The 60,948-nt window shown below is 40.5% G+C and overlaps 4 protein-coding genes and 1 long non-coding RNA gene across 5 annotated transcripts in view; 2 read left to right on the top strand and 3 right to left on the bottom strand.

Annotated features, from left to right (window-relative positions):
• Window positions 1-1,348: 1,348 nt before the first annotated feature.
• On the bottom strand, window positions 1,349-3,932 carry LOC143511964 (low choriolytic enzyme-like). Its single transcript, XM_077001799.1, has 8 exons — window positions 3,793-3,932; window positions 3,623-3,668; window positions 3,389-3,454; window positions 3,087-3,236; window positions 2,822-2,939; window positions 2,331-2,509; window positions 1,850-1,931; window positions 1,349-1,761 (listed from the first exon to the last, which is right to left on the bottom strand). Exons 1-8 carry the CDS (start codon window positions 3,892-3,894, stop codon window positions 1,635-1,637), a joined length of 870 nt encoding a protein of 289 aa, XP_076857914.1. The 5' UTR covers window positions 3,895-3,932; the 3' UTR covers window positions 1,349-1,634.
• A 13,341-nt stretch (window positions 3,933-17,273) lies between these two features.
• LOC143526093 (uncharacterized) lies at window positions 17,274-21,195 on the bottom strand. Its single transcript, XM_077020748.1, has 10 exons — window positions 21,168-21,195; window positions 20,596-20,792; window positions 20,075-20,185; window positions 19,784-19,858; window positions 19,452-19,649; window positions 18,808-18,999; window positions 18,382-18,563; window positions 18,030-18,094; window positions 17,820-17,914; window positions 17,274-17,553 (listed from the first exon to the last, which is right to left on the bottom strand). Exons 2-10 carry the CDS (start codon window positions 20,789-20,791, stop codon window positions 17,438-17,440), a joined length of 1,230 nt encoding a protein of 409 aa, XP_076876863.1. The 5' UTR covers window position 20,792; window positions 21,168-21,195; the 3' UTR covers window positions 17,274-17,437.
• Window positions 21,196-47,269: 26,074 nt separating this feature from the next.
• Window positions 47,270-52,007, top strand: LOC143511929 (uncharacterized). The gene is made up of 3 exons (XR_013130305.1): window positions 47,270-47,754; window positions 51,714-51,794; window positions 51,918-52,007. It is a non-coding gene; the product is annotated as an uncharacterized LOC143511929 (long non-coding RNA).
• On the bottom strand, window positions 50,697-58,871 carry LOC143511788 (uncharacterized). Its single transcript, XM_077001456.1, has 8 exons — window positions 58,684-58,871; window positions 57,982-58,067; window positions 55,979-56,037; window positions 55,766-55,822; window positions 54,838-54,895; window positions 54,294-54,497; window positions 53,938-54,180; window positions 50,697-51,246 (listed from the first exon to the last, which is right to left on the bottom strand). The coding sequence occupies exons 1-8, from the start codon at window positions 58,869-58,871 to the stop codon at window positions 51,176-51,178; spliced, it is 966 nt and encodes a 321-aa protein (XP_076857571.1). The 3' UTR covers window positions 50,697-51,175.
• The window catches only part of dnaja2a (DnaJ heat shock protein family (Hsp40) member A2a), a 6,896-nt gene continuing 4,727 nt past the window's right edge, over window positions 58,780-60,948 (top strand). Inside the window, exons 1-3 of the mRNA XM_077001348.1 lie at window positions 58,780-58,914; window positions 59,977-60,036; window positions 60,662-60,888. Coding sequence (XP_076857463.1) covers window positions 58,837-58,914; window positions 59,977-60,036; window positions 60,662-60,888 — 365 coding nt within the window. The 5' untranslated portion in view covers window positions 58,780-58,836. The remainder of the gene's footprint in view (window positions 58,915-59,976; window positions 60,037-60,661; window positions 60,889-60,948) is intronic.

Below are 60,948 nucleotides of genomic sequence, written 5' to 3'. Positions count from 1 at the left end.
TTATTGGGTCATTCCATGTCAAATCAATCAAGAAGTTGTGTAAATTTGTGTAAATGAATTTTTTTGTGTAAATATACTGCATTTTAGCACAACATAAATTCTGTTTTGCTTCTCTTTTTTTAATGTTATTTTTCCAAGATATTGGTGATATTCAGTGGTAAATAAAACCACTATATCAAAAAAAGGCCATTCCAATTTTTCTACCATATAATCAGCACATATCAAAGTATATCACCAGAAAGTACATGAATTACAAGTATACAAGTTTCTAAACATACAAAAAATTTCAGCCTTCTAGCTGTAATAGTTTTAGAGATATTCACATTAAATTATCGCTATTTAGCCACTTTCGCAAAAGATGCGGGGGGGGGGGGGGGGGGGTTACAAAAATGGCTGTAACTCTTGAAATATTGAACATGGAACAGAAAATTTGGATTGTTCCATGAAAAATATCTGCCTACAAATGGGGAAAGTTTGAAGGGATTCTGAGATGGTCAATCAAAACTTTGGTTGATTTGACATGGAATGACCCTACTACAAACCATCTCGCCCTCATGACTGTGGTCACCTCTGAAACCCTCCCTTTAATTATGCTGCTATAGATTAGCCTGCCGGAGCCACATGCTAATCACTGGCATGTGAGCTGTGTACATTTATATCAATGATGGTTTAAATTGATGTCCACACGCTCAGTCTTTATTGTCTATCTTTTTGCATGCTTCCACCCAAGACAATTGCATGCAAGCACCTACATGCACCTGGGAGATGGTCTGGCTTGCCGGTGGATGTACTGATGCCGGGGTTGGATGTGCCATTTCCGTAAGAGGATGTGCTGATGCTAGCTTCTACCTGAGGCTCACCATCTACACCGACGGGACTGTGACTACTTGGCTGGGGAACAAGGACCTTAACTTTATCTATAGAACCTGCGCACCACGGACTTGTGCTAACGGGCCGCCCAATGGTGGATGGGTTCCCTTTTGAGTCTTGGTCCTCCCGAGATTTCTTCCTAATCCCACCATCATAGGGAGTTTTTCCTTGCCACTGTCGCCTTTGGCTTGCTCATTAGGGATCTGGACCCATACGATTGTAAAGGTGCTTTGTGACAATATGTGTTGTGAAAAGCGCTATATAAATATATTTGACTTTGACTTTGGCTACATGGGTTAGTGTTTTCAAAAATTGTGCTATAAGGACCACTTGTTGGGTCTTAGCAGCTGCAAAAAATCGTAGTTATATTCATTAAGTATATTGAAACTAATAATAAAAAACATTTTTGGAAAAGATTTAGAAATTTAGTCAAAGCAAAGGAATGAATTGTTTTGATTGAATCTTTTCTCAAAATGATCCATTTATCCTTTATTGAGAAATTATATGCTTATTAATAATACGAAAAGTTAATAATAAGTCAATGTTTAATAATGTAGATTTTATAATCAAAGGATTAGATCTGTGGAGTAATCTTAATTTTCTTAAACACAAAGAAATGTGCACATCAGGGACACGCATTATCAAAGTTTCAGTAACACATTGAGTGTCAGTAACACAATAACACAGTAACTTAGTTGAGCAGATCCTTCCGATTTCAGCCAGTCTTAAAAGACAAATGCACTGTTGCGCTCAGGATAACCTGGTTAACGGCAGTAGAGGTTATTGACTCGCTGGATGTCGACACGACTCATCTCCGTGGCTCGTCCAATGGCAACACTACTGTCTGGTATAGGAACGATGGTTGGCTGCCTGTTCTTGGAGAAAGCGTACCTGCACCACAGAGATCACAGCATAACTGCTGTGGCCATCAACAACATCATATACAAACACTGCAAGGAATTAATTAATGACTGTTTACCTTCCGTAATGCATGATGGAGTTGTAGTCATATGGGGTGCCAAGGTTGTTGGTTGGGATTTTTCTAAAGTTATGTGCCTGTCCTGTGAGTAATATAGACCATATGATCAAAAATGTTTTCAGTATGTTGTTGTATTGCTACCACACTCACAACACAGGTTTCAACCACGAGACATTTATGTGGACTCTTAATGAAAATATAATGATAATTTAATGAGGTCATGTTTTAATAGCGGAAAGGTTTGTGTTTTAGAAACATAAAAAAGATAGAAAGAAAAAAGCAACCAGTAACATGATTGTGTGTTTCAAGCTGAGAGGACTCAGTAATGCTGAAGCAAAGAGAGGACTTGGGTCTCAGTAACGCTAAAGTGTAAAACTCAAAAACTATCTCATTTACACGTATGTATTCTTCCAACTGTATGCATATTAATATTCTCCGGGAATGTATAAACAGATATTTCAGATATCCCCACTCCACTCACCTGGAATGATGTTTTGGTAGAGTATTTGAACATGTCGATCACGGTCACTGCGGGTCTGTTCATGGTTGAAGCCCAGGGCGTGGAGGACCTCATGTTGAGTGACACCATGGTAGACACACCCAAAGCGTTGTAGAGACACAACCTGCCCTCCACCTCTACGACCTATGAAGGAGTAGCACCTGCAGGTCACACCAGTTAAAAACTGGTTAAAAACCAGGGAAAAACAGCTGAAATTAAATATTCCTCCCCCCTCAACTATCAGGAGAAAGAACTGGTTCAGACCTGTTGTTTCTCAGAATCTTTATATACTCTATATAAGTTATTTCATAAATTAGGCCAGGCCTTTGATAAATATACACCATTACATTTGCTTTACATATTTAAACATAGAGGACTTATCCAGTAAAGTGACATTAATGCTTGCAGTTTGCTTAATGATGCTTGATATTCACAACACATGTCTTTAGTGTTTAAAGACTCTGTTGACTAACCCTGAGTCAGACATAATCTGAAGGTAGTCTTGCTCCCACGAGCGAGGTATGAATTTGATGCAGGTGGTTTTTGCAAAAGATCTCAGTGCACCCTCAATAACATCTTTTTCACGTCTTGCTGTAAAGATGATGGAGCACATTTACATTTAAAACATTTAGCAAATTCTCGTATCCAAAGGCACTTACAAACGTACTTTCTTTTGCTGCTTATTAAAATAGCAGCTTATTCAAATATTTATTTATTGAAGTAAGAGGTGTCACTCACAGTATTGATTAGAAATGGTATAGGGTACATAGACTTTTCCATTTCTTTTGGGCCATTTACACCCACGAGAGGTGCACGGGTCTGCATTCTGTAAGCCAGTATATACTGCTATATCACCATACATAACCGTGGGCTCATCCAGTCCTTGACCTGCACATTAAAACCACATAATAAAGTTGGACCAAATACAATTATTGATGTAGTGGATGACGCATACGAGGTTCAGGGTGAAACCAAGATGGTGATTAATAGCACTGATTGCAATATTGATTATGTGTCAGCAGAGTAAATAACAGTCTTACCAGCATTCTTGTTTGCTCTTTCAATTATGGCCGACACTGAGAAATAATCCTTCCCAATGCTGTTATCTGAGGAATTGTTATTGGTAAATGAACCATTAATTAGATGTTATGGATTGACATTAACATGGGTTTCAAATGCTACAGTAATTACATTAAGACATATAAGTATAATTACTGTACAGAATGTATATTTCTGAATATCTGAATGGACATGTTGAAGCAGTAACTTCTTACCAGTCTCTCCAGAGCTTTGTTGATGTAATGCCTGGTTCTGAAAAATCTAGAAGACATTGTAGCTGTGAGATGTTTGTTAATTGCACTTGCAGGCTTCCCAAAAACAGTAGCTGAGAAGGATACTATACTTAACATTTATACTTAACAGTCCCATGTGAGGGTGAGCTCACCTTTAAGGAGTGACTCTGCACTGGTGTACAACCAGACATCAGCAGGACGAGGGTCACAGACAGAAGCATGATGGAGTGATGAAGAACGCTCCAACCCAACATCAGCCTAAATAAAGCAGGAAGGGGGAGAGACTTCCCCTTCATTCAGCCCAGCACCACTTACCCAAGGGCTGCGGTACATTCAAACACTGTGGTAACTCCAACCATAAAAGGAAAAGGTTCTGTTCCAGTGCACAATGTCAGACCAAATATGGGACTGTCACTGTTCTGATGTTTTTATGAGGCATCAAAACCTTTTGTAGCTTTTGGTGTAGCCCGTCTGTGGTTATGACAATATATAGCCAATATATGTATGTGTAGTAATGCTGTGGTATAAAATCTCCTATGATGATATTCACCAGAATGATCATTATTCCAATATGATCACAGTATTGGAGGAGATATTGTAGAGATATATTCTCCAGTGTGTGAGTGTAATATCAACTTGCCATGCGTGTTGATGTTGTATTTTTCAGGACTCATTCATGGCGATCGAGAGCTGATTTTGAAAGATCATAGGGGTTACAAGGTCAGATAGGCTGGAGCGTGGCCATTCAGGCATTTATGAACAAAAAGTAAAACCCTGAATTTAATTGTGAAACACACATGTAGGCAGTGAAGGGAGGTGTGTTTGGGAGGAAGTGCTCCTGCTCGAGACTTCCTGTTTGAAGATGTGCTGCAGCATTCTGGACCAGCTGCAGACAGAGAGAAGCCTGACCAGCCCCCACGTGAAGTGCATCACACTTGGCACGTCAAGAGGAAATGAGGTCAGAAAACATCCAAACAACATTTCTGCTTATCCAATTTAAAACCACTGTCCATTAGGCCTATTTGACTCAGAGCCAATGCCACCCATCTAATAAAGCAGAAACCAGCTGGGCTGCCCTGTGGAGGCGGGATTACCTCCTGACTCCTCCCAACTCTTTCTTAAACTCAGCCCAGGGTGTTCCCATTGTCACTTTCACTTCATCATTATGGATCTGGATCTGTATTTTTGTAAATATGCTTTGTGATATGCATTCTAATGTAAGATATAAATAAATCTTAGCTCCGCCTCCTGCCCTGCCCCTCTGAATCCTGCTTCATGAAGTCACAGCTAATGATAAATTAACTAAACCCTTTTAATTAATAAAAAAACTGTTAATTATACACACAATATGGAGCTTATACTCTAGATATTTGTGTGCTGCAGTTATGCAGAAAAGAATGTTCCAATATTCTCAACCTAACTGGCTCCTAAACTATCTCCCTCATATCCACTATATGTCCAAACTTATGATGGTCCCCATCTTAACTTGTTCATCACGCCCACTGTTAGCAGATTCACAAGAAGAAGCCCATAGCCATACAGTCATCACAGAGACAGATAAGACTGGGCAGCTCAAGTGCAGGTGTGTGCTCCTCTTCAAACAGCACTGAGTGTTGTAGAGGTGCAGGTGTGTGCTCCTCTTCAAACAGCACTGAGTGTTGTAGAGGTGCAGGTGTGGACTCCTCTTCAAACAGCACTGAGTGTTGTAGAGGTGCAGGTGTGGACTCCTCTTCAAACAGCACTGAGTGTTGTAGAGGTGCAGGTGTGGACTCCTCTTCAAACAGCACTGAGTGTTGTAGAGGTGCAGGTGTGTGCTCCTCTTCAAACAGCACTGAGTGTTGTAGAGGTGCAGGTGTGTGCTCTTCTTCAAACAGCACTGAGTGTTGTAGAGGTGCAGGTGTGTGCTCCTCTTCAAACAGCACTGAGTGTTGTAGAGGTGCAGGTGTGTGCTCTTCTTCAAACAGCACTGAGTGTTGTAGAGGTGCAGGTGTGTGCTCCTCTTCAAACAGCACTGAGTGTTGTAGAGGTGCAGGTGTGTGCTCCTCTTGGACATGTCACTGAACATGTTTAAGGAGCAGTGCAGCTACAGAGTAGGTTCCTCACTCCAATACCACATGAAAGCCCAGAGAGAGCATAGAGTTCTGGTGTATAGTGTAGACATCTCCTCCGTTACTGTTTCTTACAAAACAGTGTTTGTTAATTCCTCTTTGTGGTTGGCTGATTAGGACACTGATGTTGACCAATCACAACGCTCTTGAGGCTTTGTGTTTTTTCTTCTGTTTGCATATGTTCACAAATACAAACATTAACTCTAATGAAATGGGACCAGTGTAGAGGTTGCAGCGGTTGTCCTCTGTGGTGGAAGATGTGACAAACACATTTAATTAAGCCAATTATCAACGGGAGTTACTTGTTTATCATTTTCCACTAAAGCCACTCATATTAACAAAAGAAGGCATCAACTGCGGTGCTATTGGTTAAAAGCAAATTGCTTGTCAGTACGGTGAAAAACCAGTAGCCCTATGGAATAGCAGAGAGGGGCCATGCTGCAGGCCACAGTACCAGTGAGGGGCAGAGAACAGGGAACAAAGAATAGGGACGGAGAATAAGTTTATTACAGAACCAACTGAAAGAAAAGAAAACATTAGATTAGTGCCCTCTATGGTGCAGTGTTTTTTTTTTACATAATAATAATAATAACTAGACATGCATTTCCTGAAGGAAATATATAGTGCTTGAAAAGAGATGCAAGTCTCTGTGTGTGTGTGTGCATGTAGTGTATATGGTGTATATGCTCCATCTGCCCCATCTACTCTATCTGCCCCATTTGCCCCTCTGCTCCATCTGCCCCATATGGCCCTCTGCTCTATCTGCCCCTCTGCTCCATCTGCCCCTTTGCCCCATTTGCACCTCTGCCCCATCTGCTCTATCTGCCCCATTTGCCCCTCACCCTCATCTGCCCCTCTGCTCCATCTGTGTGGAGTGAGTATGAGAGAGATGCAGGTGTGTGCGTGTGTGGGGGAGGGGGAGAGACATTCAAAAATAACTGACACTGTCTCTGCCACTCTGAGTGGAGGAGCCTTGTTTTATGTGATTTGCACCCTCCGAACAAACGGTCGTAGTTCGGACCCCATTTAACTTATCGTTTCACTGAAGAGATTGTGTGAGAGAGGACCCCTTGATGATGATTGTGAAATATTTTGGTGTGGTTTGACCCAAAAATGACTGATTTATGACAAGTTAAAAACACACAAAAATCTCAACAAAGCTGATTCTGATTCTCATACATTTATATGGGGGCCAATGGGGCAATTTTCTGTGTCTAGTGCCAAACAAATGCTCATACCTCTAAAACTAATTGATCAAATGATTAGATATCTTGGCGTGCCAGAGAGGACAAGTTTCTCTCCCATTTAAAATTTAAATGGAGCTTCTAGGTCAAGGTGTAAGGATTTTACAGCAGTTTAGCCACGAAAGTTTTGATCATTTTTCATGCCAGCTCACACTCTAACTGGTTGTTAAGATTTGAAATTCTGAACATTCCACCATTCATTTTAATAGGGATTTTTTTCATTTTTAAACTCAATTCTATAACACTAATCGACTCCAAAAACGGATAGCACAGAGCCGAGACCTTCTAAACGCAGTTCGAACGGAGTCTGTACGTTAAGCGGTTCGGGCCGCAAGCCCTATTATAATAAAATGTAACTTATAAGCGCCTTTTTAGGATATACAGAAGAAGATTAGGGCCACTATTAAAAATTTTAAAAAGGGACATTAGAAAAAAAAGGGCACCCAGAATTCTGAGATTAAACTCTTTATTCTCATAACTCTGATTTTATTCTCAGAATTGTGACTTTAATCTCACAATTCTGACTTTTTTCTCGGAATTGTGGGTACTTGGAATTCATCAGCTTAATGACAGAGACATGTATAGCCCAAAATGTGACAGGACCTACTCACTGCTGTAAACACACCTTAGACTTAATACTTACTTACGGGTTAAACATAGAACATTTGGCAATCATCCCCCAAAATGACGCCATTTCAGATAATTCCCTACTGATATATGAAATAGCTATATACGATTTACATCAGATGCACCATATAAAAACCACGTGCACCGCAGCAACATTTATTAACATACTACCAGAGCTACCGAGCACTATGCCATTGCAGCCCAATGAATTAGAACAGGCAACACAACAGTTTTATTCCACACTCAGCAATACCTTAGACAGTGTAGCTCCAGTTAAAACAAAATTAATTAGGGAGAAAAAGCTTGCACCATGGTATGACGAACACACTCGTCTTCTAAAACAGGCAGCTCGAACAGTGGAGCGCAAATGGAGATCCACCTCACTAGAAGTGTTTAGAATCGCATGGAAAGACGCCGTAGTCAAATATAAACATGCCCTAATTAAAAGTTAGAGCCTCATATTATTCGACACTAATAGAAAACAACAAAAATAACCCTAGATTTCTCTTCGCGACTGTATCAAAACTAAAAAGAAATATCAATGACACTAGTTCTAATACAGCACTTACAAACACTAGTGATGAATTTTTAAACTTTTTTAGTAATAAAATAGATATTATCCGACTACAGAGTCATAATACATCACAGCCTAACCTCCAATCCAACCCCAGTAGTATAGGTATTAGTAACTACGCATCCAAAAATATTACTGAGCTAAATGGCTTCAATCCTATATCGCAAAAAGAGCTCACAACACTAATTAATTTGTCTAAGGAGACCGGGGATGGTTGTAATACTTTTTGCTTCAGCACCTGTAACTCACTGAATTTTTGAGCTAGACTTCTCAAACTTTTATACAAAGTACACCCATTTGTTTTCTACAAATGGCAATTTAAACTTCGATTGATATATCACAGCCGTCGTGATTTGATGTCAAATACAAGGTGTTCCCTTGTTACAGTCTACCCCACTAGCGGGCTAGGTTGTAACACATCCTGGGGTAAGTTGTAACAATTAGACAAAAGAAGCAAAACAAAGGCCACACCATGCAAAATGCTTCAAAAATAATTTTTTTTAAATAAAATAAAAATCCAGAACAATGTATCTCTGTCTGTGACTGACCATAACTCATATGCACTTTCTGTTTTACTCAGAAGTGTGTGTGTGTGTGGGTGTGTAAATTAGTGTACTAGAACAAACTTATTTAACAATATGTATGCTTAATGAACACTAATACAATGTAACTGTGTAAAGAACATGTAGGTCAAATAATAACCAATGTCAATGTATGTGTGTGTGTGTGTGTGTGTGTGTGTGTGTGTGTGTTACATGGCAGATACCACGTGCCTTTGCAACTGATCTGACTGACTTGCCCTTATTTGTGACCTCATCAGATGCTTTTTTTTTAAAAACATTTGCAGGCATACCTCTGTCAGTCTTTCTTTAAAATTATAAAAAATCAATAAAGTTTCCTTAGTTGTATGTAAGGTGATGGCTGTAACACGTTTTAAAGCTGTTACAACCATCCCCACCCCAGTCAGCCAGTGTTTAACTAGCTGTATTAGCAAGGTGATTTGAAATTAACAGGGGAAAAATGCATCACAATTTACCTGAGAAACTACAGTTTAATGTAATATAATTCATGTGGTTTTATCTGCAATAGTATAAGTACTAAACAAAATATAGTCTTGATGCAGAAATTTACTTTCTCACCTCAAAATCTGTTTTTTTTGCGATGGAATCTGCATGTGCCTGTTTACAGCCTTGATATTCACCATGTGGGATCAGGGAGGAATTGGGTAAATACTGAAATGATCATATGACTCCTATCTTATCCGTGATGGGTGGAACTGATGGTGTTACAACTCTCCCCATGTTACAACCATACCCGGTCACCCCTACAGTATATTCGACCCAGTTCCAACCCATCTATTCAAAGACCTACTCCCAGCTATTGCAGGGCCCTTACTTAATATGATTAACTGTTCCCTTAACCTAGGATATGTGCCCAAACAATTACAATGCGCCGTAATTAGACCCTTGATTAAAAAACAGAATCTCGATCCGCAGATTCTAGCCAACTATAGACCAATTTCTAATCTCCCATTTATCTCTAAAATTCTAAAAAAAAAGCAGTTTACAATCAGTTAAACCATTATCTCCAATCAAATAGTATCCATGATAAGTTCCAATCAGGATTTAGACCGAATCACAGCACTGAAACAGCTTTACTCAGGGTAGTGAATGATTTACTAATATCGTCCGATAATGGGCTCATCTCGTTCCTTATACTGTTAGATCTTAGCGCAGCTTTTGATACTGGACCACAACATTTTGCTGGATCGACTAGAAAACACGGTAGGTATTAAAGGAGTTGGACTCTCCTGGTTTAGATCATATTTGACCGACCGCTTCCAATGTGTAAGTGTTAATAATAAAACATCTAAATCTGTGCAGGTTAAATATGGTGTCCCACAAGGGACAGTCCTAGGACCACTTCTATTTACACTTTACATGTTACCCATAGGCGAGATTATGCATAAGCACGACATCAGTTTCCACTCCTACTCAGACGACACCCAACTATATTTATCGGCTAAACCCGATGATTTAGGTGTAAACAGTAAAATCGAGAAGTGTGTAGAAGAGATAAAACATTGGATGGCGTGTAACTTTCTAGCACTAAATCCAGATAAAACAGAGCTAATAATAGTTGGGTCTAGGGCAGCGAGAGACAAGATACGTAATATAGCATTGAATATACATTCCTTTACTATAACCCCCAGCGCAGAGGTAAAGAACTTATGTCACAATAGACCCAGATCTCTCGTTCGATTCACACATTAATAATATAACTAGGGTAGCGTTCTTTCACTTACGCAACATAGCTAAAATTAGAAACATATTAAATACTAGTGATGTGGAAAAACTAATCCATGCATTAATATCCTCCCGTCTAGATTATTGCAATAGTCTTCTGTTACATGGTCATGTTCCGTCTCTTCTGTTTCTTGCGTTTCAATAGTCTTTGTGAAGTGTTAGCCCCGCCCTCTGTGTTAGTTTGGTTCCTAGAGTCACTCAGCTGTTTTGAGTTCTCGGCTGATTAGTATCCAGTTATATTCTCCGATGTCTAATCTCCTGGCGTGAGTCATCCTGTTCGTTACCCGTGCTTAGTCTCACCGTTTCTCCGTGGGTAGATTTCGTCTGTCTAGTCCGGTACTGTTGTTCTTCCATTTCTGGTTGTTGAGTCGTGCTCACCTGTCGTTCCGGCTTTCTTTATCTACGCTACCAAAGTTAAGTAGTCTCTCGCTTTGATCCTTGAGGTTCTGGGGTTGTTAGGTTTGCAGAGCCGTTTATTCTCTGCGAGGTTTCGGTGTGCATGTGTTATGTACTGTCGGTGATCTAGTCGTCACGTAAAGAGTGTTACTGCCCAGGTTGCATACGTTATGTACTGTCGGTGATCTAGTCGTCACGTAAAGAGTGTTACTGCCCATGTTACATGTGTTATGTACTGTCGGTGATCTGGTCGTCATGTAAAAAGTGTTACTGGCCATGTTACATGTATTATATACTGCCTGTCTATGAAAGTAGATCTGTCTCAACACGACTGGCCTATGTAAGGCGTTGAGTTATACTGCCTGTCTGTTAACGTGGATCTGTCTCAACACGACTGGCCTATGTAAGGCTTTGAGTAATACTGCATGTCTGTTAAAGTACTGCTTGTCTGTTAAAGTAAAGCTGTCTCGTGTTTAACATGCCTCGCCGTTCCCGTGCGTTAAGGGTTGGCACGATTCGCCTCCAAGAGGCTCAGAGTGTTTCTCTCAATAAATTGAGTTTTCTTCCGCATTTGCGTCCGTCTCCAAGTTGCGAAACGTTACAGAATGACTCACCTATTGAGGACGCAGCGAGTAACCTCAGTGTGGACTCTCCATTTGAGGAGGGAGGTTGTAAAGAGACTATGTTGGTAACTGTTGGTTCTGAAGTAAAGCCTGCTATTGCGAGCCGTGCTGAGAGCAGACTAATGTATTCGAACCAACTTGGTGTGTTGCAGTCGGAGTTTTTGTTAGACTCGGAGGGAAAACCTGTTATTTTACCTTCAATCATGCCCTGCCCTTATGAATTTAGTGGCGAAGGAGATAATGTTGATTGTTTCATTATGCGATGTGAGCTGTATTTTCAACATTTAACTTGCCCTAAACCTCCAGATAATGTATCCGTACTCTTTATGAGATCTCTCTTACGGAGTGTAGCTCTCGAGTGGGCGGACCTTGTTTTGGCTACTAGACCAGAGGAGGCCTGGACCATTGAGGGATTTTTTCGGTTTCTTAAGTTGAGGTTTTCTAGAACTAAAGTCCTACGTAGTCCAGATGCCAATGGGATTCCTTCCATCAAACATTTGAACCCCTTAGCTACATCGGGGTTGAGATGTTCTGTAACGGGTGTCCTGTACCTCCGTCTGTGGGTGACGCCTCCACTGTGGACTACGGTGGAGGAGAAGAGGAGGAAGACTACCCTCCGTCTGTGGGTGATGCCTCCACCGTGGACTACGGTGGGGAGGAGGAGTCGGAGGACGAGTTGGAGGACGAGGATTACCTCCCTCCGCCCGTGTGCCCCTCTCGCACCGCAGAGAGGGGTGAGGAAGAGGGGGAGTACCCTTCGTCCGAGGGCTCCTATAGCACGGAGGGAGAAGAGAGCCCTCCCCCCTCAGAGATGTCTGTGGAGACCGTGAGAGGGAAGCGGACGCCCTCTTCCACTCTCCCCGGCGACAGTAAAATGGACTGCTCCCGGGGTGGCAGCCCGGAGCAGTCCATGGAGCGGAGCCAGGGGAGGGAGGAGGACATGGACATTGCAGAGGAAACCCCAAACGGCCCGCACGGGGCGTCTGCCAGCCGCGGTGCACCAGGCGCGTACGCCAGCCGCAGTGCACCAGGCGCGTACGCCAGCCGCGGTGCTCCATACGCGTACGCCAGCCGCGGTGCGCCAGGCGCGCAAGCCAGCCGCGCTGCATCAGGCGCGCAAGCCAGCCGCAGTGCACCAGGCGTGTCCGCCAGCCAAGCTGCTCCCAACAGAGGTTTCGCAGCGACGCCTGGCGGAGGACCGACCACTGCGGCTTCTGATCTCTCTACCCTCTATGCTCTACTCCTGGCGCGCAGCCTGGCGCCTGTTATGTGTTTGTCTGTGCCAGTGTTCGTCAGTCTTCCCGTGTATCTGCCAAACCCCCTGTTCCTGTTTGTGCCTCTGTGTGTGAGTATGCCAGTCTGTGTGTTTGTTTCTGTTCCGTTTAATGTGTCTCCCGTCTTTTCCCCCGTCTTCCCAGGGAGGGTGTTCTAGGCAGTCCGTGGCGGACGCTTCACCAAGGGCGGTCACCTCCCAGACGCGTCGGATCCGCCCATCGTCGTGGGTTCGGGGCACTCGGTCCTGTTGGCACCCCGGGACGGGTAGTGCCCTTGGAGGGGGCGTCTGTCACGTTGAGGACCCCGGCCCCTCCCTTTTGGGCGTGTGTAAACGTTGTCCACATGCTTTGTCTGCGTCAGTGGATATACGTGGTTGGGGTTTTGTCGTGTGATATATAAGTCTCACCTGTGAATCGTCTCGTGATCACGTGGGGCTAATGTGTCTTGCCTATTTAATGTGCGCTCGCGCAGTGTCCTGTGCTCGTCATTGTCTAAGTCTACACGTTGTGTGTTCCTGTTTAGTATTTGTGCGCCGATTGCGCAATAATTGTAAAAATAAAAGTGACGTCTGTCAAGACGAAATACGGATTCTGTGTCTCGTCCGTCTGTCGCCGCCCAGCGTCACAATGAGAGTAATATGGGGCCCAGTACAGATCCTTGTGGGACACCATATTTTACCTTTGTACGTTCTGAACATTCATTATTTACAAGTACAAATTGGTAGCGATTTGTCAGGTAGGATCTAAACCAGGAGAGTGCTTGACCTCTTATGCCAATCAGTGTCTCCAGCCTATTTAGTAGAATGTTGTGATCAATGGTGTCAAAAGCAGCACTAAAGGTCTAACAGTATAAGAAAAGAAACATGTCCTTTATCAGAGGATATTAATAGATCATGTAGTACTTTAGTCAGTGCAGGTTCAGTGCCGTGATGGGGTCTAAATCCAGACTGAAATAACTCTAGTGCATGTTCTGTAAGAAAGAAGAGTTGCGAAGAAACTACTTTCTCTAGAATTTTGGATATGAACGATAGATTAGAGATTGGATATAGTTGGACAGTTCCTGGGGATTAAGACCAGGTTTTTTAATTAGCGGCTTGATGACTGCAAGTTTAAATGAATTGAGAATGTAGCCTAGGCTTAGAGAATAGTTAATTATAGTAAGCAAAGGATATACATTGCTGTGCAGTAATTCCTTAAGTAGATGGGTTGGTACGGCATCAAGTATGCATGTTGAGGGCTTGGCAGATTTTACCAATGAAATAATCTCCTCATGACCAATTGGGGAGAAGGACTCCAAAAGAGCATCAGAGCTGACCAGACTGCTGTCAGGGTGCATTGGCAGGTTGACAGGCTCTGAGATAGTATGACTATTTTTTACCTAATTTTATCAATCAATTTTATCTTATCATTAAAGAAGTTCATAAAATTGTTACTGCTGCACTCTACTGGGATTAGTGATTTAATTTGTTCATGACTCCTAGTTAGGCTAGAAACAGATTTAAATAGGAGTCTTGGATTGTTTTTATGTTTTTCTATTAAAGCCACTAAGTATGAGGATGAGAAGAAACCAGGAAACAAACCAAAACAAGAGGGTTTGCCGAGGGGACTATGACAGGTTTGGGGAGAGGGCAAACTAAATGTGCAGCAATTCTTCTGCTGCATCATATTTGGGTCGGTGTGGTGGCATAGTGTTGTCTTGTAGATTGCAGAGGCCTCATCAAATAGATTATACAAATATTATACATTATATCCACAACCCATAAAAGTGCCATCGTGCTCACACCAGATTAAAACAGTCAAATTGTTAATCCAATGTTCTCCTTCATGTTCTTCCGGGATCACGTCTTCTTTATCTATACTCTCCCCCTCGTTTACTACCAGTGTTCCAACAGTGTTCTCCATCCTCTCGCTGTTGAACTTTCAAGCCTTTTAATGCATCTGACTATTCTTTCTAATCACATGGGCTGGTATATCCTGTACAGACGGGGGGACAACATTATTTAATCCAACAATCCTGTTAGTGACAGCACTTGCTCTGTCACAGTCGGTCATTCTGTCTTAGAGCGATGAGGCTGATGCAAATGCTGAGAGTAGCAAGATTAAATAAAGCACAAACCAAAATCATGATCATATAGGCAGTCCAGGGTAAGATTAGACAGAGAATTAAAAAAAGATATTTTCCAAAACTTTAACTAAGGCTCAGACACAATACAACAATGACAACATTCATAAACTGCATATGCTCAGAGGATCCAGGGCCATTTCTCCTCCCAAGATCCCCAGACAGGTCCCCACCTGTCTGAAGACTGCCACCATCATCCCGGTCCCCAAGAGCTCCGTAGCGACAGGTCTGAATGACTACCGGCCTGTAGCCCTCACGCCGATAGTCACCAAATGCTTTGAGAGACTGGTTATGACCCACATCAAAGCCACCATTGACATCACTGGGGACCCACACCAGTACACTTACAGAACAAACCAATCCACAGAGGACACCATCTCCTCTGTGGTCCACACACCCTCACCCACCTGGAGCAGAAGGATTCCTATGTCCGTTTGCTCTTTGTGGACTTCACATCCGCCTTCAACACCATGATTCCACACACCCTGGTCAACAAACTCTACACACTTGGACTGAGCTCTTCACTCTGCAACTGGGTCCTGGACTTCCTGACCAACAGGCCACAGTCTGTGAGGATCCACAACATCTCCTCCTCCACCATCTTTCTCAGCACAGGCTCCCCTCAGGGCTGCGTGTTGAGCCCCCTCCTGTTCACGCTGCTCACACATGACTGCTCAGCCATTCATCCTGATTGGCTTGCTCACTGGGGGCTTGGACTCGGCACTTGTAAGGCTGCTTTGTGACAACAACTGTTGTTGCGCTATATAAATAAAATTTGATTGATTGATTGACTGTCATATTGTGAAGTTTGCAGATTCCTGGTCAGGAAAGCTCATCAGCGGCTCTACTTCCTCAGGCAGCTGAGATGAGCTGGACTCTGGAGCTCAGTTCTATAGATGTGTGGTGGAGAGCGTCCTGTGCTCCAACATCAACGTGTGGCATGGAAGCTGCTCGGCTGCAGACAGGAAAGCTCTGTAGAGGGTGGTGAAGGCTGCACAGAGGACTGTTGGAGTCAGCCTCCCCACCACCATGGACATCTACACCTCCAGATGCAGGAGGAGGGCCGCCTGCATCATGAAGGACCCCACCCACCCAGCACACCCACTTTTAGTCCCGCTCCCCTCAGGCAGGAGGCTGCGGAGCATTAAGTGCAGAACTTCCCGTCTGAGGAACAGCTTCATCCCAGAAGCTGTCAGACTCATAAACTCTAAATGAGAACCAGCACTCAGTTGGTCTCTCTGACAATCTGCACTTTACACAAGGACACTTTACCCACAGTCACTTAAAAAAAAAACACTTGAACAGTACTCAGATATATTTATTGTTACAGATTTATAACAATAAATAGATTTACTCTACTTATCTACCTATTTTATTTTATTTTTATTTTATTTATTTCTTTTACTCTATTCTATTTTTATTACATTGCTGCTATTGGGGTAAAAACTGGGACCTTGGGTTCTAAATTTCATTCCACCTCATGTACCACACACACAAAAATACACACACAGCTATATGCAGTGCTGCTACCTCCATTAGGGGGTTAATTCTAACCATAAATCTGTGGTCGGTCCTTATCCAATACCCAAGCACCTCAATTGGCTCCTCTCAAATTGAAGAAGCAGAGGCTCCCCAGCAGGCACAGGACGTCACTTCGATGTCAGCCAGACGTTGGCCTCCAACGTTGGTCAGACGTTTAAATTTAGTTGAAAATGAAAATCGGGTTGACGTCAAAACCCGACGTCATATTAACATCAACATCCAACGTTGAGGAGACGTTGAATTCGGGTTGGTTATCAGTCAGTTATTGCTCAAAAAGTAACGTCAGGTTGACGACAAGCTCCAACGTTATATAAACGTTACATTTTAGTTGAAAATGAAAATCGGGTTGACGTCAAAACCCAACGTCAGGTTGACATCAAGATCTAACGTTATGGAGACATAAAATTAGGGTTGGTTATCAGTCAGTTAGGTTGACCTCAAACTTCACTACTGGACAGATGTTCATTTTTAGTTAGAAACAAAAGTTGGATTATCAGTCAAAAACCATCAATGTTTTTAATGTTATTTAGACATTTGACTTAAGTTGGAAATAAGTCAAGCTAACGTTACACCCCAAAGTTATCTTGACATTAAACTCTAAGAATAGATAGACATTGAATTTCAGTTGGAAATCAAAGTCAGATATTTGTCGAAAACCGATGTCAGGTTCATCAAGCTCCAATGTTAGACAGATGTTGAATAATGGTTGGAAATGAAAACTGGATGTTAATTTAATTAACAATATAAACCTGAGTTATTAATTTTAAGCAGAGAAGTTAACCTTTACTAATGTGTGGATTAAATGGCATATACAACAGGATATCAAAACCCTTTTATTGAAATGATATGCTTACCTTGTTTTTAAGCAGTATATTCCCAAAACAAAGTTTAGTATTCAAAAACAGTATTCAAAATAACTATCAGAACTCCACCACCAACAGAAATTACACAAACTCCACAGCAGTCTTTCAAAATAGTCCTTTAAGTTTTTTTTTTTCTGCCGCCTCCACCCACTCTATCTGGGGCATACTTTAAACAAAAGGACACAGCCGCTGCAATGTTTGCCTCCGTTGCATCCGTGGTCCTCTGGACACTTTCTGTAAGAATGAATTGCATTTGTAAATCTTTGAGTAATACAGAATACAGTAAGCAGTAAATCACCAAGTTGTAGACGTTGTTGGTGGCCATTCACATTTAATACATTCTAATGTATTAATTAAAACTAATTCTTAGTCCAGCTGGCTAAATTTAGGCATAATTATGTGAATGCCAGCAGCTTCCTTTTTTCAAGATAACAAAGAATGTAATCGGGTTTTTCTAGTATCCGCATGTTTATACTAAGAAAAGGATATATGCTTTTCACCTGTGACAACAGTGAAGAGACGAAGCTTGGTAAAGGCATGTTTGCCTTTCCCCCCCTTCATGTTGAAATTGGCCATGACCTCATTTGTCATCAACCTATGGACAGAAAAAGGCAGCATTTAACAATCAAAATGGTGAATGTCATCAAAAGTCAACAGGTTTTGTTATGTACTGTAACTGACATTTAATTGACAATGAAATAAAAGCTTACTTCTCCATAACCCTCTTCACATTGTCTTTCAAGTGTACTCCTCCCACCTTGGACAAGCCATTAATCTGAAATTAGAGGAATAAAAATCAAAAATAGTATATCCCCATTAACACACAGTGACAAACAATGAACAATAGAAATAATCATTATAATCAGAGGCGGTCTTTGCATAGAGGCGTGGCTAGGCAATTGCCTTGGGCCCCTCCCACTGCAGCCCACTGTAGGGGCCCCCTGATTAGCTAACTTATTTCTCGCATATTAATGTTGATGGGCCCCCAAATTGCTAAGTCCGCCACTGATTATAATATTTATTTACATTTATTTATTTACACTACAGTAAGTATGGTCTTACCAGTTTCTGCTTTTCCTCAAGGGATTCAAGAGATTTCTCAAGGAGGTTTAGGGCCTCAAGTGTTGAAGCCTGTGCAGGAATCTTTGAGTCTTCGCACCTTTGTGCAACTCCAGACTGTGTCTTCAAATTGCGGACTTCCTCACGGATATCAACAAGCAGCTCCATGACTTTTCTCTGAAATTCTAATGCATTGAAAAAAAATTGATCAAAATTAGAAATATTATCAAGGCACAGTCTTGTGCTGCCATTCAGTGCTCAGCAGAGATGTATAGTAACAAAGTAGAACTACTTTGCTACTGTACTTAAGTACTAAAATGCTGTATCTGTACTTTACTGGAGTATTATTTTTACATTTTATTTTTAAAATAGTACTTAATTTAACATTTTTTGCATTTTACAAAAATGCAAAGTCAGCTATCCACTTACTTGCTTCTGGCATTGGGTATGGGACGTGTTTTTTCTGTGTTGATGGAGTCTGCTGTACAGAGCATGTTGCTTCTGTAGACTGCTGAACAAAAGGTGATTTTGATCTTCTTTGTTCTTTTTTCTGAGACTGGCCTCCATGGCAAGATGATCTAGTCTCCATTTCTGAGGTGGGCTCCTGAATTTGCAGAGGAGCTAATAGAATCATAGAGGAAATTTAATAACAGACAAATACTTTTTCATTTTAGGACTCATTTATGGATAACTTATTTCTCTAACACAAAATACCATTGCAGGTAAATAAAAGTCAATTTTCTTTTTCCTTGTAGTAAGAGCAATACTCATTCTCCAAAATGAAGTATATGCTGTACTCTGAGCAGCAACCCAATGCTCTTTTGCTTACTGGTCATTAATTTCAGTATTTACCCACTAAATGCAAACACACAGCTCTGAGGGGAACTACTGTGTAGTGACAGTAACAAAACTGTTACACATATTAGCAAACTGAGGCTAGAATCAAACACTGAATCTCAAATTAATGTGTTGTTGTGTTTGTGCATCTCACTTGCATATACAACTCTATGTATATGAACCCAGATAATCACTTTAAGACCAAATATTTCTAAAATTCAATTTAAGATACAGACCTGAAGAATCCCTTGATCTAAGGTGAGGTGAGGAAGAAGGAGAACCCTGTTCACTTGAAGTCTGTTTCCTCCTAATGGGTGTAAATGGAGAGCCAGAACTTGATGATGATGACGACGAGTTTGCCTTTTTGGAGTATAGTGTAGATTTTCTCTCTTGAAGAGGTTCCAGTTTCCTTGGAGGAGTAGGAAGTTCTAGCTCTGTTAACAAAAAATCTTATTTCTCAATTGATGTATTGTCAAACAAAAACAAAGGCAATATGTATGTAATTGTAACTGTCACATTTTTTGTTGTTTTCATTTATATGCTCTTATGACACCTAAAAATAACTAACCTTTATTACTCTTGGGATGTTGACCATTTCCTTGATAAACATCATCAAATTCTACCTCACTGTCAGAAGCATCATCTAATTCAATAGACAAATTACGGAAAAGATTATATGCAATTTATGAAGGAAATACCACTGCTCACAACGCAAAAAAATGTAAGATGTCAAATAAATAAGGCAAAGTTAAAGATCAGGAAGATAACTACTAGAAATTGATAGATACCGTTGTAGAGGATGACAGATAAGACAGCGAGAGATACATGTATGCATAGATGGATGCAAAAAAAAACCTACCTGTCAAACAATCCTCAAACGTCTTAGTTTTTCTTCTTCGCTTTGCTTCAGGACTTTCTTCAACTTCTGCACTACTCGTGAAGTCACAATTGTCACATTCGTTGAAGTCATCTATAAGTCACAAATAAGAACAAACAGCAAAGCAACAAGTCTGTTAATGCATAACACTGATATGGCAGGTGTATCTTGTGACAAAGCATGTAACAGGCATAAACAGGGGCTGAAATTATTTTTTCCCTGTCATGAATGCCCTCCTGTCCCGCCTCCATTCCAGGTTTTCCCTTCGTGTCTCCCTGTTCCCTAATCCTGTCCATGTTTTGTTTCTAGTCTCTCTTGTTTTCGTTAGCCATGTGCCTGTGTGTTTTTTTTTTTTTTTTACAGTTCACACCACTCGTTGTTTCAGATTTTTTTGTAACTACCACATCATTTAAGGTGGGCTGTAGAGGCAAATCTTGTAACTCTGACTAAAGAATGTTATTTTTTGTAAAACTTAGGCCCTGTTAACATGTAACTGTACCTACCAGATCTCATCTTCTCTTTTAGAAGGGGAAACTTTCTCCAACCATCAGATGGTTTGCGACGGTCATTCCGATACCTTGTTGCATTTGCAGCATTTGGCCAGTACAGTAACATGTTTTGTGTGTCTACCCAGCTGTCTGGCACTGTTCCTTCTTCTTGCCTTTTCTTCTCTTGCCACACTGCCCTAACCCAAGCCATCCTGAAACACCACAAACTGGCATAAATTAAAACATGCATTTAAAAACAGAAATAAATGTATAGATAACTCAAAGCAAACATCCTTTGTTGCTAAGAAAATAATACTGCCATTACAGTTTCTCAAAAACAGGCTAATCTATGTCACTTCCCATAAAACAAAAATATAAACAACTTTTTACATAAAAAATACTAGGGATATATCAAACTACCCAGCACCCAAAAGTCTGTGGGAGCACAGTGGATGCACTGGCAAAAAAAAGAAGTTACAAAACATGGCATCATCACAATTTCACCTCTGTGTACGCATTATATCTGATGAAAATGCCCAGTTAAGTCAATTGTGGCCATGCAATTCATGGAGGACACTTAAACTGACCAGTGATACTGATATGCAGAAGTGCCAACATCCGTTCAACAGACGATGCTGAGAAACTAAAGTGAGCACAGTGTTGTTTTCACGTATTTACAGCACAATTCGGCAGTCTAAATACCGCCTATTCTTTTTTTCCCCACCTATTTTGTGTCGTGCCACTACATTTTTGGCTATGGCCCTAAAAACCATAAGTGGTATGTATAGTTCCAGATAAAGACACCAATGCAGAGCCTTGGGGAAACCAAACACTTATGTTGTTAATCACAGGGGAAGTAATATATATTTTACGATTAAGTTGTTGAATGACAAATAGGTACATGAACCAAAAATGCATTTTAGATTGTAGTAGTATTATTACTACAAATGAATCAGTAAATACCCTTTTATTCTTTTCTCTCCATGCTGTGCAGTAAAGGCATAAGCACGTATCCTGTTTGATAGGGAAGACAAGCCACTTTACGGTTCATTTCTTCAACCTTAAGAAGCCTGCGATGTTTCTGTACTCTCTCCAAGTTTCTGACGAACACAACATTAATAAGCTTGGAGTCACAAGGTACAGTAAAAAAGCTTTCCAGGCTCTTTTGTGAAATGATCTCGCATAACAAGCTGCCATCATCACGTTTTTCTTTTACAAATGCGAAGTCTTCATTGTGTAAGAGGAAACATCCATTTCTCTTTTTTACTGAAACAAAATGCCAACTTTTGTTTGTCATCTTCTGTGTGTGGCTTTCTGCCCTCTCGAGTTCAAAAAGTCTCTTTGCAACTTGACTGATGGGATTCTTGGCATTTCTTACTAATTTCTTCAGACTGTGTAGATAATTTTCAAAAGGAAATGCAGATATGTCATTGAGAGAACACTGGAAATGTCTAGTGTCATCTGACAGATGTTTCAAGTTATGAACATTATACACCAAAAATGATGTTGTGTATATATGCTTGCAGTTGTCTACAAAATAGTTTAATAGCTGTTGAGCATAGTCCATGTAAGCAGCACGCTTCCTCTCACAGGAGTCCAGAAGAATCGATACAGCTACTGTTAGGCACAAAAAATGCTCATATACATTGCTGTGCAACACCTTTTTCAAAACTACAGGTCCAGTATAGAGAAGGAATTGCCTAAACTCTGTAGCTTTCCATCGATCTAGTTCTGTTAGTGGTCTGGGTTGCCGAGCAAATTCAATTGGCAGCTTTCCAGATAGAGACACAAGAAGAGTTGAAATCTCACCTACTTGTCTAACTGACAGTCTACATTCAGGTGGTCCTTGTTTTAAAAAGCACAGCAGTCTTTTCACAACCCCAAGACATACTAAATGCATATAGTCCAGAGGAAAATCTCTGACACACCTAATTCCTACATTAAGTAAAGGGGTCACTCCAACCTGATGATCAACATAAAGTCTTTTAGAGAAATCTCTATCAGTTCTTAATGGGTATTCTCCCAAGAACACAACTCTTTTGTTATTATACTCTCCCTTAATTGTACATCTTTCACAGCAATGGTAGCCAGTGTGTCCTTTTACACATTTTAAGTATGCTCGAGCAGGAGCATCACACACAAAAGCTTTGATCCGCACATGGATTATTTTGCTATCTACTGTGATTTGCTTTCTCTGCAGTTCTGCATATTCCGCTAAGAAGTCTTCAAGAAAATCATCAACAGAGCTAGGTTTTGATCTGCCATAAAAAACTGCCACTACAAATGGTTCAAAATCACCAAAACAACAGAGGATTGGCCATAACTGGGCATTGGATGATTTGAAAAGAGGAACTCCATCAATGTTCACCAATAGATCCACAAAGTTTGAACGTTTCAAAAATGATTTGTTCTGGGAAAGAATTTTTACAACAGAGCATTCAATCCCCAAGTAAACATACTGTCCACCACATTTGTCCTCAGTCTGGATTCGGCGGGGTGTTTTCAATAATGTCCTAGAATCCTTTGGTACTTCTAAACCTTCATCCCTCAAAATACCCAGCAGTTCATCAATTTGGCTTCTTCCACATGTACTTCTTGTAGCCCAAGAAGCAAGCTTTTCCTGAAAGGTTACCTCATCTTCTTTGGCAGATTGAGTGTGTTCTTCAGAATCAGTTGACACATTTGCTCTATATCCAAAATCTGAATCTGCATCACCAGGTTCAACCGTTTCATTTGAGGTACCGTTTCTCTCTGGTGTTAAAACTTCATTTTCTACATCACACTGATTGAAATCTACATTTTCAGGGCAATCATCTTCACTGCTACATTCCAGGGCAATTGCTGCAGCTTCTGATCGAATTTTTCGCCAGCGCCTCAGATAAGACATGCCATTTTCTACAAAAATGACAAATCCAGTAGTTAGGTCTACAATAAAACTAGTTTCAGAATTCAAGTGTTAATTTAACCAACAAACCCATAAAATGTAAACAGGTTAATTTATTTTATGAGAATATTTACCCTTAACTACCAGTAACAGCATTTGAAAGTCCATATCTATTCAAAGACATAAGACATAAGGCTGCTGCAATTTGGCGACATAATCAATTACGTTGACAGCAATAAGTAGTGTTTATTAATACTTTTACTTTACTCAAATAAACCAACACCAATCCGTTTTTAACAGCTTTCATAAGGATTAAGTACATTTTGTATTACAAGAAATAGAAAAACAAAAACCTGTAGTACAATGGACATACTGTACAAAGAAAATCAAATCCATTGAACACGCCATTTGCAATACGCCCGGCGCAAAGTTGAGAGGCACTCTGATAAAAACTACGCTTCATACATTTTGGCGGGAAATGAGCTCTACGGCCTGACGCTGTTGGGAAAAATGGTTGCTGCCCTGGCTGTACAGAGACTCGGTCAATGCAAAACGCGCGAAAGTATTTGAACTTACCCACCGCCAAGTTAACAACTTAAAGCTACCCACAGCATCACTCAATACTAACAAATTTGAATGAACTTTATAGCACAATTCACACTTTTTCTTTTCTTTCATTTTAACTACCACATCCCACCTTCCATAACGCAATTTACACCATTCACGGAGGCTTCTGTTATTTTGTCTTGAGCAATATGAGAACTCTGGCAAAAGCCACAGTGAATTTATTCCTATTGTTGATTTTACAAACTACACCCGACCAAATTTTACATTATTCTTATGCAAGCCTTGCAATACCATGAAGTCAAACTTTAGCTAGCTAATATATTCACTAATAGCTATAGCTATTTTAGGCTATGAATGGCGCCAGTTAACCAAAAAGCAACTGCTGAGAACTAAAGTATCACATAAAACGCGAGCTCAACAGCCATGTCCCATAAAATAAAAAACCAATACCAAAATGAATTTATATATTTTCCTCACCTTCGTTCACCTTCACCGTCCACAAACTCAGAACTCGCTACCGTGAACTGTGCGTGAAGTCCGACAGGTGCACCTTAGTCCTGTATCTTTCCGCCACATCACTTCAGAGTGGAGGGACTAGTTCTGTTGCCTGACAACTGACATTGCTTTCAAATGTTTTAAATTAGATGTCAAACGTCCAAGTCAAGTATAATAATATTATATCAATCTTATATCATTTATAATCTTATACATACTCATATTAATATCAGTATTTGATAATGTTAAAATGTCACGTCTAGCAGAAGTTATGATTCCGACGTTTACCAGACGTTGGGTTTTGGTTAACATAACCCACAACTAATTGTTTGTATTTAACATAAATTTGACATAAGAATGCAATGTTTGAGTGACGTTGGATTTTGGTTACGTATCATTACGACACAAAAACAACAAAATACCAGCGTCTAATGATGTTAGAATGTAACGTCGAGTAGACGTTAAGATTCCGACGTTTACCAGACGCTGGGTTTTGGTTAACATAACCCACAACTAATTGTTGGTATTTTACGTCAATTTCACATCAGGATATGATGTTTGGAAGACGCGGGATTTAGGTTAGATAACATCATGACTTAAAACCAACAAAATATCAGCATCATATGTCGTCACAATTCTACGTCAAATTGACGTTAATATTAGACGTTATCCTGACGTTAATTTTTTGTCATCCGACGTCATGACCAACAGTCAACCAAAAATCAACGTCTGGTGACGTTGGTGGCCAGCTGGGTCTACTCTGAGCTCCTCACCCGATCATGAAGAGTCAGTCTCACTACCTGACAGACTTTCTCACCCTATCATGAAGAGTCAGTCTCACTACCTGACAGACTTTCTCACCCTATCATGAAGAGTCAGTCTCACTACCTGACAGACTTTCTCACCCTATCATGGAGAGATTACCCTCTCTCCCACTACTTGGCAGAAAATGCTTACTTCAGCCGGTTGCATCTGTAATATTTTTCTTTTGGTTATTATCCAGAGTTCATGCCCATAGGTGAGAGTGGGGACATAGCCTGGTTGGACACTGTTAGCCTAGGGCGGGGGTCGGCAACCTGCGGCTGCCCTAGCAGCTCTCTGGAGCTTTTTCAAAAATGTTTGAAAATGCAAAAAGATGGGGGAGAGAAATATATTTTTTGTTTTAATACAGTTTTTGTAGGAGACAAACATGATACCAACATTCTTAATGTTTTCCAATGCTGTAAGATTTGCGTCATAGCCTGCGACACACGATTCTATTAGCAGGGCGAGATGAGGCAGGTGGCTGTTGTAAACAAACCGGCGCGTAACTTCGCACGTGCCGCGCTTCAGCGCAATGAACAAAGTCATGTTTGTAGGGTTCATACACCTATACAAAGCTGGAAGCTTACTAATGGAGCTTCCTAATGGAGACATTGACAAGACTAAAGTTGTTTGCAGCTTATGCAACACAGAATTAGTTTATTGTAAGAGTTCTACCAGTCTGAAGTACCATTTAAATGCAAAGCACATGTTTGCTAATGCTGCTGACGCTGGGTCAAGCACTGATGTAGCCCAGGGGAAGAGTCACCGCCGCCGAAAACAGGTTAAATGTACTAAATTAGAGGTGTATTCAACTAAGGATTTTCATAGTCGAATCTGATTAGTCAGATTTCCTCTTTAGTCGACTAATAGTTGAATCAGGTTTTTTTTTTTTGTTTTATCTAGAGCACCTTAAAACGGAATCCCGTTCTCATTCAGGACTTTTTTCCACTTCAAAGTAAATACCTAAAACATAAACATGGTAGGTTGGCTTTATTCAGCTTTTATTTATTTACTTTTTTTTTTTTTTTAATGAAACGTTAGAGAACATTAACCGTCAGTGCGCAGTGCGCATATCAAACTGTCAGTGTAACGTACTAACTGGGAGCGGACACAAATGCGGAGATGAAGAGGTTTTATTGTGCTTTTGAGGAGATCGCTCCTCTGACAAAGGACAAAGAGACAGGCTTCCAATAGTAATGTGAGAGACACGTTTACGAGACCGACGTGGCATACTCCAATCTGGACTACAGCCGAGGCAGAGTACTTAAAACAAAAACAAAAGACAGGCAATGTCACGGATGTGTACCAAAGTAAAACAAAACACACTCAACTACAACATTAAGCCAGGGTTACATAAACGCCATACCAATAAAGGATACTAATGACTAACATCCAAATCAAACCAACAGCGAAAGTATGAACACTACAACACTTACGGAACCAAGCGACAGCAAAGATTAAAAAAAAAGAAGAAACTCACCGAATAGACCAACGTAGAATACTAGAAAGAACAATTAGGGAAAGCAGCAAACCACTAGACCAGGGGTACTGAACTGGCGGGCCGCGGTCCGGATCCGGACCCGAACGCAGGCCTGTCCGGATCCAATCTCATTCCTGATTAACTGGATACGGACCAAAAAAAACCCGGAGCATTTATTTCAGGGCTATTGAAAAAACACTCCGTCACGAGTGTTACGTTCGCCACCCCCGCCGCACCGGACTTTAGGTCACAGGTATCTGCCAAAATTGGACCGCGGACAAATTTAGTTGAGTACCCCTGCACTATACTGAACGGCAGAATGAGGAGAGAGTGAGACCAGGGAACCACTCCAGACATAACCACAAGAGACAAACGAAACAACGATCGACAAAGACCCAGGAAAAACGAGGTGTTTAAGTACATAGGGAATTAGGTACAACAAGACACAGGTGAAACTCATTAGAAACGAGGGGCAGAACTTAGGCAGGGAATAAAGTAAACAAGATACAAACAAGAAGCATGAAATGAAAAACGAAATTATAACAGATCGCGCAAGGGAAAGCACAATCATTACAGTCAGACAGGCACTGTGCAATATGTCAAAAATATTTTAAATAAAATATGAAGTAAAGGTTCAAGTAATGGGGTTTAAAAAGCAAACAGCAACAAAAAAAATGTTTATAGACCTACTTGCCGAGACGCGCTGCGATGAGACAACACAACCGAAACGACAAACGGCTGAACTGTTTTTTTTTTTTCCACCTTACGCGTTTTAAATGGTATGCCATGTTGGTTGTTGTCGTGTGAAATGAAAGACGTTGATGACATAACTTGAACTTTACTTTGTTTGATTCATCTTTATCTTTTTCAAAATACTTTTTGAAGTTTTTTTTGTAGCCATTATAATCTTGGCAGATTAGCATGTTCAGCTCCGCTCATTTGGATTGTGCAACTGCAGGGTGTGATTTATTAATGTGTAGTAAGGAAGATGCCTATTGTTAATGCGCACACATCATTTTAAAATATTTATTAACAGAAATTAGGATGATTTTATTTGACAAAAGGCTATATATAACAAAAACAAAGACATTTCATTTAACAACTAATTCTTAGCAGCATCCTTGGGCACCCCCATGCAGTTAGAATGGTACATTCGACTATGACGTTCATAGTCGACTAGGGGGTATAGTCGACTATAGTCGAATCAGCGACTATTGCAGGTCACCCCTATATTAAATGTTGGCTTACATTTCAAATCTCATGTTAGCTGAATAAACATGTTATCGACCCCCTTTAATGTACAGTATGTAGGCTTACAAATTCATGTTTAACTGAATAAACCGTTGAACACGAGTAGCCTACATTTTATTGAGCATGTTTTTTTTGAAGTATCAAAGTAGAACAGCTTTCTCAAGCAGTCATTGATGCATTTTGGAAACAGGAGATGAGCCCCTGGTCTAATGCACCCTCTGTATTAAGAAACCCTGTATTAGGAAACAATTAGGAATCTCAAAGACTTTTAGTCATTACTTGGGTAGCACGCATATGAGCCATTTTAATCTAGATTAATCTAGATTAATTTCAAGATTTCAGTGAGATTAATCTAGATTTAAAAAATGTATCTATGCCCACCCCTAATATTTATACATATACTCGTAATGATTTGAAATAATGCGCCCAATCTTAACGTCTTCACGTTCTCTCATGTTTCATCCTGGAATTACAAGAGGCTCTAACGTAATACAAGAGAACTGTTCAGTCAGACAGCTGTTGTAAAACGAAGTAGTTACAATTTCAAGCATTTTCAAGTAATTTAGCCTAAATTCCAGCACTTTTCAAACCTGAAACACAAAGCAAAATTAAAATTTGTCAGGTAAATGTTTCTTCCCCTGTTTCTGAGGGGTGTTTCCTTATACTACCACATATCGTTTCGGACAACACTGCACAGAATGTGACGCGCCAAGTTTAAACACCTCCACCGTTCGCGGAGGTTCACGCGAGATGTGCGGAGTCGCGCGCTACGGCCACTCGCGAAAGTATCTTAATCTTAAAACTAAAATGTTGCCCTCCATGAAGACACTAAAGAAATAGTTTTTAAAGAAATTTTGTAGGATAGAGTTTAGTTTGTTAAGACTATTTGTTCTATTATTTTGTAAATTTAGAGAATCGTGACACCCCTACTACAGAATACACTGCAGGGAGAATAAACATTTAATCATGAATGCTCATTATGTCTTTGTAGCTAACTTAGTCATTTTGATAGTGTGTTGCCTTCATTATAAGGCTTTTATAAGGCTTTTAATTTTTTGCAGCTCCAGACATATTTGTTTTTTGTTTGTTGGTCCAATATAGCTCATTCAACATTTTGGGTTGCCGACCGCTGGCCTAGGGGGTGGGGTTACGGACACTGCTAGCCTAGGGGGTGGGGTTACGGACACTGGTAGCCTAGGGGGTGGGGTTTAGGACTATGAATCAGAAGAAGCTAAAATGTGTGAAGACTTTGTTGCCTCGCACTTGTACTGACCAATGACTATATACTGAATCTTAACTGAGATGTTCACTTGCTATATATATTGCCTGTAAGAGTCTAAGCTGTTCATTTTTCAGATATTTAAACAAAACTATTACTAAAAAAGCTGTTCAGTTTCCTGTGTTAATTATCCCCAAAGAGAAAATGAGTGCATCAGGTGTACAAATATACAACATAAAACCAGAATCCACAACATGCAATGTCCAGTGAATCACCATACATAAAATAGTACAATACACACAAAAAGTATAGACAGTATAAAACAATGAACAGCATACAGAATAGCTAATATTCTAACAGAACAACATACATAATTAATCTAATAGGCCTATAACCTGAAGTATAAGAGTTTTTTACACTTATCACACTTGAGAGCATTTCTGAGTGGCCTAATCAGTAAATATACCATTTAAAGCATTGAGAAATGCCCTTATTTTACTTATTTTATATGACCTGTATAACCTGATAAACCTATTGACTCATTTGTCACAACTTTGAAATTCTGTATTCTGTATTCTATGTATTCTTTATGAATGTGTTTAAGAAATTCAAAGGGTTCTGGTCATGTTTTGCAACACAGCAGAAGTGTTTGTTAATTCCCCTGTGTGGTTGGCTGATTAGGACACTGATGTGGACCAATCGCAACGCTCTTGAGAGCGGAATTAACATCCAAGTATGAAACGAGGACATGAGAAGCAGATGCTGGAGCATTAAGACAAACCCATAAACCTGAAAAGTTAAGGTATGGTTTGCAGATGTGAGTTCAGTGGAGATTTGAACAGCGCTGTCACTGAAAATCAACAGAGGCAGCTTTACTAAGAGTGCACAGGAGGAGTAGAGGAGGGTTTTGACATTACACCCAGTTGACACCCAGCGTAAAAAGAATAAACAGTCTGGTTTAGGGTGGGCAGTATCACCATTAATGAGGATAAACAGCAGGTTTATTTAGATTAATGAGAACAAATATCATGTTTGTTGGCTTGCTCACTGGGGGCTAGGACTCGGCACTTGTAAAGCTGCTTTGTGACAACAACTGTTGTAAAAAGCGCTATATAAATAAAATTTGATTGATTGATTGATTGATTGATGTTTATTTAGATTAATGTGTACAAACAGCAGGACTAATTAGATTAATGAGGACAAACAGCAGGTTTATTTAGATTAATGAGGACAAACAGCAGGTTTATTTAGATTAATGAGTACAAACTGCAGGTTTATTTAGATTAATGAGGACAAACAGCAGGACTATTTAGATTAATGAGTACAAACAGCAGGACTATTTAGATTAATGAGGACAAACAGCAGGACTATTTAGATTAATGAGTACAAACAGCAGTACTATTTAGATTAATGAGGACAAACAGCTGGTTTATTTAGATTAATGTGTACAAACAGCAGGACTAATTAGATTAATGAGGACAAACAGCAGGTTTATTTAGATTAATGAGGACAAACAGCAGGACTATTTAGATTAATGAGTACAAACAGCAGGACTATTTAGATTAATGAGGACAAACAGCAGGTTTATTTAGATTAATGAGGACAAACAGCAGGTTTATTTAGATTAATGAGGACAAACGGCAGGTTTATTTAGATTAATGAGGACAAACGGCAGGTTTGCATCCACCTTTCCACTTGCATCCACCTTTCTGTTTGGGATAGTATTAAGGTTACCAATTATTCCAGAGGTAGCATTTCCTGTCTATCCAGCAGAATGGTATTATATAGTATAAAGCCCTAATATATACTTGGCCAAGTTATTCATATTGCAGGTGGACTGAGAGGCTTAACTCCCTGAGGTTGTTGACAGTGTCACTGATTGTCTCAGAGACTACAGGACTGGTGACACAACCAGTGTTAACTTTTAAGCTCTTGTACATTGGACCTCTACATTACAGAATTTATTATTTACAAACCTAAATGACTTTTTTTAAGTTTCCTTTGGCCAAATACCAAATTATTTAAAATATTTCATGTGGGCTGTTTATATTCATAATTAAGAATTCAGTGTAAATTATTCAACCATTTGCAGACTACCATACAGAATTTTGAAATACTTTCAACAATAAGGGTCTTTTCAATGAGTGATTATTTCATTCAAATGTGTGTCGATGACAGACAGTCTGTCTCAGTGTTGGTCTGTGGCATAAACCACATTATAGTAAGATAAATGTTTTTATTTTACTATGGTAAATATTACAAAATCATGGTTGCTGTTACAGAACTGTAGTTGGGACACTAGTGGTTTTGGCAGTGCTGTGTCGCAACAGCAATGTGTAGTTTTCCATGTTAAGGGTTTTTATGACCATATTTTCTATGTGAATTTTCTATTCTTATGACCCTTAGTTTCCGTGTGAATGGTTCTTATGACTTGATTTTCTATGTTAATGCTTCTAATGACTTTATTGTCCATGTTAATGGTTTTTATGACCTTCATTTCCATGTGAATAACCTAGCCACTAGGGTGCACACACCAGTGTATTTTAGTGCCGGTCCTAAGCCTGGATAAATAGGGAGGGTTGCGTCAGGAAGGGCATCCGGTGTAAAAACTGCGCCAAATCAAATGATGTGGATCAAAAACAGAAATTCCATACCGGATCGGTCGAGGCCCGGGTTAACAACGACCGCCACTGGTGCTGTTGTCCAACAGGGCATTAGTGGAAATTGGACTACTGTTGGGACAAGGAGGAGGAGGAGAGGGGGGGGAAGAGGGTTCTGAAGATGAAGGAGAGGAGGCAGAGCAGGAGGGTGGAGGTTAGAGTTGGTACGTTGAATGTGGGCTCTATGACAGGTAAAGGGAGAGAGCTAGGTGATGCGATGGAGAGGAGGAAGATAGATATACTGTGTGTAGAGGAGACCAAGTGGAAGGGGAGCAAGGCCAGGTGCATTGGTGTTGGCTTCAAACTCTTCTATCATGTTGTAGACAGGAAGAGAAATGGAGTAGGGGTAATCCTGAAGGATGAGTTTAGTAAGAGTGTAGTGGAGGTAAAGAGAGTAAGTGTAAAGTTAGTTAGTCTGTGTAAAGTTAGAGATTAATGGGGTGATGATGAATGTCATAAGCAGTGTTGGGAATGTTACTTTAAAAAAGTAATTACTTATAGTTACTCACTACTTGTTCAAAAAAGTAACTGAGTTAGTAACTGAATTACTCTATAATAAAAGTAACTCATTACTAGGGAAAGTAACTATTTGCATTACAGTAAAAAAAAAAAGCAGTTTTCAGTCAGTTGAAATGAGTAGATCAGAAAGGGGTTTACCTTTTGATATTTATTGCACATCAACAGACCAGTGCAGGATAAAATCCTTTAAAATCCCAAATCTTTGTTAAAAAAAAGCAAAAGTAAACAGTTACACTATATAAAGTGCATTTACATCTATAAATGTAACGCAGCTCGCGCTGCGGAGCGAGAGGACGGACACAATTGCCGGACACAATTGACGGACACAATTACCATCATCGTCGTCAGAGAAACAGTCCGGGGTCATAACGGGAGGGCAGTCAGAGTAACACAGGTACACGGGCATACTGAACACGACGGGGGAAACACAGTGCAAACTTACAAGCAAGATAAACAGAGAACAGCCAAACATCCAAAACAACCGACGAGGGACAAGGGACACTCAGGGACTATATATACAGAACTTTAAACAGGGAACAGGTGAGGGCAATGACACGGGGGTGTGGTAACAAACGAGGAATCACGGAGACAAACGAGCAGGGCGGGATAAACAGGCGAGGAACACAGACACAAGGGAACCTGGAGTGACAGCTAGGAGAGGGGGCGTTGCCATACGTGACAATAAAATTAAATTGAATTCTCTCAACCTGAGACAACTGGTTTGTTCACAACAGAAGTAAACTTAACAATAAAACCTCTATTCTTAATTAAATAAATCAAATACCCAGTCTGGTAGACATTCAGGAACTTCAAGTATTTTCTTAAATAATGATTATATCGCCACCTTGAAAATGCGAATTTTTCTTCGGCTTGCTCCTGACTCGCCATTTCTGCCTCTTCTCCGTTTGTCTCATGTGTGCACGCGTGTAAAAACACTGGCTCTGATTGGCTACCATAACGCTGCCTTACCCAATCGCTTATTGACTTGTTAAGTTAAACAGGTGTTACACCGAGAACTGTGACCTATCGAGATCTGTTACTCCTCACTAGCCTGGTCAGGGGTCCGCTCGGATTACTGTTAGTATATCAATATATAATGACCAGTAACGTCAACAGCATTGTAACGACAGGCAAAGTAATTAATTATATTATCCCATTACTGACAAAATGACGCCGTTACCTAACGCCGTTATTATTAACGCCGTTATTCGCAACACTGGTCATAAGTGCTTATGCTCCTCAGGTCGATTGTGATGTGGAGGAGAAAGAAGAATTCTGGAGAGAGTTAGATGAAGTTGTTTTGCAGGTTCCTAAAGAAGAGAGAGTGGTTATTGGAGCAGATTTAAATAATGGTGGTGGAGGGAACAGTGGTGATGAGGATTTTGCTAAAAGGATAAAGATGGCTGTAGTTACACTTACTTTAAGAAAAAGGAAGAGCACAGGGTAACGTATAAGAGTGGGGGAAGATGCACACAGGTCGACTATATCCTCTGTAGGAGACAAAACCTGAGAGAGGTTAGTGATTATAAGGTGTTACCAGGGGAGAGTGTAGCTAAACAGCATAGGATGGTGAAATGTAGGATGGTTTTGGAGGTGAAGAAGAGGAAGAGAGTGAGAGCGGAACCTAAGATCAGGTGGTGGAAGTTAAAGGATGAGGACTCTGGTGTAAAATTCAGGGATGAGGTGAGGCAGGTACTTGGTGTGACCTCAGGACAGAGGAAGATAGACAAGGGCTGTGTTCAAAATAGACTACTACATACTGGATACTGCATACTGGACTCAGTATATACTGGATACTGCATACTGGTCCTCGTAGTAGTATGCAGTACAGTTTCCAGTATGCGACAAAAGCAAAGCACACTACGGGGTCACGTGAACGTAGCGTTGCATGATGGGATGCAGTACACCACGAAGATAGCTCTGTTCGCGTACTGGAATATTTTGCGGAAGTAGTAGGTCATCCGGGTATGTTTCGCGTACTGGAAATTTTAATTTTGGTCACATACTGCATATGACATACTGATTTGGGGCTCGATCAGTACGCCAGTAGTATGTAGTAGACTATTTCGAACACAGCCACTGAGTCGTGGTGGTGGAATGAGGAAGTTAAGGAAGTTTGAGAGGAAAGCGGTTGGCTAGAAATAATTGGGATTTCCAGTGAGATGAAGAAAGTAGACAGAGGTACAAGGAGATGTGTCGTAAGGCAAAGAGAGCAGTGGCAGAAATTAAGAGAAGGCATATAGCAAGCTAAAAAAATGACAGAAAATCATTAATCTATTTTTTTTTACCTCTGTGTGACGTTAGGCTGAGTGGCGAAGGACGAGACGTAATCCCTTGCTTTGCGTCAGGACGTCACTTTTATTTATACAAATAACGCTTGTAGTGCACACGGAACAAGAAACATACACGGCAACGTGTAGACTTTAGACAACGACGAGCACAGGACACTTCGCGAGCGCACATTAAATAGACAAACCACATAAGCCCCGCGTGATTACGAGACGAGCCACAGGTGAGACGGATTTTCACAAGATATAACCGCACCCACAGATATCCACAGACACAGACGAATACACGTAGACAACGTAAACACATGCCCAAAAGGGAGGGGCCGGGGTCCTCAACGTGACACTCTGTATGTTTAAAGTCTCTATAAATTTCATACTTGTATGGCTGTGTAAATATTCCTTGAAGTTAAATTGTTCATAATATTTTATCTAGTCCACCTCTCATATTATATCTTTCAAACCTTATGTAATTTTGTTGCACTATGTGCACTTGCCTGTTGCTTTAATTCTATAAAATTCCCTGTTGTGGGATAATTAAAGCTTAATCTAATGTTATCTTAGATAACACTTTTACAAATGTATTAGGTTATTATCTCAATGTCTTAATTATATATATTATATATACACAGTGATTCCTCGCCACTTCATGCTTCAGCTTGTGTGGCTTTACTCTTTCACGGGTTTTTATAAGATATTAATTTGAAAAATAATTCGTGGATCTTTGCTTTTTCGCCGGTTTTTTGCGTCATTCGATCAGTGGAAAAAAATATGCATTATAAATTTTTACATGAAAAAATCCCAAAATGTATATAAATATATTACATAAAATAAGAAACAATATTGTTAGATATTAATTCTAACAATAAAGGAATGTTATAAATAATAAAACAGTACAAATTACAGTAAATATTGCATAAACGACAGATTTCTGTAGGCTACTTTTCTCCCTCTCGGACATTTCAAAACTCCTGTGGCGTCTCTCTCCATACTGTGAGTGTCGACTCGAGGAGAGCGCTGATTGGGTGGGCTAGACTGAGCCTACCTGCATGGCTGTTTGGCTGGCGCCACTAAGCCACGTGATGCAACAACAAAAGACGAGAAGGGGGCAGGTCGCTGCTCTGTGCTGTGTGATGCAGCGCTGCTCTTACAGACAGAGGAGACTCTGATGAATCCGCGTGCACAGCAGTCAGTGCGTGCGGGAGAGAAAAAAAGTTAGAGTATCGATCTTTTTATACGAGTATTGTTCAATATCAATACCAGTGTTGGTATCGATATTATTGATATTTGGATTGATCCGCCCACCTCTAGAGAGCTGGGTTTGGGTTTGTCTGTGAGAGCTGCATTTGGGTTTGTCTGTGAAGACTGGGTTTGGATAATTGGTAGGTGTGTGTGGCAGTTGCATGGCAGTGTTTTACAAAAGAAACACATGACAGCTGCAGCTGCAAAAAACTAATACTCTGAGCTTTGTCATGGAAATTTCCTGAAAATAGATGAGGCCTCAGACGTGATTAAAAGAGAGTTTTATTACAAAAGTAAAAAAGCATGAGAGTCTCGTCTAGAACAAGAACTCTGAGGAGAGAGGGCAGTCCAATCTCCTTTATTCTGTTATCACATGTTTACAGTCCAATCTCCTTTATCACATGTTTACAGTCCAATCTCCTTTATTCCATTATCACATGTTTACAGTCCAATCTCCTTTATTCTGTTATCACATGTTTACAGTCCGATCTCCTTTATTCTGTTATCACATGTTTACAGTCCAATCTCCTTTATTCCTTTATCACATGTTTACAGTCCAATCTCCTTTATTCTGTTATCACATGTTCACAGTCCAATCTCCTTTATCACATGTTCACAGTCCAATCTCCTTTATTCCTTTATCACATGTTTACAGTTCAATCTCCTTTATTCCTTTATCACATGTTCACAGTCCAATCTCCTTTATTCTGTTATCACATGTTTACAGTCCAATCTCCTTTATTCTGTTATCACATGTTTACAGTCCAATCTCCTTTATTCCTTTATCACATGTTTACAGTCAAATCTCCTTTATTCTGTTATCACATGTTTACAGTCCAATCTCCTTTATTCCTTTATCACATGTTTACAGTACATTTGGGCACACTGAGAACCTGAGGAGGGAGAATGCACAGTAGACAGCTTTCGTCTCACATGTGTATTCCTCCTAATATGGAGCTTTTCTGTTTTTAGCAGAACACAGAAAGAGCTGATGGTCAACAGAGGGATGACAGACATAACATAGTACTTTCTGTCTCTACACATTATCCTGATGCTGGTTACACACAAACAAGGACATGATTACAAATGAATCACTGAACCGAATCATTGATCAACCTTATTCACAGTATTTCTGCTAATGTACTAAATCATAATTGTGATCTTAAATGACTAGCAAATTTCCCTCACAGTTTTTATTTTACTGAACAAATATCTAGATGTCAGAGCCAGAGGTGGATGTCTGGTGTGTAAAAATTAGGGGTGGGCATAGATTAATTTTTTAAATCTAGATTAATCTCACTGAAATCTTGAAATTAATCTAGATTAATCTAATAAAATGCATCAATGACTGCTTGGCATTGACTGTGGGCATAGATTAATTTTTTAAATCTAGATTAATCTCACTGAAATCTTGAAATTAGATTAATTTCAAGATTTCAGTGAGATTAATCTAGATTAAAAAAATTAATCTATGCCCACAGTCAATGCCAAGCAGTCATTGATGCATTTTGGAAACAGGAGATGAGCCCCTGGTCTAATGCACCCTCTGTATTAAGAAACCCTATCTCAAAAACTGACTTTTAGTCATTACTTGGGTAGCACGCATATGAGCCATTTTAATATAGATTAATCTAGATTAATTTCAAGATTTCAGTGAGAAAAAAAAAGAGCCATTTTAATATAGATTTTTAGTCATTACTTGGGTAGCACGCATATGAGCCATTTTAATATAGATTAGTCATTACTTGGGTAGCACGCATATGAGCCATTTTAATATAGATTAATCTAGATTAATCTATATTAAAATGGCTCATATGCGTGCTACCCAAGTAATGACTAAAAGTCAGTTTTTGAGATAGGCCTAGGGTTTCTTAATACACGGGGTGCATTAGACCAGGGGCTCATCTCCTGTTTCCAAAATGCATCAATGACTGCTTGAGAAAGCTGTTCTACTTTGATACTTGAAGAAAAAAAAATGCTCAATAAAATGTAGGCTACTCGTGATCAACGGTTTATTCAGTTAAACATGAATTTGTAAGCCTGTACATTAAAAGGGGTTGATAACATCTTTATTCAGCTAAACATGATATTTGAAATATAAGCCAACATTTAGTACATTTAACCTCACGGACGTAATTTGGGGGGGGGGGGGGGGGGGGGGGACTTTTTCAAAAGACGGTTTTGGTCCTCTGTAGTTTTAACGGTTAAAAATAAATATTTAAATAGCTACAAATCTAACGCTAGGACCATGCAGAAAACGACCGCTCTGAGCTCCGCTCCGGTAACACTTTACGTTCCTAAAAATGAATTTTCCATGAAGCAAACGATTTGTAATTTACAGGTTTGAAAACTCGTTCTCGCCCCTACTATGCAATTTGGTTAGGAATACAGCCGAGCTAAACTATCAAGTTGAAAGTCATCATAGTTTGCTTACCCATTTTGACCCAGTTCCCAACCCAACTTTAAGAATAGATTAACGGCGATAATTTTTATATCGCCCGATAAGAGTATCAAATTAACGACCGCCGTTAACGCCGTTAACGGCCCACCACTAGGTAAAATGCTCATAGTCATAAAACTACAAATGTTTGACTATCTCTCTCAGTTAATACACATATGTCAGGTCAAAGCACATACATTTGTCCAGGTTCCAGGATTACTCAGTCTTTAAGTTTACTTTTGCATAGTGTGTTGGTATGCCAGTTTGAAACCAAAGTCACTCTTCTGCTAATGGTGGTAAATGGTGTCATTGTGCAAAGTTCAGCTTCATCTTATCAACTAATTGAATAAGCCCTTCTGCCAGACAGAAACCATATTCCTGTCTTTAATGCATTATTAGAATATAAACACAACTTTACTCACACATCTGTCATTTTATTTTTCGGATATTTTGCAATTATATTCATGTGTATTTACTATGTACAGTATCCAGTAATTAATGTTTCTGCATCCTATGTCAGTTTCTGGGTTATTGGGTTCTGTCTATGCTCTGCCTACTAGCTAGTGTTTTACACTAGTCTGATATTTCACCAGAGTCCTCCTCATTTCTCTCCTCCTCAGATTTCTGCTGTCTGAGGTTCTCACTAAGCTCTTCAGCACTTGGTCCATGTTATTGGCATACTCATGGATCTTTGATGCCTCATCCTGATCTTGGCTCTGATGGTCACTATTCTACAGGAATATACCCATCGAAACCCAGTTAACTGGACAGCAGAAATCTGAGGAGGAGAGAAATGAGGAAACTCTGGTGAAATATCAGACTAGTGTAAAACACTAGCTAGTAGGCAGAGCATAGACAGAACCCAATAACCCAGAAACTGACATAGGATGCAGAAACATTAATTACTGGATACTGTACATATGTTCATTAAGAAATTAGACATTGAAATCATGCTTGAACATGAGTAAAGATTGTGTTATTGCTTACTGATGGACCCATCAGAATGTTGAGCACGAGAGATCATGTGTGATGTGGATTAGAATCCTCCATGTGTTACATCATTACTACATGCCTTAGGTGTACAAGGTGCACACACAGGTCGTTTAGGGCACTTAAGAGGCGCTCTTATCTAGAGCGACTTACAAAGTGCTTTGCTCTCTGCTCACAGAATGAATCCAAGATAGTACATCTAGAAAGTACAGTAGATTCAAGACACCTTTGAACTTGAATACTGTTACAGGAATCCATGCCAATAACTAGAAGTGCAGTTAAATGTAGGGTCACTATCAGACAACAAAAAGCACAATGACAATATTACAACCAACAATACAACCAACAGTACAAGTAAAAAAACAACGAATAATACATTTAAGTACTTTACAATCAGCTGAGTCCTCAATCTACTTTTGAAGACCACAAGAAACACTGTAAGATTGCTCCACCATCTTGGAGCCAGGACAGTGAGAATAGCCTGGAAGCTTGTCTTCCATGAGACTTTAAAGATGCAGATTCAAGCCGAGCCATACTTGAGATTTGGCGTCCTCGAGGTACAGATCAGGCTTTAACCATGGTCATCATATATTATGTGTGCAGCAACTGATTTAAAAGGTTAACGGCAAAAACAGTCCAAGGGCAAACATATCAGTAAAAGTAAAACAGACAGAGGAACAAATGGGCTAGACAAGAGGCAAAAATAAGAAACCAAGCAGAATATTCCAATGATACAGCGAAAGGCACACACACAGGGTGAAAGAAACGCACACAGAAATCATACAACTGAAGAGAAAATAGGTGAGCTGAACAGGCCAGTAAGGAACAGCTGGAGATTATTACGGTAACCATGGTAGTTTCCAGTATCTTGGCAATGGGGACCTCTGGTGGCCAGAGGAGGGATCTGTGACAGCTTTAAAATGACAAAAGCCCAAGACAACAGTGCCCTGTTGAGTAGAGTTTAACAGTGCTCACTTTCACATTATCCTACACAACAAACAATGTGAATGTTACTCAGGGTTATTTTGTGTTAAACGTTCACTTTGTGACGGTTTAGTCTCGCTCAAGGGCAACACCCCGGGAATTACACATGGCCGGGTAGCAAGACTGTAGGGGTGGATGTGGATGATATTAAAAGAGTACTCCAGCATTACTGTGCCCTGTGTTTTATTAACTCACGCTACACTTTTTAACGAATCAGACAAGTTACACATCACATTAAGGGTCGTTGTAACGTTTCAGGGGGTTGGGTGTCATGCAATTGCAAGTATTTAAATATTTTATTAAATATTAGATGTACTCTTATTTACTAAACAAAAGAAAGTAAACAGGTAAAGAGGTAAGTAAACAAGGGAGGACATGCAAATAACTATACAGAGAAAATGCAATAAACTAACAGAGACAGAACTAAAACTTGCCAAGACAGACACCTATGAAAATACAGAAACCCAAAGCTCAAACACGATCTAAACAGAATTGAAACACAGAACAAACATAGGGATGAATACACTCAGGCATTAAATACAAGATCAACAGGACTGCAACACCGAACGAACATAAAGACTAATATACTCGGACATAAAACACGATAACTACAAACACTAAGCTCACATGCAATCTAAACAGAACTGAAATATCGAACGAACACAAAGACTAAATCCACACAAGCATATACACACGGAAACTTGAAATACAAAACTCATGCTACAATACAACATGAACATAACATCGGGGAACACAGGGTCATGCAGAGAACATAAAGGACACAATGACCGACAACGAGGGGATAAAACAAAGGGGATAATATACTTTGAAACAGGTAGGAGAAACAAGACGCAGGTGAAAACACTTGAGGACAGGGGCGTGACAAACAGAAGGGAAACCAAGGAAACGAGAAAACAAGGCGGGGCTAGGGCAGACGACACGGGACTGGGGAGGAGGGCGGAGTTGGATGTGACATTGTCGTTAAGCTTTCACCAGAGCATACTTCCAACATATGATCTACTCTAAGCATTACTCTTCAGTAATACAAACGGTTACCGGTATGGTTATTCTGTCTCAATATTAAAATGAAAATGTAATATGCATTTGCCTTGACATGTTCCACTCATACAAGCAACTTTGAGCTAAAAATTCAAATTCAAATGCAATAGTTCCATTTACATTTGCAATATGGTAAACGTCTATTCATATTTCAGTTACACATACATTTTGATGCTTTATTTGTGCCTTTATTGAAATGAAAATGTATTTCTCCATTTTAATGATCAAGTTCATGTGATCATGCAAAGGCTGTATCAAAATTGTAATTAAAATACTATTAGCTTAATATGCTTTGCATCCCGTGATAACCCGTTTGAAATATAATTTTCAACCTCAACACCATGCTAAAAAGATGTCAATATTCAAATGTTAATAGAGAAATAGTGCCTCTCCTGTTTGCTTTGCAATAACATTACGATACCAACAGTGCTCAAACTGTGTCAAAATGCATTTTGAAAATGCAATCCGATCAGAATGCATTTTCATTTCCATGGTCTTCCACTACATTCAAATTATAGTCAAATTAGATTCCATCAGCCTTCCAATCAGATTCCACAGCCCTCCACTTTATTCAGCCAATCGGGTTCCACAGCTTTCCACCTCAGGCAGCCAATCAAGATGGGACTATAGCATGCTAAGCAGTACAGGCGAGTTTTTTTAAACATGGCCGCAGAAGCGTTGTTTAATGTATGAGTTACTGTGCGCTATCCGCGCTAGACTTAACGTGTGTCAATAAACATATGTGTGTGCCAACGCACTTGCCTCATCATGCCTGCCTCCCTCATTGTTACAGAAAGACGAGCCGCCAAAATGCCAGGATATGTCTCTCGAACAAAGAAGGGGAGGAAGAAGGGCAAATGCTGTCATGCACCTTCCCCTGTGCATGCTCGAGAGTATGAGGAGGAGAGGAAAGTGGAAGTTTTTTTTCAAGCTGCGTGGATAGAAGGACTCCACGCAGTGATGAGGGAATACTCTCTCCTGGCAGACCTAGAGGAAGGTACTGAGGACCCTTTGGTGTTGTGTGCAGGAATGGTGGACCTGACTCCCTCCGAGTTTGAGTTCGGGAGTGCGGAGTCGGGAGTGGAGGAGAGCATGCCTCCCTCCGAATGCTCAGGGAGGACTGCGGAGCCAGCTCCTCTCTGTCCATGTACTCTGCTCCCACCGAGTACTACGGCGAGGATGGTGAAGATGTCAGCCCTCCTCCGTCTGTGTGCTCAGTCCCCACTGAGGGTTACAGTGAGGATGATGAGGAGGTCAGCCCTCCCCCTTTTGTGTGCTCGGCCCCCACCGAGTACTACAGAGAGGACGAGGAGGAGGTCAGACCTCCCCCGTCAATGTGCTCGGACGTGACTGTGAAGTCTGAGAGGGCTGACACAGCTGGATGACAGCATCAACATCTCAGATTACCAGAAATCTCAACATCTGGGGGCCCCCGAGCCCCACACCTTCACAAGGGAAATATTAACTGAAGGCTTGATTAAATAGGTGAGTCTTAAGTCTAGATTTAAAGACTGGAACTGTGTCAGAAACTCAGATTGGATCTGGAAGGCTATTCCATAATTGAGAGGCTTTAAAGGAGAAAGCTCTGCCTCCAGCTGTAGTCTTACAAATTTTTGCAACTAGAGAAATCCAGCATTTTGGGAGCGCAAAGGGCGAGATGGGTTATAGTAAGCAATGAGTTCACTCAGATATTGTGGGGCAAGACCATTTAACGCCTTAATTTTAAATGCAATGCGATATTTAATCGGAAGCCAGTGTAATGCCGCGAGGGTGGGACTAATATGATCGAACTTACTAGCCTTAGTTAGGACTCTAGCTGCAGCATTTTTGTAATCTCGATGAGACAAAAGCATTGATATTATGTAAATGGAAAAAGGCAGCCTTAGTGACATTGCATATATGTGTGTCAAATGAAAGATCATTCATCCACTACTTTTTAATGTCATGCGATCTACCCACACTTCCTTCGCGATCGACCGGTCGATTGTGATCGACGTAATGACCACCCCTGATCTAGGGTAAGGGGAATATCAGCCCAATTGCTTCTAGCAGCTTTAGGTCCAAGAATCAGCACCTCAGTCTTATCAGAATTTAGTTGAAGAAAGGGGCGGCATGGTGGTGTGGTGGTTACCACTGTCGCCTCACAGTAAGGTGGTCTGGGTTCGATTCTCGGTCTGGGCTGCTCTGTGTGGTTTGCATGTTCTCCCTGTGCCTGCGTGGGTTTCCTCCCACAGTCCAAAGACATGTGTGTTAGGTTGATTGATCACTCTAAATTGCCCGTAGGTGTGAGTGAGTGAGTGAGTGCGTGCGTGTGTGTGTGTGTGTTGGCCATGCGGTGGACTGGCGACCTGCCCATGGTGTACCCTGCCTTCGCCCGGAGATGCTGGGATTGGCTCCAGCCCCCCCGTGACCCTGACTAGCGGGATTAAGCGGTTCAGATAATGGATGGATGGATGGATAGTTGAAGAAAATTAGACGCCATCCAGCTTTTAATGTTCTGGACGCAGTTCTCAATCTTGAGAGTTGTAGTGATATCATCTGGATTGGAAGATATATACAACTGAGTATCATCTGTGTAGCAATGGAAGCTAATACCATGCCTACGAATGGTGCCCAGTGGTAGCATATATAATTAGAATAATATGGGGCCCAGTACAGACCCTTGTGGGACACCATATTTCACCTTAGAATGCTCTGAGCATTTGTTATTTACTAGTACAAATTGGTAATGATCTGTTAGGTAGGACCTGAACCAGGAGAGTGCTTGACCTCTTATACCAATGAGTGTCTCCAGCCTATTAAGTAGATTATGATCAATGGTGTCAAAAATAGCACTGAGGTCTAGCAGTATGAGAAATGAAACGTGTCCTTTATCAGAGGATATTAAGAGATCGTTTAGTACTTTAGTCAGTGCCGTTTCAGTGCTGTGATGAGGTCTAAATCCAGACTGAAATAACTCTGACATGTCTGTCTGTAAGAAGGAAGAGAGTTATGAAGAAACTACTTTCTCTAAAATTTTGGATATGAATGACAGATTAGAGATTGGCCTATAGTTGGACAGTTCTTGGGGATTTAAATAGTGGCTTGATGACTGCAAGTTTAACTGAACTGGGAATGTAGCCCAGGATCAGAGAATAGTTAATTATGGTAATCAAAGGTTCTACATTGCTGTGCAGTAATCCTTTAAGTAGATGGGTTGGTATGGAATCTAGTATGCATGTGGAGGGCTGTCTGACAAACAGCTGTCTAACTGAACAGTTCTCTTGTATTATGTTAACAAATACAAGCCTCTTGTAATTCCAGGGCAAAACATGAGAGAACGTGAACGTTTTGAAAATAAACCATTAAATAGTGTGATAAAAAAGCAAATTATTTCTTAATTATGTTTAAGGTGCTGGAAAATATTGAAACGGACCTTGAAAGTGACGTACAAGTGCTTGAATTCTACCTTGTAAAGGTGTATGAACTTTGTTCATTGCGCAGAAGCGCAGCGTGCGTAAAGTTACAAAATTGGAGAGGTGCACGACCTCGCGAACCAACAGCGCAGAAGGCCCTCGCACACATGCGGAGCCACCGCGATTACGTCATTTTTGGCGCATGGACCCTCACGCTGCTCGCGACATAAACCTTGCTTAAAAGGGCATCAGAGCTGACCAGACAGCTGTCAAGGTACATTGGCAGGTTGACCGGCTCTGAGATAGCATGACAAATTTTTTCCCTAATTTGATCAATCTTATCATTAAAGAATTTCATAAAATTGTTATTGCTGCACTCTAGTGGGATTAGTAAATTGATTTGTTCATGACTCCTCATTAGGCTAGAAACAGTTTTAAATAAGAGTCCTGAATTGTTTTAAATTTTTTCTATTAAAGTCAATAAATATGAGAATTCTGCCATATGGAGGGCATGCTTATATTCAACAAGGCTCCATTTCCATGATCCTCTATACACTTCTAACTTAGAATTTCACCATTTACGCTCCAGGATTCGTGCGGCTCGTTTGAGATACGCGTGTGTTCATTGTACGAAGGCGCTATTCTTCTCTCAACGACTCGCACAACCTTGTTTAAAGCTGTACAAAGAGAAGTCTCAATGTGCTCTGTAAAATGCTCTAGTCCTTCCGGAGCTACAGGTGGATCAATGTTTGTCAGATCCGGCAAAATATCAGTGAGCGTGGCTATGGTACTATATGTTATAGTTCGTTTAATTTGGAAGTGGGGCGGCCGATCAATACCGTCGTTCAAACGCAATTTGTACGTTATGAGGCTGTGGTCAGAAACAGCCTCACTCTGAGGAAGAATTGCTAAACTGGATATGTCAAAACCAAATGATAAAACCAAGTCTAAAGTATGACTACAGTTATGCGTAGGATCCATCACATTCTGAGTGATACCCATTGAATCAAGAATTGCTTGAAAATTTATGCTAAAAGAGTCACATAGATTTTCAAAATGTATGTTAAAATCACCAACTATAATCACTTCACTGAGACAGGAAGTCCGAAAACTCCTGCAAGAACTCAGAGTATGAACCAGGGGGGCGGTAAATAGTAATTAACATAAAGGACTGTGACACTTTGTTGGTTGATAAATTTGATACAGTGAGAATGAGATGTAAAAGAATTAAACTTGAGGCCGGATTTTCGGAGTCATATATTGTGGCGACACCACCTCCTCGACCATTTGGACGGGGGTTATGAACATATCTATAGCCAGAGGGAGAAGCTTCGTTTAGGGCCATATAGTCGTCTGGCTGGGTCCAGGTTTCTGTCAAGCAAAACATGCATAGATTATGGTCGGTAATCATTTCATTAACAAGCAATGCTTTACAGTGGCGTGCACAGAGATTTTGGGGGGCAAGTGCTCGGGGGGGGTGATTGAAGGGCACTTTTTAGTGCACGTGGTACATTTAATTCTAAAAAAATTACGAGCACATGTTGAACCAAATTTGACATTTTATTTGTAACATTCTCTAAACGTGAGTTTTCAATGGAGAAAAGTCACGCAGCCAACTGATAAAATTCATATCCAATATTAACTATATATATGCATGTCCTTCAGTTAACTTCTGTTTACCCTCCACTGTCTGCAGGCCTTGTTACATATATTTTGCAATTAGTAAATCAATATAGGCCTACAATTAAGAGTTAGGAGTTATAGGCTACTGAGTGTTGTCATTACATGAATGCAGATGGGCATTTTTCACAGGTAGTGGGGAACTTCCCGTTTCTTCTTTCACAAATGAATGTGTTAATTTATGTTGCCTAACAAAACCTATACAACAGAAAACATTCAGCTTAACACATAGATTTGCAAACTCTACCTTAATTATTTGTATGTGGGCTAGAGCGACTAGTTTATCATTTGACCAGTCGGCTAAAAATGCTTAGTAGTTTGGTGCTGTATGAGACATTTTACAGCACAAGAAAATTATTTCACGTTGGGCTTAGAGGGCAAACTTGATATGTATGTGACCTGGCTGGTGGGGCACGGGAGAAGAAGTCTATCTGTGACCGTGTGTGCTGTGCTGAAGACGCTTCCTTCCACTCGCTGAACTAAACTGCTGCTGCAGTGCATCTGGTGTTGAAGGAAGAGAGAGGTCGGGTGTGTGCGAGGTGGTGGCGCATTTCAGGGCATTGTTTTTAATCGCTCAGGTTTTCAAAAGATCATTTCAAACCGACCTCAGTAAAATGAAAACCGAAGTTTCAAAAGGGCACTTTCGTTGATAAAGGGCAGAGTTGGTGGTGCTTTAGCACCACCTGATGTCTATGTGTGCACGCCACTGATGCTTTAGATGACAGGGATCTGTCACGTAGGGCAACGCCCCCTCTCGTAGCTGCCACTCTGGGTTCCCTTATGTCCGTGTTCCCTGCCTGTTCATCCCGCCCAGCTCGTTTGTCTTCGTGATTCCTCGTTTGTTACCACGCCCCTGTATTATCGTTCACACCTGTCCCTCGTTTTCTGTCCCATGTTTATAAACCCCTGAGTCTCCCTTGTCCTTTGTCTGGTGTTTTCATATCTTGGATGTTTGACCGTATACCTGGCCGTAGTGTGTTCTTGTTTTGGTATTCTTTGTCTGTTCTTGTGTTCCCCTGTCGTCGTTATGCCCGTGTTCGCGTGTTATTCGGACTGCCCTCCTGTTATTGACCCTGCCTGGCTAAGCGACAACGATTCTGGTATTCCCTTCAATAAATCTCGCTCTTCTCAGCGATTGTGTCCGTCTTCTCGCTCCGGGGAGCGAGCCTCGTTACATAACACCAGACCCATCAAGGACACAGCGAGAGAGCGAGACTCTGGTGAGTTCAAACACTGTGAATGGATGTCGGCTGGTTTAACCGGAACATCAAAAATGACACTGGCATTTGTAAACTTTTTCTTGAAATAGGCTTTGTTGTTTTTAAAATAAATAAATAAATAAGACAGTCTTTCTGTTCAACTCCGCCCACTTACAGGGTTGCCAATTCTCACGCATTGAGCGTGAGACACACGCATTTGACTGTCTTCACACGCCACACTTTCGATATCTCACGCCGAAAAAAAATCTAGTTTATTTACCTCTGATCCATATCTATGATTCAATGAGTTACTAGTTCGATCTGGCGCCAACCACCGGCGATCGATAGATCGTGATATAATACTGAATTTAGTCCATTTTACACCCCGCCCGGTAACAATTTACGTTCGCCGCCACCCCCCGGTTTTTTTCAGGTTTGACGTTGTGTTTTTGAAAGTAGACAGCACTCTGTCGCCAGCACAGAGTGTACAACGCACCTTAATGTTGTCATCCTTAACCGAAATAAAATCAAAATAATGCCTGTATTTCCAGCTGCTAAAGGCGACCCTCTCCTTCCATCTGACTTTGGCGCCGCAGAAATGACATAACCGCGCAAGAAACGTGTAGCCAAAAAATAAGAATGAATAACCTACGTTCCCCCGAAATGCAGAAATAGTAACGCACGATGTTTTAGATAAGTAACTTTAATCTGACTACTAGTTTTTAAATAGTAGTTGCGTTAGACTACTCGTTACTGAAAAAAGTAGTCCGACTACAGTAACGCGTTACTAAGTAACGCGTTACCGGCATCACTGGCCACGATTATGTGGCAGCTGCCACAAGGTGCCATTTCTGGGTGGCACAGTGGTCACTTTCGTGCTGCTTACATGCCACTTACACGCCAAACAGGGATCGCACCCTTACAGGACATTTAGCAGAAAGACGCACCTCCCAATAACCTCTGATATGTTTTGTGATTTGCCAGATGCAGTTCGATTAGCTCTGAGTTTGTTTGCTCATCCTAAGTATCCCGAATGCATTCCCGACCCGAATTTCAACCTGAACCTGAATTTCAACCTGAACCTGAATTTCAACCTGAACCTGAATTTCAACCTGAACCTGAATTTCAACCTGAACCTGAATTTCAACCTGAACCTGAATTTCGACCTGAACCTGAATTTCGACCCGAACCTGAATTTCGACCCGAACCTGAATTTTGACCCGAACCTGAATTTCGACCTGAACCTGAATTGCGACCCAAACCTGAATTTCGACCTGAACCTGAATTTTTCAGTGGCGAGGCCACTGCAATTACGTAATTTTTGCCAATAACTTACGGCGTAAGGCAAAAAACAAAATCACATAATTTATGTCCTAAACCAACACAAAATATTTATTAAATATTTTATATATTAAAACGAACTATAATCATAATAGTTGCAATTCTTTTAAACTTTATTGGCATAATTTCTTTGAGTTGTCTTGTATCCGATAATTTTAATAACAGTAATAAATAAATAAATAATGAATTAATCATGCCTACGCCTGTTTTAAACATATTGTGTCTTAATTGTATTAACAGAATCTTTAGTTTACAGCATTCTCTCAGAATTTAATAGAAATTTTGTTTTTTTTTTATTTCACCATGATTACCTGACTTATTTATTAATTAATTTAAAGATTAATCATTAAATATTCATTTGTTCATTCATTTTGAATATTATAATGTCATGTCCATACTATAAAGTGACTACATTTCAAATTTTATTTGTATTTGTAGTGAAATATAGAAGTTATGGTTATTTATACTGAAGAATCTCTCCACCGATCACAGACTTTTCTTCATTTAGCTTTAATACAGTCGGAGAAAAAAGGCGCAATTAAAATGTCAGCTTTTTTATTTCTAAACCAATTTAACATGGATGGTGTTTGTATTTAAAAGCTCTATCCAGTGTTGTGATTTAATTTGCCATTTTTGGACATTTAATTTTTTGTAACATACCTACTTAAAGCAGGTAAACTTACGGCGATAGTGAATCTGATAAAAACAAGAGAGCTTCATACCTTTTTAAAACTCACCAGGATTCACTAAATTTGACTTGATCTTTAAATAATTTGGAAGAGGACCCCCAGATAACTCCATTATATAAACATTTATGTTCATTTAATGCTCAGGTGTTGCATTTTGACGCTTCATAGATTCTCTCTTCTCTCTTTACACAGGCTGTTTAGATAAATATACTTTATAAATCTGTTTATTGTTTAGAATTAGGCAAAGGAGGCCGTGACCCAACTATACATTTTCAGTAATTGCTGGCATTGTCTTTTGCCAGGAAAAATTTTCAAATTAAAATTTCTTGCTTTAACCCATGATATATCTATAATTATATCATTCTACATCAAAATTAGTGTGTCACATCTAGCCCCGCACCACCTATCAGTCATGTTTATCATGACTTGTTTCATTGTTTTCTTGTTCCATGTGCTTGTGTATTCGTTTCACATGCTCTTTTTGTTATTTCAGTTGTTCCCTCTTGTCTATTTGCAACCACGCCCCTTGTTATAGTTGTCACCTGTTTCTGGATTAGTCCCCTTGTTATCTCGGGTCTTGTCTTCTAGGATGTCCTGACTTGTAATGCATGTTAGCCATTTGTTATTCCCTGAACTACCTGGCTTTTTGACTATGTACGGTGATAATGACTATAAGCTTGGATTTGTGTCTAATAAATCTGGCTCTTAGCGTCCGCCTTCTAATCACTCAACGCTAGTGGTGTTACAATATCTAGTATGTTTAACATGTTTTATTCATAATTGCAAGTACGCTCACAAGGAACATAATATTTTATAATGATATCCAATATCTACACTGTTTTTGATACATCATCTGATACATCATCTGAATTCTGAGGATCTCTGATATCCATCTCTAGACAGACAATCTGCACTATATTATGATAAAATGGATGTGATGCAAGGGTAGGCAGGATGCTGAGATGAGGCATCCCTTGCTCTTTTATTTAGCAAAGAATGCTGTGCACTTGCACCTAGCAATTACATAAACACAGTATGTATACAGAGCAAAACTCAGACATAGGGTAGACTCAACAAAGACGAGTGATGTTCACAACACAGATACACATCATATATCTTCAAATAAACAAGACCAAAGTGCACTGCATGATATTGAGGAGATGAGACACAGGTGAGACGGATATACACACACACACACACACACACATTGAACGAAACATAAAGGATGTACATATGCACATATCTACACATACATGCCCAAGGGAAGAGGCCAGGGGCTGTACTGTGACAGTGGGTATCTATCTCTAGACAAAGACATTCTGCACTACATTATGATAAAATGGGTATTTTATTGATCTTCAGACAACATCATTTGATGTCATTCTTGTACAACTGTCAGGAACGCCATGAGATTACAGTCTCCGTATCCGACTCCATATAGGACTACAAAACCTCCATATCGGACTCCATATCAGTGTGGTCCCTGAAATGATGGACAACAGGATTATTACAAGCAATATTTAAAAAATGATTAACAGAGGAATTATTACAGGCAATATAAAAATGCCTTTTATGGCCAAAGGTATATGGACACCTGGCCAACTGATATGTACTTGCTGGTTGGACATCCCATTGCAAAATCATTCAGTGGTACCTCGAGTTATGAACAGCCCCACTTACGAATTTTTCGAGTTTGGAACATCGGTGCAAACAAAATTTCTGCTCAAGTTGCGAATCTTGCTCAAGTTATGAAACGCTGATTTCTCAGATGCTGCCAGTAGTTCCACAATGACCTCACAGACGTGAATCATGTTCTTCTCAGGTTATACTATATATTCTCGTGCATGAGATTCATGCAAATTTACGTAATTTTGTGTAAAGAAAGTGCAATTGTTTTGTTTACTGTAAAGTGTACAGTAAGTGCTGTATCTATGCTTTGTTCCGTGCCAGTCTGTAGGCTACCTGTACAGTATGTATCCCTTCCTCCCTCCCTCTCTCATCAGCCGTTATCCAGGCTCATCTGCCACCAAGGTAAGATTACACCGTATTTTATACATTTTTCTTACTGTTTTTGTAAATGTTTTTCTTTTATTTATGTTGTGTAATTTGAGGTTTTACGCATTTTCTTAAAAACATTATTTTTTCATAATTTAGGGAATTTTGGGGACTTGTCAGAGCGCTCATGTGTATGTTCCAGTCATATCTTGAAGACCATTCCTATCAGGTAACATGGAGAGGATCTTGCCAGGTACAACTGTATATATATATATATATATATATATATATATTGGTGGTGGGCCGTTATCAGCATTAGATAATTTTATACTCTTATCGGGCGAAATAAAAAATATCGCCGTTAATCTATTCTTAAAGTTGGGTTGGGAACTGGGTCAAAATAGGTAAGCAAACTGATGACATTCACCTTGATAGTTTAGCTCGGCTGTATTCCTAACCAAATTGCACAGTAGGGGGCGAGAACGAGTTTTCAAACCTGTGAATTACCACCCACAACAAATTGCATGTGTGCTTACATGGATGCAGCCACGAAGCCGCCAGGTTTGCTTCATGGAAAATTCATTTTTAAGAAGCTTCCTAATGGAGACATTGACAAGACTAAAGTTGTTTGCAGCTTATACAACGCGGAATTAGTTTATTGTAGGAGTTCTACCAGTCTGAAGTACCATTTAAACGCAAAACACCCGTTTGCTAATGCTGCTGACGCTGGGTCAAGCACTGATGCAGCCCAGGGGAAGAGTCACCGCCGCCGAAAACAGGTTAAATGTACTAAATGTTGGCTTACATTTCAAATCTCATGTTTAGCTGAATAAACATGTTAAAATATGTAGCCCCATCTAAACATGTCTTTGTGTACATTGCTTTATACACAGAGAGACAGCCATGTTGGTACCAAAATGGCCTTCATAATGGCATTCCCCAAAATGCACCCAGAAAGTTGAAAGCATATATTCATGCTGTAGCATTAACATCATCTTTCACTGAAACTAAGGGGGCCCCAACTCTGAAAACAAGCCAAACCAGTATCCCATATTATCCCATCTTTACCAAACATTACATCAGAAAACATGTTTCCTTTACCCTACTCCAGCCAACTTTTGGCACATTGCCATCTTAGGCTTGTGTGCCTGACTATGAACTTTTCATTTCTTGCGATGCTTTTAGATTCAGTCAGCTCCTAAGCTGACAGAAACACCTGAATTCAATCATATTGATGGCCACATACTTTTGACTCAATAGTGCCCTCTAGTGGGCCCATTCTAGCTTTCAGAGTTCATTTAATTGCACAGAATATGCTTAAACATTTCAACAAACCAAATAAAACTTCTTAGAACTAATATCACTACCTGTGTATCAATTTTCAGTTATCTACATGCAACCAGTAATCCCACAGTGAATATGCCATATCTTTCCTCCTTGTTTACACATGCCTTTTACAATGCCTTTAAAATGTTTAGGATGCAAGATTATAGTTATATAGTTATTATATAACTTTAGATTATATCATAGATAACTTCAATGAATACCTGAAAATCCACCAGGCCAAGATGAGATGCATGCAGACGGAACCTGTAACACAGCGCTCAGGGCACAACCTGAGAGGCAGGAGGAGTTAGGCCTGGAGCCAAACCACAGTGCCCAGAACCTCAGAGTGATACAAGACCCGAACCCATGCAGAACATCAGAACACCGGCAGGTAAAATGGCCCCAAGTGAGCAAGGTGAAGGAGTGGCGCCAATTTGACGAAGATGCCAATTCCATCTTTGAAGCTATAGCCAAGGGTGATGCTGATTGACGCCTCCAGTTGATAAATATCATCAGCCTAGCAGCTGAGAGATTTGGACTGGAGGAAAAGAAGGAGGCAAAGAACCTCCCATATATAAAGAACAACAGGGCTAACAAGATCCATCAGCTTAGGCAAGAGTTGAACAGCCTGAGGAGAAGGTTCAAGGAGACAGCAGAGGAGGAAAGAGAACCTTGGGAGAACAAATCGTTGTGCTTAAGATTGGAACTACATAGAGGGGGTTTAATATATAACTCATCTACATTTGTTTCTTACACTTTAGCAGTTGCCATTAGAACCTGTCAGATTCCTGCACCATTCCAGATTATTAAGATGCATGTTAGTACAATTCAACAGTCAACAGAGGGCGCTAACCTTTATCCCACACCCAGTAAGACCACACCAGCCGTCTGGGACTTGTCTTGATGGTTTTCAGATGCTCAGCTGTGGCTCGCAGTGCATTGGAGTTCTGAGGACACTCCAGTAGCCCCTGATCTTCATGATAGAGGCAGTCCACAGCAAACACCTTATTCCTCTGAACACAGTGTCTGCTTTCAGGAGCAGTGAGATTTGGGTCAAACGTGTGGTGGAGGACCACTAGAATCACAGGCCGGGTCTCTGGGTGGAAAAACAAAAACATTATAATATATAAAGAACAAAGTTATATGATCAGATGAGATGGCTACTGAGTTGAGAGAGGATTATAGTTCCTTATTACTGCTGCATATTACCTGGAATCAGGTTCAGAGCAGCTTCAATGTCAGTTCCAGCTCGAGATACAACAGCAACAAAAGCAATAATGACATCACTCCGATCTTCCCTGAAGACCTCTTTTGGTTTAGGACGGATGTTGATACGTTTCATGAAGTCTTGGTTACAGTTCATAATTTTCCCAAAGACATTCATGCGGAATCGAATTGCTTCATACCCTAAAACTGAAACATCGTAGAAAAAGTGTGTTTGTGTGTGCATATCTGCTTTGGGGGAAAAGGGGGATACTGATATTCAGATTCAGAAAACTTTATTCATCCCCGAGGGGCAATTCAGGAGCACGCAGAGCAGCAGTAACATAAGAAATAAATACAACATAGGTAAATATAATATATAATATAGAAAGAATATCTATATATGTGTAAAGTGACAGAGTTTCAAGTATGTACAGGTATAAAGTGACTGAGTGTTCTATGTATTTACAATTTACAGTTTACAGTGAGGTTTACAGTGATATTATAGGTACTGTACATTATCATAATTTTTATCACATGGAGAGCTCACCTCTGTCCAAAACCCTTAACACAAGCCACATGAGAGACTGAATTGCACCCATAGCATCCTGTGGGCAAGAAGGGGGAGAACTAACCTTAATCAGCAGTCATCATGGCAAATTACCTCTGTCTGCTTGTCAGATATGTTTACAAATATACTGATATATGAGAACGTGATGGTCAAGTGTAACATTTGACGCGTTGCAGAGCTCGGAGGTGGACACAAACACTGAGGAGAGCGAGATTTATTAAAGGGAATTTCATATTCAAGGTCGTTAAAGGAGGCATGGGTTATAACGGGTAGCAGTCCGAACGGGATAGATAAACAGGCATGATGAAGACAAAGAGAACAAAACAAGGCAGGGAAACAGAACGGCAGGAACAAACTGAGCAGACCCACCAAACAACAGATTTCAAAAGTCACAAGGGCATGAATGAACACAATACAAAGAGCACAAGGATCACAAACTGATCAATGATCAAACTGAACAGAAGAACAAACCAACCGATACAGACAAGGGGAACACAGGGACTATAAATACACAGAACTAAACTAGACACAGGTGAAGACACTGACGACACGTGCATGGCAGACAGAGGGAAACCATGGAAACAGACAAGCAGGGAACAACAGACACGAGGAGCAGAAACCCGAAGTGACAGCTAGAGAGGGGGGCGTAGCCCTACTTGACATCAAGTCTGTTTTTGCTAAATGCTTAAAGTAACACCGACTCATCAATATGACTGTGAAAGGTCAGTCAAATCGTACCAAATGTAAAAGTCATTGTAGAGTTTGCTAGGGTTGTTGACTTTGCTAGAGCTAGGGTTGTAGGCATCACTAATCTCCATCAATATGAACTGTCCTGTTATGCAGATAGAAATGAAAACCGGCTGAGTGATTCGTGTTTTTGTGTTCTGTAATTGAGATCATTACTCACCATGCGCAACAGCAGGGAGGGGGTGAGAGGCGAGGGATTTTTTTGATGATCGTTATTCTTCATAATGCAATCAAACAAACAGAAATGACAAGCCAGTCAAGACAGCAGAGAAGCTCACAACACAGTGCTGTATAGAAGCGTCTCTGCACAGCATAGGTGAGTCACTGATGCTCTTAAAGGCAGCAGACTCAGGCACAAGGATTGTTGACTCACTCTGTTGAGCTGAATGCACAGTTTTGACAGCTGGTACCTGTGGGTGGTACCTGTGGGTGCTTAATAGGGAAGGATAGGAGATTATCCTTAATAAATTACAGGTGATGGGAATAATCAATAATAAAATGATGATGAAGGAGGGAGTCTGTGTGAGGATGTGTGTGTGTGTGTGTGTGTGTGTGTGTGTGTGTATAACAATTTTAAATATTCATTGGTAAATGAATTACATCCATTAAATCAGAATCAGAATCACCTTTATTGTCATTACAATTAAATTTGATAAATGTGTAAAGTTGCAAGAACAAATAGGCTGTCAGTGTTGTAAATCTGAAATCTTGATGTATAATAGACACTCTTAATATAATAGACTAACATACACTCAGTAATAATCACAGATTGCATGTGTACTACAATAGACACTCAGAGAGTGTATGTGTACTATTATAATAGACAATCTGGAGTAGTCACAGAAAGAGTGTATGTGTACTATAATAGACACTCAGAGAGTGTATGTGTACTATTTTAATAGACAATCTGGTGTAGTCACAGAAAGAGTGTATGTGTACTATAATAGACACTCAGAGAGTGTATGTGTACTATTTTAATAGACAATCTGGAGTAGTCACAGAAAGAGTGTATGTGTACTATAATAGACACTCAGAGAGTGTATGTGTACTATAATAGACACTCAGAGAGTGTATATGTACCATTTTAATAGACAATCTGGAGTAGTCACAGAAAGAGTGTATGTGTACTATAATAGACACTCAGGGAGTGTATGTGTACTATTTTAATAGACAATCTGGAGTAGTCACAGAAAGAGTGTATGTGTACTATAATAGACACTCAGAGAGTGTATATGTACTATTTTAATAGACAATCTGGAGTAGTCACAGAAAGAGTGTATGTGTACTATAATAGACACTCAGAGAGTGTATGTGTACTATAATAGACACTCAGAGAGTGTATATGTACTATTTTAATAGACAATCTGGAGTAGTCACAGAAAGAGTGTATGTGTACTATAATAGACACTCAGAGAGTGTATGTGTACTATAATAGACACTCTGGACTCTGCATACATTTTTGTCAAAAAGAGTTGCTAAGAATGCTGCTGTCCCTCTCCCTTAGCCTATGTCACGTTAACATGTATTAAGACCCAATACAGAATCCTACCATATCTCACCTTATCTCACCATATCTCACCATATCTCACCTTATCTCTACCACATCTCACCACATCTCACCTTATCTCTACCACATCTCACCATATCTCATGTTATCTCACCATATCATATTACAGACCTATACCAGTAGTAAATGTGACCATTCCCAGGCATTTAAGCAGTGCACAGGTTTTTACATTTACTTTCAGTCTCATTTTGAATAACCACTTTGACTTTTGGTAGATTGTTGTTACCTTTTTATATGTTGTATTAGTATTTGTTATATATCTGAATTGTATCTGGATTCTGGATTCACTTTGACCAGATTCAGTTTACACATTTCACTTAGATGTGTCTACAGTGTGAGGTCTGGTCTCATCTTGTCACCTACCATCATTTTGGGCGGGTAGCTCAGTGGTTAAGGTACTTGAGTAGTAAGCTGTAAGATTACTACTCAAGTAAATAAATGGTAAGGTTTATACTTCAAGCCACATCACTACCATGGTGCCCTGGCTGGACCCCAGAGAAATTCCCTTAACACTCAAGCTGTATTAATAACTACGTTTCATTGGATAAATGCTTCAGCTAAATGTAAATGTTTCTGACACCTATTACAAATATAGTTATAAATAGGTTACTACCTGTGTATTATACGGTATGAAATATGGGCAGAAACCACCTACCGCTGGCAACGGACAACTTCGGTAGACTGATCTACTAAACGTATTCGATATAGGCTACGTATTTTAGAACTGAAACTAACACACACTGAAACATGTAGTATAATATACATTTTCTTATATTCACTTATGCCAAGATACTATGCATTTAACCAACCTGGGAAGTTCGAACTCGCCCCTCGGTTAGTGGAACAGATCGTGTTCAGCCGCAGAAATGATCTGTTATCTTTGCACTGATTCGCCCTAAATATCGTCAGTATGAAACCGAAACTTATTCTTAGTGCACGGGCCTATAACGTTCACTAATAATGTGTCTTATTCGCACTTTCCGTTCCACCTTAAAAAAATAATGCTGTAGTTACATTGTGTCACCTGACATGCCAAGTTCACAGGATGATTATAAAAATATTCTACAGTAAAAAATCTTCTTCTTCTGGATTTATACAGTCACTTATGTGGTCAATCAAACCTGCTTGTCAGATTTCTGAGACGATGTAATAATCAGGAAATACAGCCATAGGGACATAATGAAACTACCGCATTATTTTTAAGGTGGAACGGAAAATGCGAATACGAATAAGGAACCAACTTCAGCCTCGTACTAAACATTAATATCTTACTAGAGGGCGCACTTTGATACATAGCTTTATTGTCGTGCAATTTGCTGTTTACTTTATCTGCTAGTGAGGGGAAAATACTGTATTTAGTATATTTATATTGCTTTACAGATTCTGCATTGTTTTCGGATAAAAAACAATAATGTGTACGTAAATTAGAGCTCGTTCGCATTTCTTTCAGACCTCTCATGCAACTACGTTTCAACTTGAAATACTGAGCGGATAGTGTACGGATGATCTACCCCAGAGACGGGCTCCGTCTGCCCTCGCCGCCTACACACAGGTCCTGACGCAACGGCGAGAGGTTAAAGGTCAAGCGTTTGCGCAAGTCATCTCGCGCCGGTTTCCGCTCTCGCCCGTTCCTCCCCACAGAAGGTCCTTCGCTCACTTTCACCATGGCGAACGTTGCTGACACCAAATTATACGACATCCTCGGTGTGTCTCCTTCTGCTTCTGAAAACGAACTCAAAAAGGTAACGAAACTCCCACACCGCCCGGTTAAACCACGAGAACACGGTTATATAAACGTCGACTTCGTATCCTTTTGTATAACCAGGAAGAGTGGTTAGCATTTTGCTAGCTAGCCAGCTAGTTCAGTAGTTCGTGCTAGCTAAACGCCGAGTGTTGGTCTCGCGCTGCCCTCGCGCGCGGTCACGCGGCTGGGATGCGGTTGCTAGCCGGTTTAATATGTAAATATGAGCGCCAGCTCGCGCGTTGCTAGCAACCCGGTCGTCCGTAGTGACTAATCATGTGTTAGCTCGGCAGCTAGCAGCTCGTGTTGGCGGAGATGCGGCAGCGGGCCGGGGTGTCCTCAGCTCTGGGACCGCAGCCTCCGTCTTTAGTGGGGATACAGTCACACCTACGTGTGTGTGTTGATGTCGGGGATGAACATCACCAGCGGGGCCGTATTCCGGGATGTTGAACACACACCGACCGACCGACCGGAGAACGACGTCACGCGCAGCTAGCTAGCGCGGCTAATGTGTTTAATGTTAGCTAGGCTAGCGCGGCTAACGTGTTGTGTTTAATGTTAGCTAGGCTAGCTAGCCACCAAAGTTTGTTGGCCCGCATGAAACTTCGTATAAAGTCAAATCTCTTTACGTTTAGTTTTGCCGCTGCCGAACAGCGTGTGCTCGCGGACTGCTGGCGCGTTGCCACCCGTAACGGTTGTCCTCTATAACGGTAAACTCGGTTTTCTAATTCAGTAAGGGCAGATTAGCATGCTAATGCTAGCATGTGAGGCCGTCCCAACGCGCCGGTAGTGCGTGTTTACCTCCGTGATAAACGTGTAGAGCGGACGAGCGAGCCCAGCGCCGGGGGATCCGTGGTAGTCAGCGAGCTGGGTAACCTGCTCAACCGACTGTCGGCCTTTCTTTCTTGTTAGGTACAGTCTGTCTCTTTTGGTGACTGGATTTCATGGGCCCTGGAGATGTGTAACGTGTAGAACAAGCAACGGTGTTAGGATCACGTATTATGATGATCTTTCTTTTATAGTATTTCCAGTCTTTGACTCTTATAAACGTAATGCGTTTCAGGCCTACCGGAAATTAGCAAAGGAATATCACCCCGACAAGAATCCAAATGCTGGAGACAAGGTGAGCGACACGGATCATTTTGTTTGGGAAACATGCCCTAAAAATGAAGGACATAGTAATGTGTGTGTGAAATGCACTCCAGTGGGAATGTGGAAACAATGAGCTTCAGTCAGAGGGCACTGATGCTCCTTGTGTTTGGAGGTCTAGTAATGGTTTTGTACACTAAACACATTGGACCTTTTTAAATTCTATATATATGGCAATGCATGAAAAAATTGCTATATATATATGGCAATGCATGCACCACCCATTCCAGCGTGTTCATACACTGAATGAAATTCTGAAAAGATGTGTTAAGAGGCTAAAACCTGCTCAACACTGATCTCCTTCTCTTTTCCCACTGTGTTTTCACATTTGTCTGTATTTTATTCAGACCATTTAATGAAATTTCACAAGGAAAGCCATATTGCCAAAATAACTGACAGTATTTCAACTGTAACTCTCATTCATAGAAAACTGTTTTCTGGGAAGTTGGTGGAAAACTTTGAGTTCAGCAGAACTAGTGAAAGTTTTAGATTTTAGTGAAGAAGTTTTAGTTCCATTTACATGAGATTGTATCAATGTGATATCATTCTAAAGTGTAACGAAAAAACCCAGACTGTTAAAATGTACCATATGCTATTAGTTCAAAGAAATCAGCTTTGCATACGAAGTGCTAACCAACCCAGAGAAGAAGGAGCTGTACGACCGCTATGGAGAGCAGGGCCTGCGAGAAGGGGGCGGAGGGGGCCCGGGGATGGATGACATCTTCTCCCATATCTTCGGTGGGGGCCTGTTTGGCTTCATGGGAGGACAAGGGCGCAGCCGCAACGGAGGGCGGCGGAGAGGAGAGGACATGGTCCACCCGCTCAAGTGAGTAACCCAGCAACCGAGGGTGGAGGAGTAGGGTGGTCCACCCGCTCAAGTGAGTAA

This window comes from Brachyhypopomus gauderio, chromosome 1, assembly GCF_052324685.1.
Source record: "Brachyhypopomus gauderio isolate BG-103 chromosome 1, BGAUD_0.2, whole genome shotgun sequence".
Taxonomy (NCBI): Eukaryota; Metazoa; Chordata; class Actinopteri; order Gymnotiformes; family Hypopomidae; genus Brachyhypopomus; species Brachyhypopomus gauderio.
The sequence above is the reverse complement of the archived record's forward strand: the minus strand, read 5'-3'. Positions and strand labels throughout refer to the sequence as shown.

Coding starts and splice junctions, on each gene's coding strand:
- LOC143511964 (XM_077001799.1), bottom strand. CDS start 3,894: ATGTTGGGTTGGAGCGTTCTTCATCACTCCATCATGCTTCTGTCTGTG. Junction 1,932..2,330: donor CTACCAAAACATCATTCCAG/GTGAGTGGAGTG, acceptor TATTACTCACAG/GACAGGCACATAACTTTAGA. Junction 1,762..1,849: donor TCCATCATGCATTACGGAAG/GTAAACAGTCAT, acceptor TCTGTGGTGCAG/GTACGCTTTCTCCAAGAACA.
- LOC143526093 (XM_077020748.1), bottom strand. CDS start 20,791: ATGGCTTGGGTTAGGGCAGTGTGGCAAGAGAAGAAAAGGCAAGAAGAA. Junction 19,859..20,074: donor GTTTGAGGATTGTTTGACAG/GTAGGTTTTTTT, acceptor CTATTGAATTAG/ATGATGCTTCTGACAGTGAG. Junction 19,650..19,783: donor ACATCCCAAGAGTAATAAAG/GTTAGTTATTTT, acceptor TTTTGTTAACAG/AGCTAGAACTTCCTACTCCT.
- LOC143511788 (XM_077001456.1), bottom strand. CDS start 58,871: ATGTCGTATAATTTGGTGTCAGCAACGTTCGCCATGGTGAAAGTGAGC. Junction 58,068..58,683: donor AGACGGAGCCCGTCTCTGGG/GTAGATCATCCG, acceptor GACGATATTTAG/GGCGAATCAGTGCAAAGATA. Junction 54,498..54,837: donor GTTAAGGGTTTTGGACAGAG/GTGAGCTCTCCA, acceptor ACGATGTTTCAG/TTTTAGGGTATGAAGCAATT.